Source organism: Schistocerca piceifrons, chromosome 7 (genome assembly GCF_021461385.2).
Source record: "Schistocerca piceifrons isolate TAMUIC-IGC-003096 chromosome 7, iqSchPice1.1, whole genome shotgun sequence".
In the NCBI taxonomy this organism is placed as follows: domain Eukaryota; kingdom Metazoa; phylum Arthropoda; class Insecta; order Orthoptera; family Acrididae; genus Schistocerca; species Schistocerca piceifrons.
Window position 1 is genome coordinate 67,867,729 of NC_060144.1, and position 72,089 is coordinate 67,939,817.

Genomic DNA, 72,089 nt, shown 5'->3' on the forward strand with positions numbered 1-72,089 from the left:
GATATTATCATTCGATCTGAGTTACGAGTGTGCTATAGTATGATCTTTGGCTCAACAGATGTTAGTACTTTCATCTCCATATTTGGTGTAAAAAATGAAAAACCACTGTTTTGGGATTCGTGAGTGGTCTCCGTTATGCAGCCTTTTCAGCTACTTAAACCTAACTAACCTAAAGACATCACACAACACCCAGTCATCACGAGGCAGAGAAAAGGGGGGGGGGGGGGGGGAGAGAACGGTTCGTTGGAGTCTGACATCATAACTTGGTAATGAACTAATTTTATTTTCGTTCTTGTCCATAGTTACGGTGCTACTTCCTAAATAAGTAAATCACTGGGCATATATGGAAAGTTTGCATTGAAGAATGTAGTCGCTGACCAGTTTAAGTTTGGTGGGTAGTAGGACATAGGTTGTTGTGCATGAAATATAGCTAACATAGCGAAATTTTTTTAACGGTGGAGGGACAGCGATACCTCTTTTCAGTCCAGAGCAAATAAATTGTATATTTTGACGTTTGACCATGACGAGCAACAACGCGCTACATTCGACATTATGGCCGCGCACTAGGCTGATTTTTAGCTCGTGTTTCTCTGTCGTATGTGGGTTTATGAAATCAGTTACGACCACATGTTTAGTTAATATTGCATTAAGAGTTATTTTCATTTTAAAACTAGTGATAGAGAATCGCAGTTCCAGCGGCAGAGCTAGCAATATACCTTATCCGTAAATTTTTCTTGTCGGCACCAACAGTTTCAATCACGAAACATTCAATAACTATTTTCGTTCACGTATTGTCGAACAAATGGCGTGTGGTCCAGCGAGCAATGAATGAGAAATAGGATTTTAATACTGATATAACTAAAGTATTCTGCGTTCTGGATATTTAATGCATACCTATTTGCTTACCTATTTTATGCTTACATATTTGGGCTTTCTCGATGCAGGCAGTGTATATGAGGTAGAACACCATTTTACACATTTTGTAACAGCTTTTACACAATTACTTATGTTATCGTTGGAAAAAAATCACTATTTCTTTTATTTTCCTGGACAAACAACATTGAATCTGTGCAGTTACAACGTTGTGTTGTTGAAACACTCGGCTATTCTGTGTTACTTATCGCAGAAATAGAAACGTTGTTTTGAGAAAGTACAACAACACAGATGAAAACATATGTGGGAACAACAATATCGCTGGCCAGCGAGAGCGATGGGGCAGAATCTCTCTAAATGACTAGTTTGGTCTGTGACTTTGTAGCGTATGGTCGTGTATATATTGTATATCGTGCTGTGCTTAATATAGGTGTTTTTGTATTCCTTATCTGCAATGTACTTTATTATCCTACACTGTTACGTACCTGAGTTCTACACGAGTCGCCTTGAGACACCTTCTGTGATCACGGAGGTGCTACAGGTTAGCGACACGCCTTACACTACCACTCCGTCCCTTATCTCTCAGTGCCATCCTCTCGGGCTTATTTTTCATGATTGCAATTAAGAACTGAATGGTGCACCGAATAAACACAGTCCCCGGGCCCCCGGTGAGTGAACACGCTCGCAGACTAAGCCTTGAGCATCTCCGTACAGCAAATTCCACAGTGGATGAACCTCTTCAGGTAGGCATTTTGCGTCCTTCGGACAGTTGCTGGACATCTGTGATCGGCTTCGTCCACAAGAAAAGATGGTTCAGTCAGACTTAGCGATGATTATCGCACACTCAGTGCTCTCACCATCGCAGACAATCACCCTGCACCTATACCGCGGCCGGTGAAAGCTTGCCCTTCACGTAACTGGTTAACAAGTGAAGAACGAGAAGCGCCAGGCGCCAGGCGTGCTGCACGAACCAATCGCAGCGCAGTAATCGCCTTTTCTAACAGAGTTTTCCGTCCGTCTAGCGCTTTGTAACGGAAACCCCTACTTTTCAGCACACCTTTCGGTGAATATTTCCCATCCCTCAAAAGTTCACTTTCTTTTAAAGACACTAGCAACTTTGCTACGCAGGGTACTCTTACCCGCTTCCGGTCGTGACATGAAAGCTCCCCCGCTGCCCGCTTTGTTTTGTGTATACATAAACAACGTGCATTGTGTTTGGTATCTACCGTGTGCCTGAATTGTTCTATGCTTTAGAAAATATCGCAATGAGGCCTGGTAGACCACGTGGATCTACAAGGTTCCTCCTATAGTATAAGAAACAAATACATTACAAAGAAGTTAATACGGATAAAATTAAGCTATAAATGTAAATCTCCTCCTTTACTATCCAGGCAGCAGCTTCAGCATATGTACGAACAAATAATTCAAACAAAGCAATACCCTTTGTAGACGTGTGTGGCAAGCAATGCAATCTCAATCGGGAAAAGATAGTTTCTTCGTTTTAGCGGGTGGCATGCAGTAAGAATCAGAGATTTTTGTAAACAGGTTGCACAGGCCCAAAGAGGCTTTACAAAAGTGTCTCCCTGTTTATTTCTGTTCTATCTATATGACCGATGTGCTCCGAGTTTTTATCGACACTCTCGAATTAAGGAATAGCGTACATTATTCAACTTAAATACACTGATCAGCCAGAACATTATAACCTTTGGTACGGATAACAGCGTTTAGTATGGAAGCAATGAGGCATCAGTAGGTCGCTGGAGGGAACTGGCGCTATATCTGCGCACACAAGTCACGTAATTTCCGTAAATTCCGGGGTGGGGGTGGGGGGGGGGGGGGCGATGAGCTCTCGCGCCACGTTCATTCACATCCCAGATCGGGTTCAGAGCTGTGCGGTCAGCACATCAATTGGAATGAAATTACAATGAAATGAACACCCTTAGCTGCTTACAGGCGTTGACATACGACAACGGGGACAGATGAAAATGTGTGCCCCGACCGGGACTCGAACCCGGGATCTCCTGCTTACATGACAGACGCTCTATCAAAAAAATGGTTCAAATGGCTCTGAGCACTATGGGACTCAACTGCTGTGGTCATCAGTCCCCTAGAACTTAGAACTACTTAAACCTAACTAACCTAAGGACATCACACACACCCATGCCCGAGGCAGGATTCGAACCTTCGACCGTAGCAGCAGCGCGGCTCCGGACTGGAGCGCCTAGAACCGCTAGACCACCGCGGCCGGCACAGACGCTCTATCCATCTGAGCCACCGAGGGGACAGGGGATAGCGCGAGTGCAGGGATTTATCTCTGGCACGCCTCCCGCGAGACCCACATTCTCAACGTATTGTCCCGCACTACATCCGTAGTGCCCCCGCCCATTATACTCATTACTCGCGGCGCGTTGCCGATTCCCGTAAGAGTTCGGGCACTGTTTGTGCATTCGAACAGAAGAAGAAGATGGTCAAGTGGGCGGCGAGCCTTAACTATATATATATATATATATATATATATATATATATATATATATATATATACTAAGATGGTATCTGTTCTTTCGGAACAGATACCATCTTAGTATACAGGGTGAGTCACCTAACATTACCGCTGGATATATTTCGTAAACCACATCATATACTGACGAATAGATTCCACAGACCGAACGTGATGAGGGGTACTAGTGTAATTGGTTAATACAAACCATACAAAAATGCACGGAAGTATGTTTTTTAACACAAACCTACGTTTTTTTAAATGGAACCCCGTTAGTTTTGTTAGCACATCTGAACATATAAACAAATATGTAATCAGTGCCGTTTGTTGCATTGTAAAATGTTAATTGCATCCGGAGATATTGTAACCTAAAGTTGACGCTTGAGTACCACGCCTCTGCTGTTTGATCGTGTGTATCGGAGAGCACCGAATTACGTAGGGATCCAAAGGGAACGGTGATGGACCTTAGGTACAGTAGAGACTGGAACAGCACATTACGTCCACATGCTAACACCTTTTTATTGGTCTTTTTCACTGACGCACATGTACATTACCATGACGGGTGAGGTACACGTACACACGTGGTTTCCGTTTTCAATTACGGAGTGGAATAGAGTGTGTCCCGACATGTCAGGCCAATAGATGTTCAATGTGGTGGCCATCATTTGCTGCACACAATTGCAATCTCTGGCGTAATGAATGTCGTACACGCAGCAGTACTTCTGGTGTAATGTCGACGCAGGCTGCCACAATACGTTGTTTCATATCCTCTGGGGTTGTAGGCACATCACGGTACACATTCTCCTTTAACGTACCCCACAGAAAGAAGTCCAGAGGTGTAAGATCAGGAGAACGGGCTGGCCAATTTGTGTCCTCCACGTCCTATGAAACGTCCGTCGAACATCCTCTCAAGGGTCAGCCTAGTGTTAATTGCGGAATGTGCAGGTGCACCATCATGCTGATACCACATACGTCGACGCGTTTCCAGTGGGACATTTTCGAGCAACGTTGGCAGATCATTCTGTAGAAACGCGATGTATGTTGCAGCTGTTTGGGCCCCTGCAATGAAGTAAAGACCAATGAGGTGGTCGCCAATGATTCCGCACCATACATTTACAGTCCACGGTCGCTGTCGCTCTACCTGTCTGAGCGAGCGAGGATTGTCCACGGACCAGTAATGCATGTTCCGTAGATTCACTGCCCCGTGGTTTGTGAAACCCGCTTCATCGGTAAACAGGTAGAACTGCAACGCATTCTCTGTTAATGCCCATTGACAGAATTGCACTCGATGATTAAAGTCATCACAATGTAATTGCTGATGTAGCGACACATGAAACGGGTGAAAGCGGTGACGATGCAGTATGCGCATGACACTACTTTGACTCAGTCCACCGGCTTTCGCAATGTCCCGTGTACTCATGTGTGGGTTCATGGCAACAGCAGCTAACACACCAACTGCAACCGCTTCTCCTGTGACGGGCCTGTTACGGACCTGTTTGCGTGCTACGACCATACCTGTTGCATACAGTTGGCGGTAGATGTTTTGCAATGTGCGGCACGTTGGATGCTCTCTGTCCGGGTACCGTTCTGCATACACCCTGCAGGCTTCAGCTGCATTTCGTCGACACTCGCCATAGATGAGTATCATCTCCGCCTTTTCAGAGTTCGAATACACCATGGTCACAGTTCCTACAACACTACGCTATCACAGACGTCTGGTAACACGGTGTACTACAGTTGGTCTGCGTGCGGAGACGAATGCAGAATAACAATAGCAGCAAGCGCTACATGCGGACACTGCGACAGCTAGACCAAACCACAACAGTGCACTACAGCCACACTCGTAAACACGCCCATCATCGTAAACATGTCCCTGCAGATGCTGCTCGCCGACCGTGGCCCCTGTTTGTTACAACACGCAACTGAACGTCGGAGGTTTCAAGCGTCAACTTTAGGTTACAATATCTCCGGATGTAATTAACATTTTACAATGCAACAAACGGCACTGATTACGTATTTGTTTATATGTTCAGATGTGCTAACAAAACTAACGTGGTTCCATTTAACAAAACGTAGGTTTGTGTTAAAAAACATACTTCTGTGCATTTTTGTATGGTTTGTATTAAACAATTACACGAGCCCCTCTCCTCACGTTCGGTCTGTGGAATCGGTTCGTCAGTATTTGATGTGGTTTACGAAACACATCCAGCGGTAACGTTAGGGGACACCTTGCATATACACTCCTGGAAATTGAAATAAGAACACCGTGAATTCATTGTCCTAGGAAGGGGAAACTTTATTGACACATTCCTGGGATCAGATACATCACATGATCACACTGACAGAGCCACAGGCACATAGACACAGGCAACAGAGCATGCAGAATGTCGGCACTAGTACAGTGTATATCCACCTTTCGCAGCAATGCCGGCTGCTATTCTCCCATGGAGACGATCGTAGAGATGCTGGATGTAGTCCTGTGGAACGGCTTGCCATGCTGTTTCCACCTGGCGCCTCAGTTGGACCAGCGTTCGTTCTGGACGTGCTGACCGCGTGAGACGACGCTTCATCCAGTCCCAAACATGCTCAATGGGGGACAGATCCGGAGATCTTGCTGGCCAGGGTAGTTGACTTACACCTTCTAGAGCACGTTGGGTGGCACGGGATACATGCGGACGTGCATTGTCCTGTTGGAACAGCAAGTTCCCTTGCCGGTCTAGGAATGGTAGAACGATGGGTTCGATGACGGTTTGGATGTACCGTGCACTATTCAGTGTCCCCTCGACGATCACCAGTGGTGTACGGCCAGTGTAGGAGGTCGCTCCCCACACTATGATGCCGGGTGTTGGCCCTGTGTGCCTCGGTCGTATGCAGTCCTGATTGTGGCGCTCACCTGCACGGCGCCAAACACGCATACGACCATCATTGGCACCAAGGCAGAAGCGACTCTAATCGCTGAAGACGACACGTCTCCATTCGTCCCTCCATTCACGCCTGTCGCGACACCACTGGAGGCGGGCTGCACGATGTTGGGGCGTGAGCGGAAGACGGCCTAACGGTGTGCGGGACCGCAGCCCAGCTTCATGGAGACGGTTGCGAATGGTCCTCGCCGATACCCCAGGAGCAACAGTGTCCCTAATTTGCTGGGAAGTGGCGGTGCGGTCCCCTACGGCACTGCGTAGGATCCTACGGTCTTGGCGTGCATCCGTGCGTCGCTGCGGTCCGGTCCCAGGTCGACGGGCACGTGCACCTTCCGCCGACCACTGGCGACAACATCGATGTACCGTGGAGACCTCACGCCCCACGTGTTGAGCAATTCGGCGGTACGTCCACCCGGCCTCCCGCATGCCCACTATACGCCCGCGCTCAAAGTTCGTCGACTGCACATACGGTTCACGTCCACGCTGTCGCGGCATGCTACCAGTGTTAAAGACTGCGATGGAGCTCCGTATGCCACGGCAAACTGGCTGACACTGACGGCGGCGGTGCACAAATGCTGCGCAGCTAGCGCCATTCGACGGCCAACACCGCGGTTCCTGGTGTGTCCGCTGTGCCGTGCGTGTGATCATTGCTTGTACAGCCCTCTCGCAGTGTCCGGAGCAAGTATGGTGGGTCTGACACACCGGTGTCAATGTGTTCTTTTTTCCATTTCCAGGAGTGTACATCAATTGTAACTTGTCACTGTCTTCCTCGAAGCACTCCATCACACTCCTGGCCTCGTGACATGGCGCATTATCTTGTTGAGAAATGCCACTGCCGTCGGGAAACACTGTCGTCATGAAAGGGAGTACGTGGTCTGCAATCAGTGTATGATACCCCTTGGCCGTCATGGCGCTTGCACAAGCTGCACTGGACCCATGGATGCCCACGTGAATGTTCCCCAGAGCATAATGAAGCCACCACCAGCTTGTCTCGGGTGCCGGAGTAGAGGTGCCAGGAAGCGGCTTCCCATGGAAGACTACGGCTTTGCGCCCTCCCATTATCGTGATGAAGAAGGTATCGGAATTCATCAGACTGCGCCACCGTCCACTGCCGATAGTCACGTGGGGATTTCAGTCATATTTGCCGACGTCGTGGTGTTGACATTGACACATGGATGGGTCGTCGGCTGCAGAGGCTCATTGTTAGGAGTGTTTGGTGCACTGTGTGTTGAGACACCAACCTCACGATGGCTGGACTTGGTTTCCCCTTAGTTTGTCCACGTGTTAAAGACAGTCACCATAGCAGCCATCGAAAACCCGCTAAGTCGTCCAGTTTTCGAAATACTCATGCAAAACTTCTGGGCCATCACAATCCTCCCTCGGTCTAACTCAGATCGCGCGCTTTCCCCATTTTACACACGTACAGCACGCTCCCTGGTACTACATGTACCGTGCACGTGTCTGACTATAGTTCAATTCTTTTACCTTGGCGGTTCTCGCATGCCCGCCCAGACGCGGGAGATTGCTGTGTTGCCAGTTGCACGCGCCGAGAGAATCAGCACCATAGTATAGTTTCGCAAACTAGAGGGGAGCGCGCAGTTTATGAAGTAAAGCCACAACGGCCACATTTACCCTTTCGCTGCTGCAGAGACGTGCTCCCCGCATTCCGCGCTGTGCGCGATTTTGTCATCACTGCACTGCTAGCCTGTGCAGAAATATGGTGTTTCGACTGCTTTGACACACTTTATCATTCGATTTCACAACAACTATTTGGCCTAAAAATTTGAATTTTACACATCTTCTTGACTGATACCTTCCCCCCATAAATGACTTACTTTCGTTTCGATGTTCAACGCAGTTATTGTGCAGCATTAGATGTAGTAAACTATTGCACGAAATTTTGAAGAGTTTGCAGAGGTAAAAGTCCATAGCGTATACTTTCTGTATGGTCGATTTTAGTTGTCAATAGAAATTTCAAAATATTACATTCAAACGAATAAAATTCATGAAGTAAGACACTTCGATCTTGTTTTTAAATAAAGAAAATATTAAGCACCAAACAAGGTGTTAACTCTAAACCTTTCGCCTGTCAATCAAATACTTTAACCATTACGCTAACGCAGCTCATCATTCAACAGACCTGCCGGATAACTTTAACATACCACGCAAAATACCGACAAATGCTTTTAGTACACTCCTGGAAATTGAAATAAGAACACCGTGAATTCATTGTCCCAGGAAGGGGAAACTTTATTGACACATTCCTGGGGTCAGATACATCACATGATCACACTGACAGAACCACAGGCACATAGACACAGGCAACAGAGCATGCACAATGTCGGCACTAGTACAGTGTATATCCACCTTTCGCAGCAATGCAGGCTGCTATTCTCCCATGGAGACGATCGTAGAGATGCTGGATGTAGTCCTGTGGAACGGCTTGCCATGCCATTTCCACCTGGCGCCACAGTTGGACCAGCGTTCGTGCTGGACGTGCAGACCGCGTGAGACGACGCTTCATCCAGTCCCAAACATGTTCAATGGGGGACAGATCCGGAGATCTTGCTGGCCAGGGTAGTTGACTTACACCTTCTAGAGCACGTTGGGTGGCACGAGATACATGCGGACGTGCATTGTCCTGTTGGAACAGCAAGTTCCCTTGCCGGTCTAGGAATGGTAGAACAATGGGTTCGATGACGGTTTGGATGTACCGTGCACTATTCAGTGTCCCCTCGACGATCACCAGTGGTGTACGGCCAGTGTAGGAGATCGCTCCCCACACCATGATGCCGGGTGTTGGCCCTGTGTGCCTCGGTCGTATGCAGTCCTGATTGTGGCGCTCACCTGCACGGCGCCAAACACGCATACGACCATCATTGGCACCAAGGCAGAAGCGACTCTCATCGCTGAAGACGACACGTCTCCATTCGTCCCTCCATTCACGCCTGTCGCGACACCACTGGAGGCGGGCTGCACGATGTTGGGGCGTGAGCGAAAGACGGCCTAACGGTGTGCGGGACCGTAGCCCAGCTTCATGGAGACGGCTGCGAATGGTCCTCGCCGATACCCCAGGAGCAACAGTGTCCCTAATTTGCTGGGAAGTGGCGGTGTGGTCCCCTACGGCACTGCGTAGGATCCTACGGTCTTGGCGTGCATCCGTGCGTCGCTGCGGTCCGGTCCCAGGTCGACGGGCACGTGCACCTTCCGCCGACCACTGGCGACAACATCGATGTACTGTGGAGACCTCACGCCCCAGGTGTTGAGCAATTCGGCGGTACGTCCACCCGGCCTCCCGCATGCTCACTATACGCCCTCGCTCAAAGTCCGTCAACTGCACATACGGTTCACGTCCACGCTGTCGCGGCATGCTACCAGTGTTAAAGACTGCGATGGAGCTCCGTATGCCACGGCAAACTGGCTGACACTGACGGCGGCGGGGCACAAATGCTGCGCAGCTAGCGCCATTCGACGGCCAACACCGCGGTTCCTGGTGTGTCCGCTGTGCCGTGCGTGTGATCATTGCTTGTACAGCCCTCTCGCAGTGTCCGGAGCAAGTATGGTGGGTCTGACACACCGGTGTCAATGTGTTCTTTTTTCCATTTCCAGGAGTGTATGATTATGAATTACTCACGTTTCGTCGAAGTACAATAGGAAATAAGCAATTACTGCTGTTCTTTATTGCGAAAATGCGGTTGGTGAGAATGATATAAACTCCTTTCCTTGCTATCGCCTGAATTAGGGGGCTTATTGCTTGTTTGGTTTAATTAATTAATAGAATATGAAGCAATTGGTATAAAGAATGCTTTTTCCAAACTTTCTATAAAAGAAAGTCTGCTATCAAGACATTGATTTTGTTCAATTACTTTGTCTATGACTGAACGTTTCTAAAACTGAAGACACTCGTCTGTGCTCTGCCATGCAGTCGAGCTCTGGCAACATCGTTCTCTGTTCATTGGCTGTCTGTATTGTGTGACGTCAGATGCGCAGAGCTAACCTAAACTCGGCCGCCGTCGTAGATGATGCGCACTTCAGCAGTTATTCCTCGCCAGGTGACGCTGCTATGGGCTGGACGGGTTTATACCGATAGTAGGGCGGTGTCGTAATCTTCTGGCTAATCAGTGTAAGCGGTCAGGATGAAAGTGGACGTTGATGTACAGAATGTAAATGATAAACACTGTCAGTGTGGTATAATTTATTTCGTGTAATAGGAGTACAGTGTTGGCGGGAACAGTTTGTTGACAGCGGTGGGCGCGGTGACGTCATATGACGACGGACACCAGGTCGAGCGGGCTGTGTCTGCAGGCGGGGTAGGCGGCTGCGCAGTCGGCCCCGGCCCTGCCGTGCTCCTCGGCCTCGGAGAACTCCAGCGGCAGGCCCTCCTCCGTCGACGTGGAAGGTCTGCGGCAGCAGGCACACACTGCTTTACTTCAACAAGGAGCAATAACAACGGAAGGCCAAGAACGAAGCGCTCGAATAAAACAGGGTGCCATGCAAACGATGCAGTCTTTTCCTCGTACTGCTCAATCTGTACGACGTGTGATCGAAATGTTTGGTGAATGAATTTTTTTAGCAGCAACTCCTAACAGCCATGTGACGTATAATCTAGCCGTTTTCCTCCCCCCTCCACTACCCCACCGCCTACGACTTGCAATAAATATTTCGAATGTAAAGAGGACGAGGAGTGAACCTAACCTGGCTCTTCGAGGAACATTTCTTTTCACAAGGAGTAAGCTTATGTTCGAGCTGAGAATATGTTCTGGATCATGCGACTGTAGATTCGTTCAAGAACTGAAAAAATGTCAGGTAAAAGCGCTGTAGTTTACACGTTGATATACAAGGTGTTACAAAAAGGTACGGCCAAACTTTCAGGAAACATTCCTCACACACAAAGAAAGGAAATATGTTATGTGGACATGTGTCCGGAAACGCTTACTTTCCATGTTAGAGATCATTTTATTACTTCTCTTCAAATCACATTAATCATGGATTGGAAACACACAGCAACAGAACGTACCAGCGTGACTTCAAACACTTTGTTACAGGAAATATTCAAAATGTCCTCCGTTAGCGAGGATACGTGCATCCACCCTCCGTCGCATGGAATCCCTGATGCGCTGATGCAGCCCTGGAGAATGGTGTATTGTATCACAGCCGTCCACAATACGAGCACGAAGAGTCTCTGCATTTGGTACCGGGGTTGCGTAGACAAGAGCTTTCAAATGCCCCCATAAATGAAAGTCAAGAGGGTTGAGGTCAGGAGAGCGTGGAGGCCATGGAATTGCTCCGCCTCTACCAATCCATCAGTCACCGAATCTGTTGTTGAGAAGCGTACGAACACTTCGACTGAAATGTGCAGGAGCTCCATCGTGCATGAACCACATGTTGTGTCGTACTTGTAAAGGCACATGTTCTAGCAGCACAGGTAGAGTATCCCGTACGAAATCATGATAAAGTGCTCCATTGAGCGTAGGTGGAAGAACATGGGGCCCAATCAAGACATCACCAACAATGCCTGCCCAAACGTTCATAGAAAATCTGTGTTGATGACGTGATTGCACAATTGCGTGCGGATTCTCATCAGCCCACGCACGTTGATTTTGAAAATTTACAATTTGATCACGTTGGAATGAAGCCTCATCCGTAAAGAGAACATTTACACTGAAATGAGGATTGACACGTTGTTGGATGAATCATTCGCAGAAGTGTACCCGTGGAGGCCAATCAGCTGCTGATAGTGCCTGCACACGCTGTACATGGTACGGAAACAACTGGTTCTCCCGTAGCACTCTCCATACAGTGACGTGGTCAACGTTACCTTGTACAGCAGCAACTTCTCTGACGCTGAAATTAGTGTTATCGTCAACTGCACGAAGAATTGCCTCGTCCATTGCAGGTGTCCTCGTCGTTCTAGGTCTTCCCCAGTCGCAAGTCATAGGCTGGAATGTTCCGTGCTCCCTAAGACACCGATCAATTGCTTCGAACGTCTTCCTGTCGGGACACTTTCGTTCTGGAAATCTGTCTCGATACAAACGTACCGCGCCACGGCTATTGCCGCGTGCTAATCCATACATCAAATGGGCATCTGCCAACTCAGCATTTGTAAACATTGCACTGACTGCAAAACCACGTTCGTGATGAACACTAACCTGTTGATGCTATGTACTGATGTGCTTGATGCTAGTACTGTAGAGCAATGAGTCGCATGTCAACACAAGCACCAAAGTCAACATTACCTTCCTCCAATTGGGCCAACTGGCGGTGAATCGAGGAAGTACAGTACATACTGACGAAACTAAAATGAGCTCTAACATGGAAATTAAGCGTTTCCGGGCACATGTCCACATAATATCTTTTCTTTATTTGTGTGTGAGGAATGTTTCCTGAAAGTTTGGCCGTACCTTTTTGTAACACCCTGTATAGCTACCCTTTTTCACCATAGTTCAATTCTTTTATCTTGGCGGCTCGCGCGTGCCCGCCCAGACGCGGGAGATTGCGGCGTTGCCAGTTACGCGCGCAAGAGAAGCAGCTCCATAGTATATTATAATTCGCAAACCTACGTTTACGGGGGAGCGCGCAGTTTATGAAGTAAAGCCGCCACGGGCGCGTTAACCATTTCGCTGCTACAGAGACGTGCTCCCCGCATTCCGCGCTGTGTGCGATTTTGTCATCACTGCACTGCTCGCCTGTGCAGACACATGGTGTTTGTGGTATACACCACTTCTAACAAACACCGAACAACGCGCTCCAGTACGCGGCCGCCAGATACATCGCTGGCCGCACTTCTCTGGGCTTCTCTGGGCTGCTTCCATCGCTGGCCGTCTTCACACGCACGCTCCCTTACGTGGCCGAGAAATACATCGCTGGCCGCACTTTTCCGAGCGGCTCGCGGCTACCATCGCTGGCCGCCTTCGCGCGCGCGCGTTTGTCAGCACACAGCAATTGGCTACGCCGTGAAACATTGCGATTGGTTTTCCCCGGAAAACAGCGCCGCCAGCCTACGGCTCCATTAACTAGCAAGCCTTTTATAAACCCGGCCGCCGCCGCAAACGACAGTTCTCATCGGGAAGTGCATTACGCCGTGTTCCAGCTGCTTGTGGATGACTCGCCGTACGATTCGAGGTTACCTGGCTGCTCGGCGGAAATCTAGCGACTTCACTTGGAGATACTGAACTTCACTGGACTTGGGAATAATTACGGGACGTGCACCCCACTATGCACATTTGGACATTGGTATAACCAAACTTTAATTATGCATTACTTCTGAGTGTGAGCCTGGGTAGACGCTTGGCTAACATAACTGTTAAAAAGTGATTTGTGATTTAATAAACCAGACTGACGAGGTTATTGTGTTATTCCTGGTTATAACAGTGTTCCGGCTGCTTTGACACATTTATCATTCGATATCACAAAAACTATTTGGCCTAAAAATTTGATTTTTGCACATCTTCTTGACTGATACCTTCCCCCCATAAATGACTTACTTTTGTTTCCATATTCAACGCAGTTATTGTGCAGTATTAAATGTAGTAAACCATTGCACGAAATTTTGGAGAGTTTGCAGAGGTAAAAGTCCACAGCGTATACTTTCCGTATGGTCGATTTTAGTTGCCACTAGAAATTTAAAAAAATTACATTCAAACGAATAAAATTCATGAAGTAAGACATTTCGATATTGTTTTTAAATAAAGAAAATATTAAGCACCGAATAGCCTTTTGCTTAGAATTCAAACACCTTAACCACTACGCTACCGCAGCTCGTCATTCAATTGAGTTCCTGGAGGACTTTAAAGAAACACGCAAAATACCAACAAACACTGCTGGTATGACTATGAATTACACACGTTTTGTCGAAGTACAATAGGAAATAAACAATTACCGCTGTTCATTACTGCGAAAAAGCGGTTAGTGAGAATGAATTTCCTTGCTATCGCCTGAATTAGGAGGCTTATTGCTTGTTTGTTTTAATTAATTAATAGATTGTGGAGCAATTGGTATAAAGAATGCTTTTTCCAAACTTTCTACAAAAGAAAGTCTGCTATCAAGACATTGATTTTGTTCAATTACTTTGTCTATGACTGAACGTTTCTAAAACTGAAGGCACTCGTCCGTGCTCTGCACTGCAGTCGAGCTCTGGCAACGTCGTTCTCTTTTCATTAGCCGACTGTATTTTGTGACGTCAGATGCACAGAACGAACCTAAACTCGGCCGCCGTCGTAAATGACCCGCACTTTAATAGTATGTGTTGTCGGGAAATATAGAGTGGCCGTTATTAACTGCACTGTTAACAGTAACACAATATTATTTCCAGGCGTTACATTTTGTGTATCTAGCGCTTTTGTGTGGAATGAATAAACAGTACACTCACGTGAAGAAAATGTGCATAAGATCTCCGACGAGGCCGTTGTGCCTTAAAGGTGTCTCTGCAACTTCACAGACCGTCCTGAGAACGCATGCACGGCCCGTTAGACCTTCCCTGGAACAAAGTAGCAGAGTCTATATGAGTGCCTGAAAAGTCTAACCATCTCTTGAAACTGAAATACCATAATAACGTATAAGGCTCCCAAGTCGCTGTTCCATGCCACATGTAGTCAAGGAAAATAAAGTAACATGTAGTCGAGTTGCCTTTGCAAAAAAATGGCTCTGAGCACTATGGGACTCAACTGCTGAGGTCATTAGTCCCCTAGAACTTAGAACTAGTTAAACCTAACTAACCTAAGGACATCACAAACATCCATGCCCGAGGCAGGATTCGAACCTGCGACCGTAGCGGTCTTGCTGTTCCAGACTGCAGCGCCTTTAACCGCACGGCCACTTCGGCCGGTTTTGCCTTTACACTAGAAATAAAGAAAAGTAGGGAGGAAGATTGGGGTTGAACATCTCGTCGATGACTAGATGGAAGACGGAACAAAAGCGCGGGTAAGGCAAAGATGCGGCCGGAAATTGTTATTGTTTTCTTGAAAGAAAACGGACGGTTATTCTCCTTAAAAGATTAGGAAAAATCGCTGAAAACCTATACCTGCTTGGCGGGACGGCATTTGAATCCTTGCTTTTCCCGAATGCCAATCCTGTGCCATTAGCCGTCCTCAAACGGGTTGCAGAGTATTCCGAAGCCTGAAAGACTGAGACAGTCATTGTTTTTCTTCGCGGAAAAGAATGTGGCAAGTGAGATGCAATATCGTATTCTACATCAGAAGCGAAACTTGGGAGACGCTATACTGTATTACGCCGCTTGGAGTGGAGGCCCACCTATAGTAGGTTTTTTACAGAGTGATTACAAAGTCCAAGAAACATTTCAAAAAATCGGCACACGCAAATGGCTAAGGAATACAGCATGTGGAAAACAAACCCTCAATAATGTCCACCGTCATACTACACACATCTAACTGGTAGCCCAATTCTGACTCTAGTCGACCCAGTTTATTACGAGTGAAGGTGAGAACAGCTGCTAAGTCTTCGGGGTCTTGTGGTAGAGGCAGAACGTAGTCCCACAAGGAAAAATTGCAAGGTATTACGTCTGGCAACTGTGGCAGCCACTCGACATGGTTTAAGTGTTATTGCGGTAATCTCGTGTAAAGTAGTGGAAATGAGCAGGGGTGCCAACTTGCTGAAAGAGTAAATCCCCGCTATCGTTTAGTGTGGTACATGAGCCACAATTATAACATGTCGAAATAAGTGATATCATTGACAATTCTCTCAGTCTAGAAGGAGGGTCTATGGACTGTATTGTTGGAAACGGCACAGAAGATGCGAAGTTTCTCACAATCCAGAACGTGCTCGACAGCTGCATTTGGATTATCTGTCCTCTATAGGTGTATGTTGTGTCGGTTGGCCGTTTCTGAAAGATGGGGTGTGGTTTCGTCACTGAAAGTCTTTGGTGTGACGTCATAAGCGCGTGACTGCGTGTGAGATCGCTCTCTAAGTTTTCATCTATTTTTAGGTTTCAGATATATATTTTAACTGTTTTTGTGATAATATTTACTATATAAGTGACTTATTAGTGGTTTCTTCATTCACCTCTGCATTTCTTGTGTTGTGGCCTGATATTTGTGAGTGTTTCGTATCGAGCAACTTAACCTCTTACCCGTGTTTACATTCCGCGCTGACCAGTTGCAGCTGTAGCGGCGCATCGAAAGCAAAGTACTAATTAATTGTTTGTGTATAGTAGTTTATTTAGAAACTTTAGTAGTCTTCAACCGGTGTTCTTGGTGTTTTCCGGTGAAATAACTTCAGAAGAAATTTTTGCGAACTGCTTTCAGTTTCGTTACTGTCATTAGACATTTGATTTTCTTTCTGTGTTAGTATTTTGTTATATTCTCATTTGTTGTTGATTAATACTGTCAATAATAATAGTTACTTCCCTTGTAGAGCAAGTTTGTGATTATTGTAGTCAGTTTTTAACATCCTCTTATTGTAGTAGCGGAACTTAGATAAAGTTGTTTTCTTGTTTCAATAATTGTAAAATTTTACCATGAGTGAGAAGTGTGGGCTTTGCCGTAGGTTCGTGAGTAGTGGATTGCGGTGTGAGACTTGTTCGAAGTATTTTCACTGGGGGGAATGCAGTGGGGGAAGCCAGTGGGCATTCTGGTGAGGTCCTCTCCTGGAACTGCAGGTTATGTAGCAAGAGTAAGTTGATAGAGGAGCAGGAGCGTAAGATCTGTGCCCTTCAGGTGCAGTTGAAAAACGCACAGGAGAAGCTAGATAGGATGAGGAGGGAGAAGGGGGTTCGGGAATGGGATCTGGCTGTTGGCAAGAGATCTGCTAGGAGAAGGAGATTTTCAGATAGTTTTACTATTGGTGTTTGTAATAGATCTGACCAACTGTCAGAGTCTAGTGGAGAGGAATCTCTAGTAGCTGTAGATGTAGGAAGTATGCAGCAGACCTCAGCAGTTACGGTGGCTAGGACAGTTGCAAAGTCTAAGAGAAAGAAGAAGGTTCTGCTGTTAGGTAGTTCTCATGGTAGAGGTGTAGGCCAGCAGTTGCAGGAAGTTTTGGGGAGTGAGTACCAGGTCACCAGCATTGTGAAGCCTAATGCAGGATTGGCTCAGGTGACTTTTAATATAGGGGGGTTATGTAGGGATTTTACTAAAGAGGATCAGGTAGTGATTGTGGGTGGGGCTGGTAATAGTATTGATAGGGATGGGGAGTATGACAAGGATGGTGACCTGGAAAAGATAGCCACTCAGACTGGCAACACGAATGTGCATTTCGTGGAACTGTTTCAGCGTCACGATCGGCCTCATCTTAATACAGCCGTCAGGCGTAATAACATGAGACTTGGGGGTGCGCTGATGACAGAAGGCATGAGTCACATTTCAGTGGTGTCGGTGGAGTCTATCAGCAGGACGGGTTTCACTAGACATGGCCTGCACCTCAACAGGTATGGGAAGGGGAGGTTGGCAAATCTTACAGGTGACAGCATAGGTGGGGGTGGTGGGATCACTCATGGGAAAATTCCGGTAGTTGTGGGTGTTGGAGCTGTACCTTTTTTAGATTGAAGTCAGCTGATAGGTATTCCTGCTTAAGGGAAGTCTCTCTAACAAAGAAACCACTTTCTACAAAGCTTGGGTATCCGATTAATGAAGGAATTAGTATATTTCATCAAAATATACAAGGTATTAGAGATAAAGTTAGTGAACTGCTTGTAGATGTTGACTCTGAAATTATTGGTATATCTGAACACTTCTTAAATAAGGAGATAATTCAGAGGCTTCCTTTACCAGGATACAGGTTGGCTGGCAGCTTTTCTAGGAGCTCTTTGCGGTGTGGGGGAGTAGCCATGTATGTGAAAAACGGTATCCCATTTGAGTCAATTGATGTTTCAAAGTACTGCACTGAAAAGGTGTTTGAATGTTGTGCAGGTGTGGTTAAATTTAGTGGAGCAAAACTTCTTACTGTTGTTATTTATAGATCCCCAGACTCCGATTTCACATAATTTTTGCTAAAGCTAGAGGAGGTTCTTGGTTCACTTTATAGGAAATACAAAAAGTTAGTTATATGTGGTGACTTCAATATTAATTGTATAAGTGATTGTGCAAGGAAAAGGATGCTGGTAGACCTCCTTAATTCATATAATCTTATGCAAACCGTATTCTTTCCAACGAGAGTGCAAGGGAACAGTAGAACAACCATAGACAATATTTTTGTTCATTCGTCATTATTGGAAGGGCATTCTGTTAGCAAAAAGGTGAATGGCCTTTCAGATCATGATGCACAAATTTTAAGACTAAAAGATTTTTGTGCTGCAACACATGTTAAATATAGTTACCAACTTTTTAGGAAAGCTGATCCAGTTGCTGTACAGACTTTTGTAAACCTTATCAAGGAACAAGAGTGGCAAGATGTTTATAGTGCTGATACAGTAGACAATAAATATAATGCTTTCCTCAAGACTTTTCTCGTGCTCTTTGAAAGTTGCTTTCCGTTAGAACGTTCAAAACAGGGTACTAGCACAAACAGGCAGCCTGGGTGGCTGACTAAAGGGATAAGAATATCTTGTAGAACAAAGTGGCAATTATATCAAAACGTTAGAAACAGTCAAAATCTAAATGCAGCAGCCCATTACAAACAGTATTGTAAGGTGCTTAAAAAAGTTATTAGGAAGGCAAAAAGTATGTGGTATGCAGATAGAATAGCTAAGTCTCAGGATAAAATTAAAACCATATGGTCAGTCGTAAAGGAAGTGGCTGGTCTGTAGAGACGGGTCGAGAATATAGAATCAGTGCGTAGTGGGGATGTCCGTGTTACTGATAAGTCGCATATATGTACAGTACTTAATAATCACTTTCTGAATATAGCAGGTGAACTAAATAAAAACCTAGTCCCAACAGGGAATCATATAGCGCTCTTAGAAAAAAGTGTTCCAAGACTGTTACCTGAAATGCTCCTCCATGATACTGACAAGAGGGAGATTGAGTTAATAATTAAATCACTAAAGACCAAGAACTCTCATGGATATGACGGGGTACCTAGCAGAATACTGAAGTATTGTTCCACGTATGTTAGCTCAGTACTTAGCCATATCTGTAACTTTTCCTTTAGGAGTGGTCGGTTTCCTGACCAATTAAAGTACTCGGTAGTGAAGCCATTTTATAAAAAGGGAGACAGGGATAATGTTGACAATTATAGACCTATTTCTATGCCATCGGTGTTTGCTAAAGTTATCGAGAGGGTTGTATATACAAGGTTACTGCAGCATTTAAATTCACATAATTTGCTGTCAAATGTACAGTTTGGTTTTAGAAATGGCTTAACAACTGAAAATGCTATAGTCTCTTTTCTCTGTGAGGTTTTGGACTGATTAAATAAAAGGTTGCGAACGTTAGGTGTTTTCTTTGATTTAACGAAGGCTTTTGACTGTGTTGACCACAAAATATTACTGCAGAAGTTGGAACATTATGGAGTAAGGGGAGTAGCTTACAATTGGTTCGCCTCCTACTTTAAGAACAGAAAGCAGAATGTAATCCTCCGCAATATTGAGAGTGGTAATGATGTTCAGTCCCAATGGGGCACTGTTAAATGGGGCGTTCCTCAAGGGTCGGTGCTGGGGCCACTGCTGTTTCTTATTTATATAAATGATATGCCTTCTAGTATTACAGGTGATTCAAAAATATTTCTGTTTGTTGATGACACCACCTTGGTAGTGAAGGATCTTGTGTGTAATATTGAAACATTATCAAATAATGTAGTTCATGATATAAGTTCGTGGCTTGTGGAAAATAATTTGATGCTAAATCACAGTAAGACTCAGTTTTTACAGTTTCTAACTCACAATTCAACAAGAACTGACATTTTAATCAGACAGAATGGGCATGTTATAAGCGAGACAGAACAGTTCAAGTTCCTAGGCGTATGGATAGATAGTAAGCTGTTGTGGAAAGCCCATGTACAGGATCTTGTTCAGAAACTAAATGCTGCTTTATTTACCATTAGAACAGTATCTGAAATAAGTGACACTTCAACACGAAAAGTAGTCTACGTCGCATATTTTCATACGCTTATGTCATATGGTATTATTTTTTGGGGTAATTCTTCTGATTCAAAAAGGGTATTTTTGGCTCAAAAACGGGCTGTTCGAGCTATGTATGGTGTAAGTTCGAAAACCTCTTGTCAACCCCTATTCAATAGTCTGGGAATTTTGACATTGCCCTCACAGTATGTATTTTCTTTAATGTCGTTTGATGTTGGCAATATTAGCTTATTCCCAAGAGTTAGCAGCTTTCACTCAGTTAATACTAGGCAGAAATCAAATCTGCATGTGGAATGCACTTCCTTGACTCTTGTGCAGAAAGGAGTACAGTATTCTGCTGCATTCATTTTCAATAAGCTACCACAAGAACTCAAAAATCTTAGCAGTAGCCCAAACTCTTTTAAGTCTAAACTGAAGAGTTTCCTCATGGCTCTCTCCTTCTATTCTGTCGAGGAGCTCCTGGAAGAGCTAAAAAATTAAGCAAATTCCAGTGTTACATTCTTGATTTTCTTTATTTAAACTAACGACTTGTCGCCTGAATATGTTTCTTATATTTCATTTTATCTGTTTCTACAATCGTGTTATAATTTCATGTATTGACTCGTTCCATGACCATGGAGACTTCTCCTAAATGTGGTCCCACGGAACAATAAATAAATAAATAAAATAAATAAATAAAATAAGTGGTTAAGGGATATTGAGTGCTGCACTAGCTTGGTAGGCAGACTTTGTGGGGCTTCGCAACATCAGATCACTCTGTCGGCCCGAACGTTTTGCGTCTGACAATCAATCATCCGTCTCCAATTACTTGTACAGCTTCACTATACTGCTGTAAACTGGTGAGGTATTGTGAAACGTGCCGTGGAAAGGTCTTTGCACAGATACTATCGAGTGGCAAATTCTTGCATACAAAATGTTTTTCCGCACGTACGGCCTGTGGCGCTACTGCCATCAGTTGAAAGTTCAAAAGAAAATTTTGTGAGTTTGTCTTTCACATATCATACTATTTATTACTCCATATTTAGGCAGTTACCTACACGATTTTTTAAAAAAATGTTTCATGAACTGTATTGTAAAGCATCGGGGAAAGATTGAATCATAGCAGAAATTGTCAAATCAGCAGGTTCGAATACCATAAAACAGAAACACCAAAAGGATAATTGACAAACTGAAGTAGTTCCATAAGACTGGAGGAATGCATTAATTAACTCGTTACACAAAAATGGAGAGAGATCAGATGTAAATAACTACAAGGGAATCTCACTAATATCAGCTACATACGAAATTCTATCCCAGGGTCTCTTCGATAAAGCACAGAAACAACTTGAAATAAAAACTGAAAAGTATCAGTCAGGACTCAGACCAGGCCGTTCTTGTCCAGAGCAAATGTTGAACCTACAGTTAACCCTAAGACATCAGAAAACGGTAGCAAACCTGTGAATTTAAAAAAAAAAAAGCCCAAGACTCAGTTGACGGCGAATCACTCTTCCAAATATTACAAGAAAAAGGTCTAAATCTGAAATCAATTGCAATAATAATACGAGTACAAAGTCCAAGACTAAAGTTCCGAGGGAACTCTCAGATCCTTTCGAAATGAAAATGGGAGTAGAAGAAGGAGATGGTCTGTCTCCATTACTTTTACGCTGTGTCCTTGACAAAGTGATAGAAGAACGGCGCAAACAGAATCAGTCCTCAAAATTGATCCGCCAAGCACTTGAGGCAGAGGCAAGTTATCTATAAATTGTCTAGCATTTGCAAACCATTTATCAATATTAACTTGCGAATGATTATCTCATTCAGGCGTTCCTGCTCCGTAAACGGCGATTGCCCATCAATATGGTTTTTAAGGTCTGAAGATAACCATGTGATGATCGAAACGGATTACCCTGTAATAAACGTGCCTTTGCGATCTAGACTGTTTTATAATTAATTTTAAATATTCTCTTTTGATCGATGACTTTCTCCAACAATGTTTATAAAATCAAAGGAAAAGTGGGTCTCTATAGCAGAAGACTTCGACGCTCGTGTCGTTTTCGAGCGCCAATTAGCTTGCGACTGGTACACGCGTCGACAACTTGCACCTTGGATGTGCGCTGAGCACAGGACTTGCCTCTCGAAGCGCTTCTCCAGCAGGCTGTAGGCCGAGCGTCGGTCTAGAGAGCGTTGTCTCCGCACCAGCGTGAAATCGGACTCGAGCAGCTGCGTCAGGTTGCTCGGCAGAGCGTAATTGGCTTCAAAGTTGTAGGAAAAGGACACGTCCCGACCCGGAAGGTCGATCGGCGTCGCAAGCGCTAGCAGTATCTGAAACGGGAAGTAGAGACCAGAGTCGGTTAATAATAATAACGACGACTACACTAGCAATAACCAGAATAATAGCAGTAATAGCAGTAACAGGGTCCATCCTAGCCAAGGAAGGCCAAACGGCCGGCCGTTGTGGCCGAGCGGTTCTAGGCGCTTCAGTCCGGAACCACGCGGCTACTAGTGTCGCTGGTTCGAAACCTGCCTCGGGCATGGATGTGTGTGATGTCCTTAGGTTAGTTAGGTTTAAGTAGTTCTAAGTTCTAGGAGACTGATGCCCTCAGATGTTAAGTCCCATAGTGCTCACAACCATTTGAAGGCCAAACGAGAAATGAGACGTGGTGACTGGGTGTTGTGTGATGTCCTTAGGTTAGTTAGGTTTAAGTAGTTCTAAGTTGTAGGGGACTGATTACCATAGATGTTAAGTCCCATAGTGCACAGAGCCTTTTTTTTTTTTTTTTTTTGAGATATGAGACTATAAGAAAGAACTAGTTCTGATAACAGTGCACCTCAGTCCGTAACAAGAAGCACAATAGCTGTTCATTTACGCATTTCACTTGATCGGACCCTATATTAATAGACACCATATAAAAGCTCTACGCTGATCAGTCTGCCACCTACCAAGTATTTCCACCTTTGGCACGGATAACAGCGCCGATACGTTGTAGCATGGCAGGAACGAGGCCTCGGCAAGTCTTTGGAGGGAACTGGTTCCGCATCAGTGCACACAAGTCACCTAATTCCCATAAATTTCGGGGAGGGGGGGGGGGGGGGGGAGGGGCTATGAGCTCTCACGCCTCGTTCCACCACATCCCAGGTGTACCCGATAGGGCTCATATCTGGCGAGGTAGGGGGCCAGAATATCAACTGGAACTCGCCACTGTGGTCCTCGAACCACTCCATTACACTCACGGTGCCTTATCTTATTGAGAAATGGCTCTGCCGTCGGGAAACATTTTCGTCATGAAGTGCTGTACGTGGTCTGCAACCAGTGTACGATACCCCTTGGCCGTCATGGTGCCTTGCACGAGCTGGACTCATGGGTTCCCACGTGAACCACGTGAATGTTCTGCAGAGCATAATGGAGTGGCCGCCAGCTTGTCTCCGCCCCAGAGTACAGGTGTCAGGGAGCTGTTTCCCCTGGAAGACTATGGATTTGCGCCCGCCCACTGTCATGATGAAGAAGGTATCGTAATTCCTCAGTCCATGCAACGCCCTGCCACTGTGCCAACGCCGGTTGTCACGTGGCGATTTCAGTCTTAGTTGGGGATGTCGTGGTGTTAACATTGACACACGCATGGGTCGTCGGCTGCGGAGATCAATTGTTGGCAGTATTCGGTGCCCTGTGCGTTCAGATACAATTTTACTCTGCCCAGCATTAAAGCGTGATCTTAGTTCTACCACAGTTCGCCGTCTGTCTTCTTTTAACAGTCTGCCCAGCCTACGACTTCCGACATCTGTAATGAAGGGTGGCCGCCCAATACCACGAGGTCCGGACGTGGTTTCACCTTGGTCTGGCCACATGTTGAAGACATTCACCACAGCACTCCTCGAACACCCGAAAAGCCGTGCAGTTTCCGAAATGCTCACGCTGCGCTTCCGGGTCATCACAGTGCGCTCTAGATCAAACGCAGATAGATCGCAGGCCTTCCCCATTCTACACACGGACAATACGCCCACTGATACTACATGCACCGCGCATGTGTCTGACTGGTAGTTACTCCTCGCCAGGTGACTCAGCTATCGCCTGGATGGGTTTATATCGATAGCAGGTCGGTGGTCATAATGTTATGTCTGATCAGTGTATGCGTAAAGGAAATGTCCTGAATGAGTCACTGGCTGATTATCGCACAGCCCAACCGCTAAAGACAGAAACTTGACATTTGGTGAAGATGTTGGTATTATACTGTAGGCATCGTTTAAGAAGGGATTTTTCTTATATTCCACCCCTTATTGAAAAGTTACTTGAAAATATGTCGATATTAAGACAATTTTGAAAGTAGAACGTCAAAAAAATGGCTCTGAGCACCATGGGGCTTAACATCGGAGGCCATCAATCCCCTGAACTTCGAACTACTTAAACCTAACTAACCTAAGGACATCACATACATCCACGCCCGAGACAGGATTCAAACCAGCGACCGTAGCAGTCGCGCGGTTCCGGACTGAAGCGCCTAGAACCGCTTGGTCACCGCTGCCGACTATAACGACAGCATTATTGAAAATTCAACACTTAAGGGGGTGAAATAGCGGATGAATTGATTTTTCAAAATATTTCGTTAAAACGAAAGAAATTGGTGCAGACTGCAGATTCTATGCGAGTGAAGCAGCAGGAGCTTAAGCTTGTTAAGCGACATAGAGGCGGATGAAAAAAAAAAAAACAACAAAAAAGCACTTATCGGAAGTGAAATTCGTTGGCGAGATCCCGGACGCTTTGAAATCAAAACTGGCATCATAGAAGGTGATTGACCCTTCAATGCATTTTAAATGTGTCTTGGAAAAGGTCTTTCGAGAACGGAAGAAGACACTGAGCCAGAGCAGATGAGCAGCGGTTCAGACTAGGGCTCAAACCTGAAAGAGGTATGCGTTGACAGTTTGGCCATTGTGGACGACCTAGCCATTTTTGACAACTGCTGTATCGTGCGATCAGTATTCACGTTTATTGGTGTCATTTAGGCTCGACACATTGAAGGTAGCAGTTTCTATACGTTTTACTAGGAAAAGCGATACTCACAGTGAATTCTAACCTCACTTGTATACGTTTGACTAGCGCAACCTGATAGCCTTAACAGTTAAGCAAACTTAAAATACGTGGTAAATTAATGTTAAACTACAATATCTGAGTAAATCTGTTTTATGATACAACTTCTGAGCCCTTCTTACAGCCGTGTGGTCTAGGGCGTCTTTTCACGGTCCACGCGGCTCCCCCTGTCGGAGGTTCGAGTCCCTCTATCGGGTTTGGGCCTGTGTGTATTGTCATTAGCGCACTACACAGAGGAAGCAGCTACATGGGTAGCACAGTACTTGTGGCGTGCACATGGGGTTTTTGTAGATTAGGTTCCTCCCCACGGGAAACAAACCGTTGGCCTGAAAAATTATCAGTTCATGACACTAATGTGGGTGTGCCAACTGTAAAAAGTGTTATTTCGCCTAAGCAGGTCATTCCAAAGGATTTACATACACTATCTCTCATGTTAGTAAACCGTCGGAGTGTCTGTAGCAAGATCCCTGAGTTACTCTCAGAAATATACAGTAGTAATGCCCATATTATATTAGGTACCGAAAGCTGGTTGAAACCGGACATAAATAGCAGTGAAATTTTGAACTCTGATTGGACAATGTTTAGTTAAAAGCTGTTTAAACGCAGTTGAGATCGATACTGGGTGAAATAGTCTGGATAAAGCTGCCAATCAGACAAGGAGTGACCATTGTATTAGGATGTTTTTATAGACCACCAGCATCCGCAACAAACGTTGCAGAACTTATCAGGGAAATTATTGAGTATATAGGAAATAAATATCACAATTATCAAATGGTTCAAATGGCTCTGAGCACTATGGGACTTAACTTCTGAGGACATCAGTCCCCTAGAACTTAGAACTACTTAAACCTAACTAACCTAAGGACATCACACACATCCGTGCCCGAGGCAGGATTCGAACCTGCGACCGTAGCAGTCGCGCAGTTCCAGACTGTAGCGCCTAGAACCGCTCGGCCACTCTATCCCAATTATCCATTAGTTATAGGTGGAGACTTTAATCTTGCCTCCATTGACTGGAAAATTACACGTTTATCACAGCAGGCAGAAGCAAAGACTCGTATTAGTTATTCTAAGAGTGCTCTCAACATACAACATTGAGGAACTGGTTAGAAAACCAGCTCGAGATGGGAACATATTAGATATTTTGGCAACAAACAGTCCTAATCTTTTTGAGGAAGTTAATCTACAACAAGGTATTAGCGACCATAATGGCGTTGTGGCTTCTATGTCAGTGGAAGTTGCAATAAAACCAAAGAAACAGCGTAGAGTTTTATTGTTTGGGAAAGCAGATGAAAGTGTCATTAATGAATATCTTCATAGTTAGCTTCAAGCATTCACTGCGGGACTCAAAGATAATGACCATCTTTGGTCGGAATTTAAGGGTATTGTCCACCACGTGCTAGAGAAATATGTGCCTAGCAAAAATATGTGGGAGAGAAAAGATCCACCTTGGTTCAACTAACATATTACAGAGTTGCTGAGAAAGCAGAGAATTTTGCACAGTCGCTTTAAACTTAGTCACTGCCCCGCTGACAAACAGAAATTATGCGAAATGAAAGTAGCTTTTCTAAAGCCCAATGAAAGATTCTTTAAACGAATTTGAAAGTAATATTTTATCTGCAGATTCTAAAAATAACCTCAAAAAATTTTGGTCGTACGTAAAATCTACTAATTGAACACCTTCTCTTGTTGACAGTACGGGTAATGTAAAGGATGATGATAAACAGAAGGCTGAACTTCTAAACCTAGCTTTCAAAAACTCGTTTACGGTAAAGGATTGCAGCACCATTCCCCCTTTCAATTGTCGAACAAACGCAAGGACGGCTGGCAGTGTTTAGTGCATCTGGGATTGTAAAACAGTTAAGATCCTTAGGCGCCAGGATGGCATCTGGCCCAGATGGTATCCCTGTAAGATTTTATGTCGACTATTCTAAATATAGCACCATTCTTATACATATGGTGTGCTACGAATTTTTCTGTTCACATTTCTTTGAAATCCACGGCTCGGCCTAGTTTTTGTCTTGTGCATCCTATTCCTGTCACCCTGAAAGAGCAAGTGAAAGCAGAATTGGACAGACTTCAACCACTAGGGGCGGTGCAACCTGTTGCGGCTAGTGAATGGTGATCTCCACTAGTTGTGGTTGGGAAACCATCGGGGAAACTTCGCCTCGGTGGCAACTTTAGAACTACTGTCAACGCGCAGTCGATCGTGGATACGTGCCCTCTCCCACGCCAGGAGGAACTGCTGGTGAAAATATCGACACGTCAGTACTTTCCTGAAATCAATTTGGCGGAAGCGTATCTACAGGTTCCTGTGGACGAGTCTCGGCGAGTTCTGGTTTTGAATATTCCTTTCGGTCTCTATCAATATTTGCGCCTTCCTTTTGATGTGGCTAGCGGCCCCTGCTATTTTCCAACGATTTTTAGAGCAGTTGACTATGCCTGTCCTAGATTGCATTAATTATTTGGCTAACATTGTTGTCAGAGGCTCCTCCACGGCTGATCACTTGAAATATTTGAGCACTCTGTTTTCTGTTTTACAGTTCACAGGTTTACGGTGTAACTTTGCAAAACTCAGTTTTTCAACCTTCTATTGTTTACTGGGGGTTCGAGGTCTTGAAGGGTGCGGTTCTCCCTCTGCCAGGTCAAATGGCTCTAAGCACTATGGGACTTAACATCTGAGGTCATCAGTCCCCTAGACTTAGAACTACTTAAAACTAAATAACCTAACGACATCACACACATCCATGTCGGAGGCAGGATTCGAACCTGCGACCGTAGCAGCAGTGCGGTTCCGGACTGAAGCTCCTATAACCACTCGGCCACAACGGCCGGCTCGGGCAGGTCACATTTCTGCTGTTACGTCCATGCGTTGCCCATCTTCCACGACGAGTTTCAGGCCGTTCTAGGGAAGATAGCCCTCTATGATAAATTCCTTCCAGGGGCGGTCACATAGTCCCATCCGTTGCATGTCTTGTTGCACACGAATGTACCTTTTTGCTGGAGTCCGGGTTGTGAACGTGCTTTTCAAAGGTTGAAATCCAAACTACACTCGGCCCTTTGTTTATCTACTTTCTCTCCGGATCAGCACATAGTTTTGGCGACTGACGCCTCACAATGCGGCCTTGGCGCTGTCCTAGCCCACTAATGTGCCAGTGGCTCAGAACGATCTGTTGCTTTCGCCTCTAAATCTCTCACTCCGTCCCAGCTCCGCTACTGCTAGGTGGAAAATGAGGCTTTTGCCGTAGTTTTTGCTCCCAAGAAAGTTCATGTTTTTTGTATGGCGCCAAGTTTCACCTTATTACTGACCGTAAACTCTTGGTTTCCTTGTTTAACCCTCACACTTCCTTGCCTGACACACTGCTTTGAAAGCTGGGCGCTGCTCTTGTCTCGCTAGAGTTTCGAAATCCATTTGGATCTATATCTAAATATGTCAATGTGGACACCTCTTCCCGCCTTCCTGTGGGTCCTGATCCCGACTTCGATGGTGAAGAATTGCTTCGCTTCCATCTTGACAATGAAACGCAGGCCGCTGTGAAGGGTTTCCCAATTACGAGCTCGCGCGTAGCAGCTGTTGTTGCCGTCTAACTGGTTCTCCGCCAGGTGGTTCGATTTGTTCAACAGGGCTGGCCCGATTAACCGTCGGGTGAGGCATCGGACCCCCTGTGCAACTATTTTTCCTTACGCTATCGCATTTAGATCGTTCGTTCTGCCTGATCAGTGTGTATGCAAAAAAAGCAAGACCAATCATGCACTTAGCTTCTTAATGCACATAACTTCATTCTTGATATGACGTATTTGTTGCACGTAATACGAGGTAAAACCGATTTTAGCCAGTCAACTGTTTTTTCGCTCAGTCAGTTTTTTCAGTCGAATGGAATAACCTAATGAAACTAGTAACTGCGGCTACGTCAGCTATATGAATGTTTTTCACTCACTCTCCGTGTCTGATTGGTTTCATTCGATGTGAGAGAGAACCGAATGACCAAGTCTGTCTCGGTTATGTCTAGCCGGCCGCGGTGGTCTAGCGGTTCTAGGCGCTCAGTCGGGAACAGCGCGACTGCTACGGTCGCAGGTTCGAATCCTACCTCGGGCATGGATGTGTGTGATGTTCTTAGGGTAGTTAGGTTTAAGTAGTTCTAAGTTCTAGGGGACTGATGCCCACAGATGTTAAGTCCCATAGTGCTCAGAGCCATTTGAACCATTTTTTTGGTTATGTCTATAGCATGAATGTTTTCACTCAGTCTCCGGGTTTGAGTGGTTTCACTTCCATACTCTTCCGGTCTTTTCGGATGTACGTGAACCATGACAAGATTTGCCAACTTTTTTAGAGACTAATAAATGTATCTTATTTAAAAAAGAATTGAATAAAAAGTACATTTAGAAACAAAGTATTTTTTAAAATTTATGTACTCGTCCGTATTTGCTTATAATGCATTTTTCTTTCGCCATACGGAGTTTTGGTTGACTTTAAGAGGCTAATAAGCAGTGATCCATTATAAATTTATATTTGAATAAATGAACAATTGCTTTTTTTATTTAAATTTATTGAATATGCATCTCTCTCTTTCCGCTGGTTTGCACCCATCACCGATAATTCTGTTCGGTAAATGTGAGATGGCGTGAACAGAAAGCATTCATTATAAGGTACAGTTTTTTGATTGTTCGGTGACTTAATCACTTGCTCTTTAAACATATTGTGTCTTTTGTCGGAAGTGTTTATCGCGAGAAACATATCATTATTAGTTAATTTTCTTTAATTACTGTAGTTTCAGAATGCGAGTCGTCCTTGCAGATACTATATATCGCACTGAATTTACCTTAAGTATCCATTTTAATCCAGTCATGTGATTTTTTGCATTCGCACAGTACTGAGCGTTTCGGCATTATAATCCAGACACGGAGTTCATTGTTACGTAAACACCTATTCACAAACACCGACAGGAAACTGAGTTAAAGGCTGCTTAGTGGCAGACAGTAAAAGACAAATATCGAAACGACAATAACACTGACGACAGGCGGTAACCAAAGTGCAGTCAACAATAATGAATTAACAGCACCGAAACAGTTGAATGTTCCCACTCAGAAACTGCATGCGCCATGGATCAGACGACTCCAATTATTGTTGATACCAGCGGTCCAGAGCGGTGCGGACGTGGCTACAGGCTGTTTACAGGTTTACAGTGAAACTGAAGTACCATTGTGTGAATGTGAATAGTTCACGGTAAATGATGACAGCCAAAACAGTTGCAGGATAAAGATTTATTAAAATTCTTGACGACGGTTTCGGTATATCTAAATATACCTTCATCAGGAGACTGCCATTTCCCTCCCTGTTCTTTACATGTGGTGAAATGATTTTTGACAGAAAACAATTTTGTAACACCACTGGTCTGTCATGAGACTACTAAAAAAACTCCCAAGTCTTCAAAGTAATAGGTCTTCCTCACCGTATTAAAAGGAAAGAAGGAGAAGAAGGAGTACGGCACTACAGTCATTGGCAGTGGCGAGTGTTGTCTATAGTTTTCCTACAGTGTTGAAGAACTGAATATTGTCACTACTGAGATCTGCATATTACACTATAAAAATAACTTCTATGACAGTTCTGGCATAAATGGCCACGTAACAAAAGGAACGGGAGATTTTATCAGCTGTGCTTTTTCCACAGTTTGAAGCAAACCTATTTCACAGAAACCCTCACATACACGTCTTTATTATTTTCTCCTTTGATGGTTCTTTGCTTGGTCCAACACCAAATAAAACTTGCCATCACATCGGAAATGCCTATGAATTTAATAATAATAACAATAAAATGTTTTGATATAATGATTCATTAATCAAAATGAAATATAAACTGCTGGAAAAAATGCAGAACCCTGAAGGACTGTGTTCAGTGCCAGCAGGGTACATAGTATGTGCATACTGGTGGATTGCACTGTTAGTGATTCATTTGTCAGAGCAGTCATCGGCGATCAGATTTCGTCTACGAGGCCTGTGTGTGCAGTCTTTGTTTCGACTCTGCAGGCAGTAAGTGAGACGAGCTTAGAGGTCAACAGTGCTTGCAACGTTCGTTCTAGGGTACAACCGTGCCCCACTAACGAATACGTACTCCTCTTGAACAGCTCCAACCATTTGACCGGGGGTCGCATTGTGGGTCTGCTGGAAGCTGGATGGACGTACCGACAGATTGCTGCATACGTTTAGCACGATGTATTAGTGATGTGTCGCTGCTTTCAGCAGTGGTCTGTGGATCATTCCCACACCTGTGGATCAGCTTGTGGACGTCCGATTAGGTCAGACGCACGGCAAGATCAACATACGGTGCGAGCGGCTGTGGCCGACCGAACGTCATCCAGGGACACATTAAGCACTTGCTGGGTCAGCAGGGACCATTGGGACCTCTCTGCTTGCAGGAGGATTAAGATCACGTGTGGCTCTTTCCAGGTTACCATAGACACCACGACATCGCCGATCAGGGCTACTCTGGTGTCTTGGAAGAATTGACTGGAAGGTGGAATGGCTCGCTGTTGTCTTCAGTGCGCTCTCTTTCTATACGAATGAGGGATGTAGGGCGCGGTGGGCCATGAGTTACAACTCTTGGTCACATTCGATGTTTCTGCAGGGTAAAGTAACTGGCGCCTGCTATATTGCACAGTCTGGTATCCTCGTGCTAGTGTCATTTCTTCGACAGTAAGGTGATGTGCATTTTAGGAGAACAGTGCGGGTCTACGTACGGCTGATGCGACCGATATGTGTGGGACGTGATGAAGCGGTAACTTACTCGTTCTCCAGGGCCCGCAAGAAGTATTGCCGAACTGCAACGAAAGGCGCAAGATCCTTGGGACGATCTATTGCGGCATGCCATTCAGCACCTTAATCACCGTTTACATGCGACAATACACGCCTGTGTTGCCACCAGATCGGGGTGAACTGTGCATTAATCAACTTTTCGGATAGAATATACAGTGTGTTTGATTGGTCAACTTTTCTAATCATATATTTCTGAAATGACGAACTACCTGTTACCTCGCTTGTCAATAAAATGACATTGTGCTTGAGAATGCTGCATTTTCCGGCAGCGTTTAGAATGTTTTAATATAATAATAATAACGATAATAATAATTCGTTCATCAGTGTTTAACATATATCGCCAGTGCAATGTCCTAGGGATTGCAGTTCACACAAATATACGTTTTGAAATCACTTTTCCAAAAAGGTGGGGAGTCCATTACGCAATTAATATATGAACTACAATATCAACAACTTCTGCCAACATTGAGAAAGCTGTAATTCATACATTATAAACCCGAAGTTTGCACTCACACGTCTGCAGATTATGGCTAAGGGGACGGGTAAATGTAGGAGATGCTGTTTCTTTTAGTCTGTTAATCGTTTCCGCCTACGTTAAGCAAGTCACTGTTTTTGTTGCATTGTCTTACGAGAAGGTCTTTCTCATTCTTCTCTTAGGTTTCTGTGATCGACCGACTCTTAACTGTGGTATCACGAATCGTGATGGATTTTGTGTTGACAGCAGGTGCAGTCAATCTTTAAATGTGTGCTCCTACCTGACTGGAATGATATCGATCAAGCCACAAGCCAGTCCACGTGGACGGCCCTTCACGCAAGCAGTTAAATAAGGTGGCTTGTAGTTTCTAGAATTCATCAGCTTTGCCGAGATTGTTAGTTCCCATTCTACTTTATATCCAAAAGTTACCTGCGATGTTTCCAGATTGTTAGGTATGTGAAAATAAAACGCTTTTACTAATTTGTTTGAGTGGATTAGCTTGTGGGAGATACACACACACACACACACACACACACACACACACACACAGGGAGAGAGAGAGAGAAGCAATCACATACGGATGCAGAGAGAGTAGAGAGACTATGCACTAGAACCGTAGCTGCCTCGTTAGCCAACAGAGATGTTATTCCATCTGGAAGCGTAAAACACTGAGACGAAGGCCGCTCTTACCCCCATGCTGCTGGCATCGACGAAGAGCACTTTCCTGCGCTGCCTGGACAGCAGTCGCTCCCACTCGGCCGAGCTCTGACTGAAGAAGGAGCCCAGAAGCAGGCACCACCTGTCGGCAGAGGCGGCGGTCCAATATACTCGACCTTCAGACCCGCCAGCATAGCGTGTGTTCAGTACTGCACGGCCTCCGACGAAATTATTTCGTCTGTCCGAATGCTGCTATTTGATGCTGAATAAGAAAGACCTCTGCGACTTACTTCAATATTGGCAACAGCGATGCTTCCACCGCAGGCTGTCTATATTGGAGGTTTCATGATGGCCTCAGTCCCCGCCTTCTATTTATGAACGTTAGCACATTTGCGAGATAGCATTTTTAAAGTACCTTGATCACAAAGTTGGGAATGCGCTTTTTTCCGGCTTTTCAACATATCGCTTCTATGGGCTGACTATAAACACGTGATGATGCAAATATACACTCCTGGAAATTGAAATAAGAACACCGTGAATTCATTGTCCCAGGAAGGGGAAACTTTATTGACACATTCCTGGGGTCAGATACATCACATGATCACACTGACAGAACCACAGGCACATAGACACAGGCAACAGAGCATGCACAATGTCGGCACTAGTACAGTGTATATCCACCTTTCGCAGCAATGCAGGCTGCTATTCTCCCATGGAGACGATCGTAGAGATGCTGGATGTAGTCCTGTGGAACGGCTTGCCATGCCATTTCCACCTGGTGCCTCAGTTGGACCAGCGTTCGTGCTGGACGTGCAGACCGCGTGAGACGACGCTTCATCCAGTCCCAAACATGCTGAATGGGGGACAGATCCGGAGATCTTGCTGGCCAGGGTAGTTGACTTACACCTTCTAGAGCACGTTGGGTGGCACGGGATACATGCGGACGTGCATTGTCCTGTTGGAACAGCAAGTTCCCTTGGCGGTCTAGGAATGGTAGAACGATGGTTTCGATGACGGTTTGGATGTACCGTGCACTATTCAGTGTCCCCTCGACGATCACCAGTGGTGTACGGCCAGTGTAGGAGATCGCTCCCCACACCATGATGCCGGATGTTGGCCCTGTGTGCCTCGGTCGTATGCAGTCCTGATTGTGGCGCTCACCTGCACGGTGCCAAACGCGCGTACGACCATCATTGGCACCAAGGCAGAAGCGACTCTCATCGCTGAAGACGACACGTCTCCATTCGTCCCTCCATTCACGCCTGTCGCGACACCACTGGAGGCGGGCTGCACGATGTTGGGGCGTGAGCGGAAGACGGCCTAACGGTGTGCGGGACCGTAGCCCAGCTTCATGGAGACGGTTGCGAATGGTCCTCGCCGATACCCCAGGAGCAACAGTGTCCCTAATTTGCTGGGAAGTGGCGGTGCGGTCCCCTACGGCACTGCGTAGGATCCTACGGTCTTGGCGTGCATCCGTGCGTCGCTGCGGTCCGGTCCCAGGTCGACGGGCACGTGCACCTTCCGCCGACCACTGGCGACAACATCGATGTACTGTGGAGACCTCACGCCCCACGTGTTGAGCAATTCGGCGGTACGTCCACCCGGCCTCCCGCGTGCCCACTATACGCCCTCGCTCAAAGTCCGTCAACTGCACATACGATTCACGTCCACGCTGTCGCGGCATGCTACCAGTGTTAAAGACTGCGATGGAGCTCCGTATGCCACGGCAAACTGGCTGACACTGACGGCGGCGGTGCACAAATGCTGCGCAGCTAGCGCCATTCGACGGCCAACACCGCGGTACCTGGTGTGTCCGCTGTGCCGTGCTTGTGATCATTGCTTGTACAGCCCTCTCGCAGTGTCTGGAGCAAGTATGGTGGGTCTGACACACCGGTGTCAATGTGTTCTTTTTTCCATTTCCAGGAGTGTAGCTCCCGAAACCGGTCATGTCTCTGAATAAAGATTTTTAACAGTCGCAGCGATCCTTTTTATTCAGTATGTAATATTTCTACTGTGGGTACTCTAAATAGAAAGTTGAGCTATTTGAGTAATCCAAAATAGCGTTTACCTGCGGGTGTCAGAACAAGCCTTTTCGCATACCTTAGCTGGCAGTCATAATTTAAAAGCATCGACTCTTCACAAAACATCTTCGGTTGCGTCACCGCCGACACTTAACAATTATTAAAGGTACTGAACATCCGCCTTTGGAAGCTACTAAAATGCCTCTTTGTAATTACTATAAGCCTTTCGTTATAGTGATTAAAAACATTGTCACTGATCGCAGTTTTGATTTGCTTCTGCATCAAAAAACAGTTCGTTACAAAAGATGTATGAGCGTGATTTTTTCGTTGCGTCATAATTGCCTGGTTTTCTCTAACGCCGCAAGGTATCACCTCCTTGTACATTTTGCGGGGACTGGCACTGATGTTTTCAGTCTACTTCCATGTCGCCTTGCAGCTCTACGCATTGTCGTGACTTAAAACATGACAAAACATTGCATCGATAATATTTATTTACGTTCCACTGGATAAAAGCATTCTACGTCTGTGCCTTGCCAATTTAATTGCTATTTCTGGTTTTCATTTTATCCGTGGTTTGTCATATGTGTACTTTATCGTTTAAATTTACTCATGTGTATTTATTTAAATGCACTATGGGCAAAAATATAGGACGAAAGCAACTTTCTCGTGATGTGCCACTGACTGTCACATAACATAGCGCGATGAAACTTGGAATACATAGAGAAAACTGCAATAGTATAGCACAGAAGGTAAGTGAACGAAATATTCGATGAGGCGAACATAAATGACACTGTTATGTAAAGGCAATAATTACACTGAAACGATCGGGATTTATGATGGCCCACTGGACATTAAAGAAACATTTACATCTGTATCTACATACATACTCCGCAAGCAACGGTATGGTGCGGGCATGGTTCTTAATAGGCTGTGTATTTACCACGGACGGCAATGCATGCTCTGCAAATCGTTACCATGCTGCCCACCAAGCTTTTAGCGAGTTGTTGTGGTTGGGCGTTCCATTCCTGTAACAACGCTGTCGACAACTGCACAAGCTCCTCTACCTGCGCTCTTGGATGTGGTCGGGCATTGTCATCGATACAAATGAAGTCAGGGCAGAATGAACATCTGACAAAACGCACATGGGGAAAGAGTCCAGTACCACAATAACGTTGATCAGTGCGTGTAACGTGCTTAGAGATCTGGAAGTCAGTGTACCCACGCAACATTATGTCTCACTACACGATAACACTTACACTGTCAAAACGATCATGTTCGACAATGCTTCTGATTGCATTACCTGTTCCCACCACTCGCCACTGACGTTCCGGAATCACTCCTCAGACTGAATCTGCCGTCATGCGAGAAGAACATGCGACTCCACTCACCGTTGGCCCAGTTCTCATGCTATTGGCGCCATCGCAAACGATTCCACCGATGCGCCTGTGTAAAAGGAACACAACGTACTGGTCGTCGGTCTGAACGACCACAAATATGCAGTCGCCGTGCCACCGTGGAGCGTGAGATTGCATGTGTTCCAGTTCTGTTAAATGCGGCTTGCAACTGCACCCGTTGTTCGACGTGGGTTCCTTCTCGCCTGCTGCACAATGTAGCGGCCATCTGCTGATGTAGTTGACCGTGGTGTACCACTTCCTCTCCTAAGGGCAACAGTGCCTGTGATTCGGAACGGTCTCGATGCACGTGAAAAAATTATGTGAGCAATACCAAACTCCTCGGCTACAACCACCTCAGTTCCTTTTTCTTCGAATTTCCTAATAATTCTTCCCCGTGTGGCGTCATCCAAAAGATGTCTCCAGGCCATGTTGTAAGAAAGAACACAGCATCGTAGCTGCACACTGGTTGACAGACACTGTCTTTTTCCGTTCCTTCAACCGCCTCCTGTTGCGGAGCCCAATTTGGCACTACAGTCACGTTGACCTCTCGTCACGTGACGTCCAACCCACTTTGCACGACAAGGAGACCTCTGGCAACATGCTCAAGCACTTTCATTCATTTCCAAGCGACTAGTTATGTTACTTTGTCTGTCTCCTTCTTAAATTTCGTAGAGCAGTGTGTATAAATAAATACACATTTACTGCTTTAATTGTAACACCACGTCACACGGTGAGAATTCACGACTCAAGCTAGAAACTTATCTCGCCACTAAATCGAAAAGCTATCAAATTTACGTTACCTGCTTGAAAAATTTTCTCGAAAATAAACAACTGTTAACAATGATATTCAAAAATCTATCTTCGCAGCTACTAAAAATTATTATTATACAATATTAACATAAGCGTTTTGTTTTCTCGATTTGCATATTCCACATCAGGAAAATGTTTAGTGCTGCAAACCATAATGAAAGGGCTAAAACATGTCCCAGACTGAAAAACGTGCTAGGAGGTGAGCTCAAACCAAACAAAACTGATACTATAAGAAAAAATAACGCTCATGTATCTTTTGTCAAACATTGTTTTTAGATTTAGAAGAAAATCAGATTTCTAGAAGCAAATCAAAATTTATACGTTTCATGCCAGATCACTGACGATGTTTCAGATTCATAGAACGAAATACACGTTTTTTACTAGTTGAAAACGCTGATTTTAAATTTGTTTGTAAACTATTGTCATGATGAAATTTCTTAAGCAGTTGAAGTAAATGTGATAAGTTTCCGATTTGGTGTGGTGATAGGATATAAGATGTACATCAACAAAAGCGAAACGAGGATAATGGGATGTAGTCGAATTAAGTCGGGCGATGCTGAGGGAATTAGATTAGGAAATGAGACACTTAAAGGAGTAGAGGGGTTTTGCTGTTTGGGAAGCAAAATAACTGATGATGGTCGAAGCAGAGAGGAAATAAAATGTAGACTGGCAATGGCAAGGAAAGCGTTTCTGAAGAAAAGAAATCTGTTAACATCGAGTATAGATTTAAGTGTCAGGAAGTCGTCTCTGAAAGTATTTGTATGGAGTGTAGCCATGTATGGAAGTGAAACATGGACGATAAATAGTTTGGACAAGAAGGGAATAGAAGCTTTCGAAATGTGGTGCTACAGAAGAATGCTGAAGATTAGATGGGTAGATCACGTAAATAATGAGGATGTATTGACTAGAATTGGGGAGAAGAGTAATTTGTGGCACAACTTGAAGAAGGGATCGGTTGATAGAACATGTTCTTAGGCATCAAGGGATCACCAATTTAGTATTGGAGGGCAGCTTGGAGGGTAAAAATTGTAGAGGGAGACCAAGAGATGAATATACTAAGCAGATTCAGAAGGATGTAGGTTACAATAGGTACTGGGAGATGAAGAAACTTGCACAGGATAGAGTAGCATGGAGAGCTGCATCAAACTAGTCTCTGGACTGAAGACAACAACAACAACGATAATCTTCTAGCTTTACCCGTAAGTTATCAGTGAGCCAGGTGGAGTAATATGTAAGTAATTGCTGTGTATTTATTTGCATATTTAAATAAATGTACATGAACAACAGTAAACCAACAATGACTCTAATCTTCGTTAACTTAAATTGCAAAATTTTCGGGAAAGCAAAATACTATGATTTAGTAAGCCTAAATATTCACTAACTCTTACTTTCTGAAGTAATTATATGTGGCTCACCAGTTCGAGGAATTCCAATTTTGTGGAGTAACAGTGCTAAAGGGACTTGTACAACACACGTGTTGAATGCACGAGCCACATTTTCGCCCAACAGTCTGACGCAACCAGGAGTCTATTGCAACTTTCCAGCAGTTTTCCGCATTTTTTGGAAGTTTTCCAGATTTTTTCTCATGTTTATTTTTAATACATATGTTCAATTAAAATACTATAAACACAGAAGGATTCTAATTCGATACATAAACAAATGCTATGAAACAATTTTTATTTTTTCAAGTTTCCAGATTCGTCTCCCATGTTTATTTTAAATACACATATTCAATTAAAATACGATAAACACAGAATGTTTCTAATTCAGTATAAAATCAAGTACCATGAAACAGTTTCTATCTCTTCCACTACAGTCTACAATACAGATTAACGCTTCGGGCGATTAACAACGCAAAAGCTTCCATGAACGCTCATCAGAAACTGCATTGCCGAAAAAGGATGGAACTACAGTGAAGAAAACGAGGGCTGAAACAGGAAAGAGAGGAGGCTTGGACTGTGACGTCCCATCAATTGCGTGATCATTAAAGTCGGCGCAGTGACTCGCTTGCTCATGAATGCGAACAGAAATCGGCCGTGACCTCATTTTAGGAACCATCCGCTGTTCATCCACTGCTTCTTAAACCGCTTTTACCGATCAGAAGTTCAGTTATTTAACAAATACACAACTTTGTCGGTACATAAAAAATGAGCAGGAGTAGGCAGTCTGATGTGAAGCCTACACAGTTCTAACAGAATGGCGGAGAAAAGAAATTTGATTCAAGATTGCCAAACGTAACGCTGAGAAAAGGTGGATAACATTACCTAATAATGTTTATTTTAAATTCGTGTCAGAAAAATCAATACAAAGATAAAATTACCTAAGAGAGTTACATCGCATGACCCTACAAATACGTTAGAAATGCATTCAAGTTCTTTACTACGAACTAATGATGGATGTGGGCCGGTATATTAATGGTTTTTAGAAGAAAGAAAACCGAGAAGTAGCAGGTCGATATGGAAGAAGAAAGTGTTCGAGTAATACTATGAAGAGCTCAGAATTATATGAACATGGTAGTCAAAGACAAATTTTCATTTACTGAAATCAGTGGGAAATATTTATTTGATCTAATGTCAGAACATGTGAAACACAACACTTGTCATCTCATTTTCAGAAAAGTATTACAATTACATTCTAGTGTGGCACTAGCAGTTATACGAGTATGTCGATACTATCGGACAGAAGTAGTGATAAGAAGATTAAAGAAAAATTAGGATACTGAAATATAGTTAAAACTGTGCGCTGGACCTGAACTTCAACCTAAGACGTCGCGAGTCGTACTTGCATAGCTCAGTCAGCAGAGCAGTTGCTACTGGATGGCCAAGGTCCCAGGTTCAAGTCTCGGTTCGACACACAGTTTTAATCTTCCACGAAGTTTCAAATCACCGCACACTCAGCTGAATATCAGAAGATCTGTATGCTATTTGTGATTCTCGAAAAATCCTTGTATTATACAGGGTGGTCCAGTGGTGGTGACCGGGCCAAATATCTCACGAAATATGCATCAAATGAAAAACTACAAAGAACGAAACTTCCCCTTCAAGCTAGACAAGTTTCGTTCTTTTTAGTTTTTTCGTTTGACGCTTATTTCGTGAGATATAGTGTCGGAAGGTCCATGCGGCTTTTCGCGGATGATGCTGTACTATACAGAGAAGTTGCAGCATTAGAAAATTGCAGCGAATGCAGGAAGATCTGCATCGGATAGGCACTTGGTGCAGGGAGTGGAAACTGACCCTCAATATAGACAAATGTAATGTATTGCGAATACATCCTTTATTGTATGACTATATGATAGCGGAACAAACACTGGTAGCAGTTACTTCTGTAAAATATCTGGGAGTATGCGTACGGAACGATCTGAAGTGGAATGATCATATAAAATTAATTGTTGGTAAGGGGAGGGGGGAGGGTGCCAGGTTGAGATTCATTGGGAGAGTTCTTAGAAAATGTAGTCCATCAACAAAGGGGGTGGCTTACAAAACACTCATTCGGCCTATACTTGAGTATTGCTCATCAGTGTGGGATCCGTACCAGGTTGGGTTGACAGAGGAGATAGAGAAGATCCAAAGAAGAGCGGCGCGTTTCGTCACAGGGTTATTTGGTAAGCGTGATAGCGTTACGGAGATGTTTAGCAAACTGAAGTGGCAGACTGTGCAAGAGAGGCGCTCTGCATCTCGGTGTAGCTTGCTGTCCAGGTTTCGAGAGGGTGCGTTTCTGGATGAGGTATCGAACATATTGCTTCCCCCGACTTATACTTCCCGAGAAGATCACGAATGTAAAATTAGAGAGATTCGAGCGCGCACGGAGTCTTTCCGGCAGTCGTTCTTCCCGCGAACCATACGCGACTGGAACAGGAAAGGGAGGTAATGACAGTGGCACGTAAAGTGCCCTCTGCCACACACCGTTGGGTGGCTTGCGGAGTATAAATGTAGATCTAGATGTAGATATTTGGCCCGGTCACGGTCAATGGACCACCCTGTATAAGATGCAGTAAATCGTTCGAAATACTAAGACGACCAGGGGTAAAGTGTATGAACATTCGACAAATATACATTCCTACTCAATCTCCGTGAAAAAACTAAATGTGAAAATGATCTGTTCGTGTATAAGCTGATATGAAGACAGCATTAATTGTCCTTTCTTTGGCAGCGATGTGAACATTGATTATATCTACTCAACGGATTACGGGTTTTCCTACAGTTTGTTTTCTTTCCACATCTCTTTCCAAACTTATTCCGGCTGTCGTTGAAGCTCTAGCCTCTTTACATGCCCGTACTACCGTAGTCTGAACGTGCTGATTCGGTCTAAAAGGGCTGTGTTACATGTCAAAGAAGTAAATTTCTTAATAGGGATGAAGGTAAAAGAGGAGCAAATACCAATGCTAAGATTCGCAAATGAATTGGTCGGAAGTAAGGTAGATAGAAGAGTTGTCGAATGGAATGGACAGTATACTTAGCACAACGTAAGAGTAGAGGATAAAGAACAATAACCATGGCTTAATATCGAAATTGAGGCAGACACAGTAGTTGAAGTAAAACAATTCTCCTGGATGGGAATAAATTATGCAGTATAGTCAAAAAAAGAAGTATATGACAAGTAGGTTAGTGTAAGCGAATAATATTTTCTTCAACGAAAGAGAACTACTAGGATCAAATATGGAACTGAGACAAACGACAAAGTTCTTTACACAAAATCTCAGTTCGCTAATACGTATGCTCCTCCATCGCATTGCCGTTATCGGAAGAAACTTTAATCATTCGACGATCAATTGGGATAACTGCAGTTTTGTAGATGGTGGTCGTGACAAGATATAATTCGAAATAAAAATTAATGCCTGCTGTGAAAACTACCTGAGACAGTTAGTTCGGAGACCTACTGACAATGGAAACATACTGAATCTAATGGCAACATACAGATGTGATCTGCTAACGATGTCCACGTTGAAACTGATAACAATGACTATTAGGAAGCAGTGTTGACCAAAGTAGAAAGAGGAACTAAAACAAGTAGGAAGACAAACTCGTAAGTTCGGTAAACTAGTTAAAGAGGTAATAACGTCACATTGAGGAACTAGAAACATTTCGCTTTACAAGAGGAACAAGGAAAGAAATTTAGGGTTTAGCGCCCCGTCGACATGGAGGTCATTAGAGAAGAATTTAGCTCTGGACAAGAACGTGTAGAGCAACGGTGGCCGAAGTTTCGAAGAATAGTTGACCAAGCACTGTATACATATGTACATAGCAGAATAGTATGATGCATGGTATACAGTTTCTGTAAAAGAGCTTCTAAAGAAACAGCAGCTACAACACAATATGTGTAAAACAGGGATTACAGGTATCGACAGAGAAATGCTAAATGAAACGTGTTTGGGTGTAAAAGGCTTTTGGTGACTACCTAACAATATTATCGAAAGACCTCTCACAAAACTAAGAGAAATTCTAGTCATATGTTACGGCTGTCAGTGGCACCAACGTCTGTGTTCAGATAGTCACGGATGAGACAGGAACAGAAACTGAGTTTATAAAAGCAAAAGCAGAAATGCTGACTCCATTTTTAAACGTTATGTATGAGTGATATAAAAATTGTAGTGTCAGTGGCGTTGAGAAACGCATGTACTCTCTAAAACTGAACCAAACTACAGATCTGGATGGAATCCCTGTCAGACTCTATACAGAATTTGCTGCTGAGTACCATAAATACGAAAGATTCCCGGAAAAAAACCACTGTGCCCAATCATTAGAAGAAAGCACAGTTCACACGCCTCTACAAGAAGGATGGAAGAAGTGATCTAAAACACTACCGTCCAATATCTTTAACATCCACGTGTCGTAGAATCTTTGGACATATCCTGAACTCCAACTTAACGAACAAAATGACCTTATCCGTGCCACCCAGTATAGATTCAGAATATACGAGGTGTGACTAGAAAAAAACCGGACTAGTACTGGTGAAACAATAAAACGAATGCAATAAGGCTGAAAGCCGCGTGGCCTGTCACGTGACTCTCGCTCCGCCTACTGCTCGAGTTTCAACTGCCTCCTGCACTCAGTCTGCCCGTGGCGTCTGTTTTAAGTAGTTGACATTTTGTCTGTGCGTCGGAAAATGTTGAGTGTACAGAAAGAACAGCGTGTTAACATCAAATTTTGTTTCAAACTAGGAAAATCTGCAAGTGAAACGTTCGTAATGTTACAACAAGTGTACGGCGATGATTGTTTATCGCGAACACAAGTGTTTGAGTGGTTTAAACGATTTAAAGATGGCCGCGAAGACACCAGTGATGACACTCGCACTGGCAGACCATTGTCAGCAAAACCTGATGCAAACATTGAAAAAATCGGTAAACTTGTTCGACAAGATCGCCGTTTAACAATCAGAGCAGTGTCTGAGTTAACAGGAGTTGACAAGGAAAGTGTTAGGCAGATTCTTCATGAAAGTTTCAACATGAACAAAGTGTGTTCAAAAATGGTTCCAAAGTGTCTCACAATTGAACAGAAGGAACGCCGAAGAATGATGTGTTCTGACATCCTGGAAAACATTAAAAGTGATCCCACCTTCTTACAAAATGTTATTACTTGCGATGAATCGTGGTTTTTTACTTACGATCCCGAAACTAAACGCCAATCGATGCATTGGAAAACTCCTGGTTCTCCACGACAAAAAAAAAAGCACGAATGTCAAAATCGAAATTCAAGGCAATGATGATTGTTTTTTTTTTTGACATCAAAGGGATTGTGCACATTGATTGGGTACCAGAGGGACAAACAGTGAATCAGCATTACTACATTAGCGTCCTGGCTACCCTACGTGAGCGAGTACGGAGAAAACGGAACGATTTGTGGAGAAAAAAGTCACGGATCCTTCACCAAGACAATGCCCCAGCTCACAGTGCGTTGTCAGTGAAGACGTTTTTGGCAAAACACAACATTCCCATCTTAGATAATCCACCCTACTCACCTGATTTGGCCCCCTGTGACTTTTTTCTTTTCCCTAAAGTCAAGTCAGCTTTGAAAGGAACTAGATTTGAGACTGTTGAAGCAGTAAAAGAAAAAGCGACGGAAGTAATGTATGGACTTACCGAAAATGATCTGCAGCATTGCTATGAACAGTGGAAAATTCATATGGAGCGGTGTAGAGATAGAGGAGGAGAGTACATTGAAGGAGATAACATGAAATTGTAAATAATTGTAAATAAATGTTTTTTCCAGCATCAGTCCGGTTTTTTTCTAGCCGCACCTCGTATTAGTCATGCGAAACCAAACCAGCGGTTTTCTAACACGACACTCTGAAAGCCATGCATCCAGTCAGTTATACAGATGTAATATTTCTTGATTTCCGAAATGCATTTGGCTCAGTACCACCCTCACAATTATTATCGGAAGTATGACTTTATGCGACATCAACTGGATGGGGGCATTTCTTGGATGGTGATTTACGGACAGCAATAGGCGTGCCCCAAGAAAGTGTGTTGTTCATGCTATATATTAATGAGCTTGCAGACAATATTAGAAGTAATTTTAGATTATTCACAGGTAATAGTGTTATCTACGCTGAAGTACTGTCTTAAAAAAAATTCCATAAATATTTAATGAGATACTGATAAGATTTCTAAGTGGTGCAAAGACTGGAAACTTCCTTTAAATGTTTACTTGCGTATAGTTGTGCCCTTCAGAAACTGTAGTATCGCATGGCTATAATGTCAGTGATTCACAATTACATAAATACCTGGGTGTAACAATTAATAGAGATATGAAATAGAACCATCACTTAGACTCAGTCGTAGGTACTGTTAGTGGAAAAATTCGGTTCACTGATAAGATTCTAAGAAAGTGCAATCACTCTACGAAGGAGACTGCTTGCAAAACACTTCTGACAAATGCTAGAATATTTTTCAAGTGAGTGGGATTCGCACCAAATCGGACTAACTCGGGAATCTGAAAGTTTACGAAGAAGGAGCGCACGAATGGTCACACCGCAGAGTGTCGCGGGGATGCTGAAGAAACTGAACTGGCAGACGCTTGAAGATAGAAGCTAAATATCCCGAGAAGGCCTGCTTACAAAATCCTGGAGAATTACAGTGGTGTGTAAATTAATTGGGACAAGGCCATTAAACTTTAACTGTACACGTTTATTACTATATGTGTAATAGAGTTAGTAGCTTACTGAATATTAATAACTAATGTGCTCTCCTTTTGCTTTAATGAGCTGTTGAACACGTTGTGACATAGGTTAGACCAGGTTAGAGCAAATGTTTCGTAGTTCATCGTCTTGAAACCACACTTTTCTCTCGTTTACTAATAGGCGTTCTTTTGTTGAACAGCCCATTTTTCCAAGACGTCTTTTCACAATACTGCACGAATTCTCGATGGGATTCAAGTCTGTTGAATTAGCAGGCCACTGACGGACGTTATATGTCACAATCCTGCGCCTAAAGATTTCCAGTGTATCTGCTTGAATTCATCATGCTATTAACTAGAACTAGTGCCCAAGTACTACTTGCAGTGAAAAACTCCTAAAACATTTTTTAAGAGGGGTAGGGGAAGGGCCAAGTTGTTCAGTTCTCACATCAAGGGTGTTTCGCCTGACAATAAAATATTACTTATCACTGAAAATTACAGTTTCCAGTCACTGGATGTCGGATATTTATATATTTCGGACTATGCGAACGCTTCTTAACGTTTCGTACCTGATTACGTTAAAACGGAGCCCTTATAGGATCGTTTTGTTGTCTGTCTTTCTGTCCGACTGTTAAAAACCCTTTTTCTCAGGAACGGGTTGATATACCACATTGAAATTTATGTCACATGTTAAGGTCAATATGCCCTTGGCGTTGTAATAAATGTAAGCTTCTAAGTCAATCCAACAAAAAGATACGGCCACTTATATAACATATTTTGATACTCGTAAACTCACTTATCGTAAGGTATGGGATACTTCCCGTTGGCCTAGAATCACGAAATTTGCCAAGAAGCAAAGTTTCACAGTACAGTTAAAGGAAAAAATCCTAAAACTGTAACTCTGTAATTATATCACACAAAAAACTTTTCTGTCATTTGTTATGAAGCTGCCTATCTGTCCGTCTATTAAGACCCCTTTTTTTCAGGAACGGGTAGATGTGTCAAGTTGAAGTTTATGCCACATACTAAGGTCCCGTGACGGTATAATAAACGTTAGGTTTCAAGTCGATGTAATCAAACGTTACGGCTACATAATTTGATACTCGCAAACTCACTCATCAAAGCCTATAGGATACTTCCCGTTGACCTAGAATCATGAAATTTGGTGGGAAGCAAGATTTCACCAAGTAAAGAAGAAGTTCGAGGACGGGTAATTTGTAGCTATATCTCGCGAGAAAAGTATTTCCTTTCTCATTGTGTTATCCGACATCAAACTTGAAATTAAAACAATTAGTAGTTCTGCATTCAGGCTAACTAGGTCGCAAGTCACACAGTAGAGAAAGAATTACCATATAGCTCATATGACGAGTTTCGGAATTTGTCCATCATCAGATATGCAAGAGCGATTACTACACGTAGATATGGCGTTTCAAGTTGTATGTGAAACAAACATTCGCAGACTGTATCTTTATTCCTCTCACAATCAAGAAGCCTATGGCTTACCCTTGAAGAGTCAGTTTCAACCCCAGTACTCGATAAATCTCTGTAACGGTCTTCAACTTGTTTTGTGAGCATGAACTCTACTTTTCTAAGTAGGATTTGGCAATTCTAGGGGGATTTTTCATTTTCGTTCACATCTACCTTTTCTCTTTGAGACAATGAGGCAGTATCACTGTAGGCCGTATTAAGTTTTGAAACACTGCCGGTATATTTTCTCACATCTAGAACAGAGGCAAAGTCTCTTACAGCCGTGGATGTGTGTTCATGAAGTGCAACTATTTTTGCCCACTTCTTAAGTTAGATGATTATAACGATCACTTTAATAGTAATACAATGTTTCCTGTCGAGACGACAAAAGCAACACACGCTGTTGCTACACATACAAGCTCTCAGCTGAACTGGAGGGGACCTACAATTGTTGTTCATAGTCAACGCAACAATAGTCCGCCAGGAGTCCGTCAAGTTGGTTGCAGCTAACCACTTTTAATTCCTTACAAAATAAGGTTGTCCCAGTTAATCTGCACACTACTGTAGCTTTAAGAGAAGAATCTAGTGGTATACTAAAACCCGGAAGGATTGCGAAGACAACATTAGACACATTGCAGCGCGGACAGAAGGGTTTCAGGAATTATTCTTTCTGCACTCCATACGCGAGTGGAACGAGATGCACCCCTAACAACTGGTATTATGGCAAGTAACTACTGTCATGCACTTCACAGTGGTTTGTAGAATATGGATGTAGGTGCAGAGTTCTTATAAATACATGAATGGGCCATGTATGTGAGTCGAAACTGTCACACACCGTCTTCCTTTTTTTAGAATGATGCGGAAAAGGAATTCACTCAAATATAAAAATAGCTGAATACTGTGCTACCAGTCCGTTTTAGCTTCCAGTTAACACTGCATTAACTCCAAAACCTCAGTTCTGTCACATTTGATATGCAGATGGAAAACGAGTCTTTCTTAATTTCGGTACACTGACGGAAAAGAACCACAACACCAAAAAATAATTAATGTAGATTAATTAAATTTCGGAAATACATATGTCTAGGTAACATATTTAAGTACTTAACATTGCAGATTCACAGATTAATGTAAGTGCGAGATACGCCATTGCAAATGCGAAAGGATGGTACATTAATAACCGGTGTACACGCCAGAATGTTGAATGCAAGAATGAAGACGTGCATCATTGTGTTGTACTGGTGCCGGGTATCAGTTTATGGGATGAAGTTCCATGCCCGTTGCATTTGGTTGGTCAGTACAAGACGGTTAACGCTGTTTGTGGATGACGATGGACTTTTCGTCCGATGGTGTCCCATATGTGCTCGATTGGAGACAGATCTGATGAGCGAGCAGGCCAAAGCAACATGTCGACACTCTATAGAGCATGTTGGGTTACAACAGTGGTATGTGGGAGAGCGTTATCCTGTTGGAAAACACCTCCTGGAATGCTGATCATAAATGGCAGCACAACAGTCCGAATCGCCAAGCGGACGTACAAATTTGCAATCAGCGTGTTTGGGATAGCCACGAGAGTGTTCCTGCTGTCGTACGAAATCACACCCCAGGCCATAACTCTAGGCGTAGGTACAGTATGTGTACCACACAAACAGGCTGGTTGCAGTCTCTCAAGTGGCCTCCATTTAACCAGCTTTCATCAAGAAACAAAGCAGCACTCCACTTTGCCCTCCAATGGGCTCTCGCTTGATACGTATGAAGTCGCAAATGGCGGTGGTTTGGGGTCAGTGGAATGCACGCTATATGGCGTCTGGCTCGGAGCTGTCCTTGAGAAACCGATTTGTAACAGTTCATTGTATCACCGTGGTGCCAACTGCTGCTCACTTTGTTGCCACAGGTGCAGTACGATGTACCAGAGTCCTACGCCAAACACGATGGTCTTCCCTTTCGGTAGTGCCACATGGCCGGGCGGAGCCCGGTCTTTTTGCGACCGTACAATGCCGTGACCACCGCTGCCAGAAATCATGTACAGTGGCTACATGCCTTGCGATATTGCAGAAGGAACATACAGCTCCTCGTAGCCCTGTTACACGACCTCACCCAATCTCAGTGAGCTGTTGATAACGGCGACTTTGTCACCTTAAAGACATTCTTGACTAACGTCATCTCAGCTCAACGATAACTAACGCCCATGACCGTTACAACACGTATTTAAAGCAAATCTGATTTGCACCCTCCCATTGACTGTCGCGACATTTGAACAGACATCATCTTTCAGATGTAGTAATACGGCTACCAACTTTCGTTTTGTCGCACAACTCCTTCTTGGTGATGCGACTTTTTTGCGTCGGTGTGTTATGAACAACCGTAACACTTAATAGGCACTGCGCGAAATGGCACAGTGGTTAAGATACTGCACTCCCAGCCTGGAGGACAGAGATTCAAATCCATGAGAATTTAGGTTTTTCGTGCTTTCCCTACATCGTTTAAGACAGATAATTGGATGGTTCCTTGAAAGGGACAAAGTCGAATCTTTTACCTTGTCTGCCTCGGTCCGAGCCTTGGCTCCGCCTCTAATGATCTCATAATCGAAGTGATGTTAAATTCTGTCTTGTCTCCTCCTCCTCCTCCTGCAGGTAATAAACTTTGTCAGTAGCCTATTGTGTCTTAGAACGTAGCTGCAGAGTTATCTCACTGAGGAAAAACATTGTCGTTAAAAAGAAGTCAAGAAGAATACACAGAATTCAGTTTGACAATAGCATTTAAAACGAATTTATGCACGACTGTATTTTGTTACCCGTGAGTATCCTGGAAGTTTTTAATACTGCACTAAACCTAACAGCAAGAATGAGACTCTAATGTAGACGCATACAGAGATCTTTACTTTAAGCCGGATGCAGACTGCTACTGTGCATAGCGACGAGTTACTCACGCGACACAGGTTCGTACTTCCATCGTGGCTGAGACTCTCCTTCTGATTCGTGCTGTGGCGGTGTCGAGCCGGAGCCCGCGTTCTGTGCGTGATGCCTTCGTTACCACCGCCTCCAGGGGTAGCGGGATTCAGAGCATCCAACGGTGCTGTCTCTTCGACTGTAAATTGGCCGCCAAACGGTCCCCGTTCTTGTTATCACAGTGCTAATACCGGCTGCGTTATATCGACCACAGTCTCTTCAGTTTGACAAACGGTAACTGAGAATACGTCGGAAGCGAAGATTTTCGTTACCACATGCTTTTTTTTAATACCGTTGCTTCTCGATGGACAAAAGTTCTGAATCTCTTCTATTTATGATCATTTACTTCGCAGACAATTGGTGAATCTTAAAAGAAGTTCATTGTTTCATTACAGATCAAAGACTGATTCTGTTAATATGTTAATATCCCGGCGGAGGTTCGAGTCCTCCCTCGGGCGTGGGTGTGTGTGTTTGTCCTTAGGATAAGTTAGATTAAGTAGTGTGTAAGCTTAGGGACTGATGACCTTAGCAATTAAGTCCCATAAGATTTCACACACATTTGAACATTTTTGAATATGTTAATACCGTTGGATGTTAGGTCCGCCAGTTATGCAAAACACCGTTTTTCTCAGTACCCAAAAATGTTTCGGCACCACTGTGCCATCATCAGTGGGTTTTAGTCTTTATTTATTCTGCAATGTGAACATGTTAAATGATTATAAAGTTATGTGCATTTTTAGTTCAAACAACAGATCGTTTCTTTTTGTAAACACCTTTGCATTTGGTGTGCATGAATTTTCTGGATCACTTGTGTGTTAATTACTATAGGTAGCTTGTCATCTGCAACCAAACGATATTGATGAGAAAGTTTTTTGCTGGGAGTTAACCTATCTTCTAGAATGTAATTTAGTTTGTCGCGTTGTTTTCGCGCCTATATTCGTTTTTACTTACGTTTTCGTATGTCAAGCACTTCCATTCTCCGCATCCTGCTGAGGTGTTGTGATGCACACGTAACTATAACAAATATTTTCCACAAATAACGTAGTAAAACACTTTTCACTACGCCAGAAGTGAAGTGAAAAGTGTTTTATGGAATGGAAGTGCTTGCCACAGGAAAACGTAATTAAAAATGAATATAGGCGTGAAAACATCGCGACAGACTAAATTACATTCTAGAAGATAGGTTAACTCCCAGCTCTGTTGTTTGAACTAAAAATGCACATAATTTTGTAATCATTTAACAAAAATGAAACTTCCTGGCAGATTAAAACTGTGTGCCGGACCGAGACTCGAACTCGGGACCTTTGCCTTTCGCGGGCAAGTGCTCTACCAACTGAGCTACCCAAGCACGACTCACGCCCCGTCCTCACAGCTTTACTTCTGCCAGTACCTCGTCTCCTACTTTCCAAACTTTACAGAAGCTCTCCTGCGAACCTTGCAGAACTAGCACTCCTGATGGAAAGGATATTTAACAAAAATGTTCACATTGCAGAATAAATAAAAACGAAAACCCACTGATGATGGCACAGTGGTGCCGAATTATGTTTGGGTACTGAGAAAAACGGTGTTTTGCATAACTGGCGGACCTCATATCCAACAATTTTAACTGCGAACACGGCCAATACAAGGAGCTGCAAATCAAAATAACTGGCGGACCTCACATCCAACAATTTTAACTGCTAACACGGCCAATACAAGGAGCTGCAAATCAAAATGATGAATGTTAATACCTTCTCCAATATCAGATGTCATTCATCTTGGATAAGAGATTGCGAGTATTCTAATCATTTCTGATACGTATTAAAACAGACTTCTCGAGAAGTGCTTCCTCTGTCTTCGTTAGAAGGACATAGGACACCTGTGAAATATTCAGTGTTTTTCGTATTTCTTCCATTTATAATGCATATGGTAGCAGCAGGCATTCAAATAGAATGAAAATTATACATCCCGAATTTTTCTGAATTGTAGGCCATACGTCCCTCGATGACACTCGAACAGCAATATGGAGTGTACTCCAAGCTTGCGTTTTGAAATGTAAGCATGAATCGGGACGTCCTTTGTTGACAACAGAGTTTTCACTCAGTTTCCATTATTCGCGAAACCTAGGAAATCGATGTTATCACGCTATTTCAAGACCTGGTCTGGCTAAAAATGCGTCATGAAGATGTTACAAGGTGTGATAGCAGGCTAGTGCTGAAAATGATCTTTTATGGGGTGTCGTACCTCAATCGGTTGAGACCGAACCCTTATAGGGTCACCTTGTTGTCTGTCTGTCTGTCTGTTGTTTGCCTGTTTGTCCGACTGTTAAGACAACCTTCTTCTCAAGAACGGGCAGACGTATCTAGCTGCAATTTATGTTAAATACTAAGGTCTGCGGTCTCTTGGCGATGTAAATAGTTTAAGGGAATCAAAAGATACTGCCACACATGTCAGATATTTTGAAACTGAGAAACTCGCTCACCAGCACCTATAGATGAACTAGATGTCTTTACACATGTGCTAAGTCTAGTGGTGTCCGTATGAGACGCCGCGCAGCTCCGACGTGTTATACATTCGCTCCGCCGCAGCGTCTGCAAGGCACGAATAGTGCGGAAATGCACCCTCTGTTTCGTATTCCACAAGTCGATAAGAAATGTTCGACCAAGTTCATTAAAAGTGCAGGACTGGACCATGGAAGATACCGAATCACATCAGATCAAGTCCGCACAGCTTACTACGACACGAAACTCTACCGTTTTTTCGTGGAGCTCTTGAACCCTGTGTTGCTGGAAAGGATACTGCTCAAACACGGAAGGAAAACTGAATCCCGTCACAGAAACAACTCTGTGAGAACTGTAATAACATTAAACGCTGACACAGAGTACAAAAACGTACGTGTGTTTAATCTGCCGTCTGAGGTACAGAATTGTTGTTTATAAGAGGTTTTAACCAATTATGGGGAACTGAAATGCATCCGTAACGAACGTTGTTCTGGCCAACATAAATTGCAGTGCTTTAGCGGCCTCAGATCGACTGAAATGCGTATCATATAGAATGTTTCGTCTTATCTTATAGTTTGTGGATACAGATAGGAACTGTTTCATCTGCCATGACTGTGGCGATCAAAAAACGAATTGCGACATCGGCCAAGACCCACCGACGTTTCCATCTGACGAAATGTTCATGACTGGCGGATGAGGCATAATGAGCCAATGCAGTACGGAAGAAAAAAAGAAGGCTCCAAAAACGTCAGTACAGTGATTCAAGAAAAAGAACAGTCTAAAACTGGGAAAGAGAGCACGATCTTTAAGTCAGCGTTACTTTGCTTCTTTGTCGCTATGACTCAAGCTTATGATATAGTCTCTCAATATTCATAGAATTAAATTTGAACTAAAAATTGCATCTCTACAACAGTTCATCAATGAGTCAGACGCTGATACATTTATGTTACAGAAAGTTACCTTTTTCTGTTTATCAATACCTGGTTTTAAAACAATATCGAAAGTAACACCTGAAGAAAAAAATGGTTCAAATGGCTCTGAGCACTATGAGACTTAACAGCTGAGGTCATCAGTCCCCTAGAACTTAGAACTACTTAAACCTAACTAAGCTAAGGACATCACACACATCCATGGCCGAGGCAGGATTCGAACCTGCGACCGTAGCGGTCGCGCGGTTCCAGACTGTAGCGCCTAGAACCGCTCGTCCACTCCGGCCGGCACACCTGAAGAAAGCAGGTATCTTATTAAGAGAAGGCGTTTCAGTATGCAACATCAAGACTTTAGATTCAAGTCGACAGTGGGTTGTATTACACTGGTGGAAAAAAATTAGTATACCATTTTAGAGGTTTCCAGTTCACTCAAGATTTATTGTTGCAACAGTGCATGTGGAGTACATGAAATCGTTACATTTACAGATCAATAGCACAAATGGTTGAGGTACCAATGCTCAAACATCCGCTGGCCGATGTGGCCGAGCGGTTCTAGGCGCTTCAGTCTGGAACCGCGCTGCTGCTTGTAATCTCCCCACGGAAAATTACCCTCTACCACGCAATAATTAATAATGGTCAATCAAATCATCCACATTTATTTACGTTTGAAAAGTATCTGATCAGATTTTCTAGTAATATATGCGCCGACAGCTCGTCGACGCCAAGGTATTTTTCTAGTACGTTTATTCTTTGGAACAACAGAGGTACAGATATGTATGCTCCATGGTTATTATAGTGGGAGGAAGGAACAGCTTCGGAAGTATCGGTTGGAAGATTTTCGGATTGCTAAAAGAGTTTTATTTACTCTTCTTCGCGCTAAAGCGAGCTAGGAAAGTTTGTGCCGCTAGCGTGATAGATAAAGAGAAAAAAAAACCTGTAAAAGAAAATTACATGAGACTTGGAACCAACAGAAAACGGAAATGGATTCGATATACAATTTTCCTCAGAAATAAGGTTTGTGACCATTTTATTCTAGAGTGAATGATGAATGAGTTCTCTGTCTGAATCACTGATGATTGTCTGGGCCCTGTAATTAATTGGGAAGTTTCAGCTGTGACGAAGAGAGCCTGCAATCTCTGAGTTTTTATAAATCGTCCAAAAAGGCTTCGTCCGCATCTGAAATTTTAGATCTGTCGTAAACTGAACGAATTGTTCAAACGATCGATTTTCCCAACTGAATGCAGCGCTTAATAATAATAACAAATGTAAAGATCTTTTCTAGTAAGCCAGCCGCTGAATATTAAGACGAAGGGCTCCACCAGAGATTCTACTAGGCTGATTTCACGTAATTAATATATTTAAACTGTACACAGATAAAGGACAGAGAGAGAGAGAGAGTGAATGGAATTCGAGAGATTACTGAGAAGCCTCCATTAGCATAATTGTTTCTCTGTCTTTTCACGGATCAGCCTAATAAGAAAACACGAAGCCCTAACTTTATTGTACCGATTTATGCGTGAGGGTGAAAGAGCGATAAAGGCGACAGATACACTTCTGTACAGACAAAACATTACACCAAGTTAGCGGCAAGCTGCATTCACATAGACTTTCATCATTTACAGAGTAGAATTCATTATAATGGCCAATCCGTGACAGGACACGTTTTTGGACGTTGTTAAAATAATTTTGTTCTCTGTTTCACGTGAACTACGACGAGACAACTTAACTTGGAAAAGAGAAGAAATACTCGCAGGCAAGTTAAGTGCATCTACAAATAAAAGCAGCACGCTGGGCGCTGAAAATTAGGCCAGATCTATAATTTGTTATTAAAGTTTGCGAGTATTGAGGAAGTAGACGTAGATTTGAACATTTACTAATTGTGTTCATGCCATATGTAGTTTGATTGACCTGCCCTAGTTGCATTTGCCTGTATAAGTACTATAAGAAAGTAGCTACAGAAGTATTCTTGTGTGAAGGGAGAGATATATACATATTGACTGTAGAACATTTATATGGTTTTAACTAGGGCAATGTTTAAGATGAATCAAGCAGAGCAGAGCAACACGCAACAGCCTTCAGCTGTGAGCACGGATAATAGTGATGTAGTAAGAAGTGTTGTAGAACCGATCGCTACAGATAGTGCAATAGAACGCCCGGTAGACACGGCTGGAGATGTAACAGCAGGTATGCAACATGGATTAGATCCATTAGTAATTATCATGAGACAGATGCAAATGATAACCGAGAGTATGAATAATATGAAAACCGACATTAATGCGAAGTTAGCCTCAGTTACCGAGGGGCAAAATGATTTGAACGCGAAATTAGCCTCAGTTACTGAAGGGCAAAATCATTTGAATACAAAATTAGCCTCAGTTACTGAAGGGCAAGAAAATCTGAAAATTGACATTAATGCGAAGTTAGCCTCAGTTACCGAGGGGCAAAAGGATTTGAATTCGAAGTTAGCCTCAGTTACCGAGGGCCAAAATGATTTGAACGCGAAATTAGCCTCAGTTACGGAGGGGCAGGAAAATCTGAAAGCTGAGATTAAGCAGCAGTTACACGACAGTTTTTCCGAATTAGAGCAGCGGATAGAGGCGAAGACAAAGGAACTTAAAGATCAGGCCGAAGACACGGAACGAAAATTAACTGCACTAATAGAATTGGTGAAAGCTCAATGTGAGGAATCTACTCACCGCGTACGTGTAGAAATGAAGGAGTATGTGGCGATTAAGATAGATACCGTACGCGAACAGATGGAAATGGTTCCGCACTTAGTACAAAAGCAAGATGCCATGTCATGTGCAATTGCGCAACTTCCTGATTTGGCACGTACGCAGACTAACCTAAAGGAAAGTGTTGAACATCTGACCGAACGTCAAGACGTTATAGACCACCAAATTAATGTATTAACGGGTAAATTATCCGAAATCACATTAGAAAACAAAAGGCTAATGTGTGAAAACGTTGAGCAAAATGTTAAAGCAGCATTCCAGAGTCTATGCGGCAAACAGGAAGAGAATTTGTTTGCGAAAGGACTTGAGGAAGTGCGACAGCAGTTAGGTGCTGATTTCGAGCATTGGAAACATACGATAGAAGAGTCGATACGCGTTTCACAACAAGGCTCAGAACAAATGAATACCGGCCAGCAGCAGAAGTTGGCAGCGTCGGTAGAGCCAGTTACTGCACATTCGCACACGATACTGACTTATGTGAGTAACTCGAATATTAAATTGCCACGAGCTAGTTGTTCGCGTGAAGTTTTACCTGCGGAGATTACGAAAGCCTTTGCCATGCCGAAGAAAAAATGATAAAGCATCGGCAATTCCAGATTTTTAACACTGACAAAAGGAGGGTCCATCCGATTGTTTTTATCCGAAGTTTTAGAGGAGTGCTACCCAGAAATTGGTCGGAGTGGCAGAAAATCAGTTTCGTTACTGGGTATATACAAGGTACGGGGGCGATCTGGGCCTCGGACATGACTTCTGTTTGCTCGACATATGACGATTTTGAGAAAGCGTTTTTAGCAAAATTCTGGTCAGAAGGGGTACAGGAACGCCTAAGGCAGGAGGTGCTCTACCCAGAGCCTTTCTCTTTTTCAAATGGAAGCCTTAGGAAGTATTTTGAAAAATATATAAATAAAACTAGATATTGGGACAGACCTATGCCTTTGCCAGACATAATAAACATACTTAAGGCAAGATTACCAACTAACATCCGGAATCAATTAATTTACGGGAACGATAAAGACTTGGAGTCGTTCCTCACGACGTTAGATCATATAGACATTATAGAAGAGAGCAACCAGAAAGCCCGTAACAACAGATTCCAATATAGGGAGATAGAACCTCCGCCAAATGGTAGGCAAGGGAACGCACAGAGATCGATAAATAGTGGAGAAACCCCTCAAAATCTCAATAATAATACCGGCAATAGTCTTGCGAGGGGCTATCCAAGGAACAACAGGAATGGGAAACGATACAATCCCGTATGGGGGAACGAAAGGAATTTCAGACCGCAAGCCTGGAACAATAACAGTAATAGAAAGTGGAATCAACCGGGGGGAATAGATTCAAATAACCAACATCAGTGGGGACGGACATCTACGAATCAACCGGTAATTACCGAAGTGACGGACGATGTCAACCACCAGGCGAATCAAAATCCAACAAACTTGTAAGGACCCACTCGTGCCCCGGAGGAGCGGTCAACAATTGGTTGAGGGGCAACAGGATATGTGTACCAATGCTAACGTATAATGATGGACGATTACTGGCAGATGAATTGACCGAGGACTTAGAACCCCAAGATGAGGATAAGGAACAGGTGGCAGTAGCCGAAGTGCAAGTCATTTTGGAGACTGTACCTATAGTGGCGGTTTTGGACACTGCTGCAACCATGAATGTTATTTCGGAGGCTCTATTCAACAAGACCAGAAATATAAGACGAGTACCAATTTTTCCAGTTCAAAATTGCAGAATAATAGGCGCCGTTGGGGCTAGACCGGCTAATGTAAAAGTGCAGTCACTACTTAGTGTAGAAGTCGCAAATGTAGCAATATTAAGCACATTCCTTGTTGTAAAAAATTTGGTGGTAGACTGCATTATAGGAGTCGACAGCCTACGTCAATACGGATGCAGAATAGATTTTAAAACAGGAAAAATTTGGTTAAATGTAAATAAACAAGAAATTGAGTTGGACTTGTCGAAAAAGGAAAGCCTTACCAGAAAATATAATAGTGGGATCAGTGTGCAAGTAATCAGGACTGCACAAAATTCTAAACAGCACGTGAATAATGAGTTCCAAGTCAAAGGAGATTTAGGTCAATTAGTGTATGAGAAGTTAAATGAATCCGACTGCATTATTGAAGATCAGAAGAAGCAGCTCAAAGAATTATTATTAGTGTATGAAAACGTGTTTGACGAAAGGCCAGGAGTTATTAAGGGATACATATGCCATCTCTACGTTAAGCCACACGAAACGTATTGTAGAACTTTCTATCCTGTTCCCTGGAGGTTAAAGGCTCAAGTTCAAAAAGAAATAGATCGCATGTTGAAATGGGGTTTGATCGAACCCTCTACAAGCCCATACTGCTCCCCATTGTTGGTCGTGCCAAAAACAAAATGAACGTTCGTAAAAAACATAGCAATAAACTGTGTGTGTAGTGATAGAAACCTTTAAATTGAAATAGTTAATCAGTGACATAGAATATAGAAATAGTGACTAACTATTATTATCGAGTGTTGTAAAGAAGATAGTGGAGATAGGCTTCACCTGTGGCTAGGGTGAACATAGAACTTTAGCATTGCTAATGTCATCAAGAATGATTAAGGATCTAACTGACCTTCAAGAAGAATGAAATGTTTCCCGCAAATGACGCGGAATAATCAAAAGAGGTTCCGAGTGAATATTCATATATAATCTCATGTGAACGCTTACATGTGTAAACGTGTGAAGGGATGTGTTGTGGTAGTGAATTGTGAGTGACGGTTAACGCCGCAAAGATAATTTCCCGCGCAAAACAGTTGACGTCGGCGCGAGAATTAAAATCGATATAGACGATACAGATATGCTTTGTAAGAGACTCGCACCAAACGCGAGGATAAACTGATTCATGTTGAACTTTAAAAGGAATAGGTGTTATAATTAGAAGTTAAGAGTTTTTAATTGATTAATGAATGATTAAAGAAAGTAATATTCATAGATTCAGTAGTAATTTAATGGTTCGTGTTCGTTTGGGAAATTTGTGTGAAAAATCCATTTCCATATATGAGCATGGATGAACGCCGTATGAATCAGAGAGTAAATGAAAGAAGTGAATCCGTATTCCTCAATGCTAATAAATTTTACATTTCAGCACTCAAGCGAAGAAATATATGTATTTAGAATAAAAAGTTTTGAGTATAGCTGAATTATATGACTTATCAAGGAAATATGGATGATGTCTTGATATAAAATGAACTACACTTTCCATTATTCGATGATTTGAATCCAAAATCTATAGTAAGTTACATGAATCCTTTAAATTACGAAAAACAAATCAGTGATAGAAAATGTGTTAGAACTTTTGGACTTATAAGCATAAGTGGGGAGGCAAAGTCAAAAGGAGTATTCAAAAGGGAGTAAATCGGATGATGCTTTTGGCAACATCATTAGTTAATGGTTGAATTCCGTGAAGTACGTCGTAACAAAAAGGATCCATGAAGCCATAAGGATTTTGCTTTCAAAAAGGAGAATCTTGGACGGTGCAACCTAATCAGTTCTCTTACAGGAAGAGTTTTCCTTTTGGTCATTACTAATTCTTTTGGAATGAATGTTGCATGTGAATTCGAGTATCCCTGTTCCTTCTACTCTTCCCATTGTGGGCCGCGTAGAAGATCAACTACAGAGGGGGCCGCGTAGAAGACCGACTACAAATGCGGACGTCGGGGACATGCAAGACCCGGGGGAGTTTAGCACCGCAAGATATTGTACCAGGAGCAAGATTGTAAAACGAGAATTCACGTTATTTATTGTAAAACGTTTTTTTTTGCTAGAGGCACAAACCACTCTTCTCCAAATCGTGATACAAATAGATCCCTGTCTTTCCTTTAGAGATCTATTTCAAAATTATTTTTTTTCTTCTATAGGCTTTCCTATCTTCTATGTACCGTAGGCTGGGGGTCTAGGCTTAAGAGGTTTTCCAAGGTTTCCCTGCTTAAGAAAGTTCTCGAATGGGTAGACCCTGACATCAGTTCATGAAAGATCATCTTCCTTGGTTGTGCACAGCAAATATAACACCTAGATGCACGTAAAAGCAATACAGCCGCGGTACCGGTCTCTTCATTTCTTCTGTCTTCAACATTTCTTTTCTTCGTCTGTCTCAAATATAATATCCTTTTTCAGTCGGAGGACTGACAATCATCACTTCCGGGTTATCCACGCTAATAGATAGCTCGCGAAGTGTGTTCGGTGAATCAAAATTGAGCTCACAAACTTCGCTCGCTGCGAGGGCCATTGTAATCTCCCCACGGAAAATTACCCTCTACCACGCAATAATTAATAATGGTCAATCAAATCATCCACATTTATTTACGTTTGAAAAGTATCTGATCAGATTTTCTAGTAATATATGCGCCGACAGCTCGTCGACGCCAGGGTATTTTTCTAGTACGTTTATTCTTTGGAACAACAGAGGTACAGATATGTATGCTCCATGGTTATTATAGTGGGAGGAAGGAACAGCTTCGGAAGTATCGGTTGGAAGATTTTCGGATTGCTAAAAGAGTTTTATTTACTCTTCTTCGCGCTAAAGCGAGCTAGGAAAGTTTGTGCCGCTAGCGTGATAGGTAAAGAGAAAAAAAAAAAAACCTGTAAAAGAAAATTACATGAGACTTGGAACCAACAGAAAACGGAACATGTACGGAAATGGATTCAATATACAATTTTCCTCAGAAATAAGGTTTGTGACCATTTTATTCTAGAGTGAATGATGAATGAGTTCTCTGTCTGAATCACTGATGATTGTCTGGGCCCTGTAATTAATTGGGAAGTTTCAGCTGTGACGAAGAGAGCCTGCAATCTCTGAGTTTTTATAAATCGTCCAAAAAGGCTTCGTCCGCATCTGAAATTTTAGATCTGTCGTAAACTGAACGAATTGTTCAAACGATCGATTTTCCCAACTGAATGCAGCGCTTAATATTAATAACAAATGTAAAGATCTTTTCTAGTAAGCCAGCCGCTGAATATTAAGACGAAGTGCTCCACCAGAGATTCTACTAGGCTGATTTCACGTAATTAATATATTTAAACTCAAATTCAAATTGCTCTGAGCACTATGGGACTCAACTGCTGAGGTCATTAGTCCCCTAGAACTTAGAACTAGTTAAACCTAACTAACCTAAGGACATCACAAACATCCATGCCCGAGGCAGGATTCGAACCTGCGACCGTAGCGGTCTTGCGGTTCCAGACTGCAGCGCCTTTAACCGCACGGCCATATATTTAAACTGTACACGGATAAAGGACAGAGAGAGAGAGAGAGTGAATGGAATTCGAGAGATTACTGAGAATCCTCCATTAGCATAATTGTTTCTCTGTCTTTTCACGAATCAGCCTAATAAGAAAACACGAAGCCCTAACTTTATTGTACCGATTTATGCGTGAGGGTGAAAGAACGATAAAGGCGACAGATACACTTCTGTACAGACAAAACATTACACCAAGTTAGCGGCAAGCTGCATTCACATAGACTTTCATCATTTACAGAGTAGAATTCATTATATACTCCGATCACAGGTTCGAATCCTGCCTCGGACATGGATGTGTGTGATGTCCTTAGGTTAGTTAGTTTTAAGTAGTCCTAAGTCTAGGGGACTGACGACCTCAGATGTTAAGTTCCGTAGTGCTTAGAGCCATTTGAAGCATCTGAACCCAAACACCCAGACTGGTACGTGGTGCAGCCTTCACGGACGGCAATGCAGGCGCTGACTCGAGCATCCAGTCGATCATAAAGATGGCGAACAATGTCCTGCTACACGTGATGCCACGCCTACTTGACCTGTTCAGGAATTTCTGTAAGAGTTGTTGGCTGACGAGCCGACGAGTCACTTCTCGTCCCATCATATCTTACACGTGGTCGATTGGAGACAAATCCGGAGATCGTGCTGGTCAGGGAAGTCGCTGCACGTCTTCCAGAGCACGTCGAGTTTCACGGGCAGCATGTGGGCGAGCATGGGGAACAACACATCACCTTCCTGTTGCAAGAACGGCAAAAGAACAGGTGTAACAACATTCTGCCCATACCGAGCGTTCCTTAGCCTCCCCTCCAGAAACTGCTTATCACGCCTCACACCATAACGCCTGGGGCGGGCCCACTGTGTCTTGAACGAATGCTCACCAGATCTACGTCATAGGCGTAAACCACCATCACTCGCGTGGAAGCAGAATCTGCTTTCATCGCTGAAGACCACGGCGCGCCACACAATCTTCCAAGTGATCCTCTGACGGTACAGTCGAGCCGTGCACGTCGAAGTTGCGGCGTATGAGGAAAGTGGGCCAGAGGTCTGTGTGCCCATAGTACCACTGCTAATAACCAGTTCGCAACAGTTCGTGTTGACATACCTGGACGTGTTGTGGCAGCTGTACAGTTTGACACTGCTACCCTGCAATAATACAATCTTGGCGGATGGCTGTGCTGCGTGGTCGTCCAGAACCTTGTCTACGGTGTGAGATTGTTCACGTGACCACTCATACCGGCATCGTTGCACAACTGATGCAGCACCTCCAATTTGTGTGGCAGTTCTGGAAGAACCATACCGAAACACGGATGGCCACTATTTGACCCCTTTCGAGCTCGCTCATTAAACTGTAGGAAGCACGAGTGCGTCTCTGTGGCTTGTATGTCTGTTTTCTTCACATGTTTGCACCACAGTGAGCCATCTGCCTGTTAGCATTACCTATTAAAGGGTACACACAGATGACGCTCTGGTAGCTAAAACGCTCTGGTAACTATGCTACTACATTGTCTGTAAAAGATTGAATAATCTACGAAAGGATAACGTTCTACGAGTCGGGGCGTGGAATGTCAGAAGCTTGAACGTGGTAGGGAAACTAGAAAATCTGAAAAGGGAAATGCAAAGGCTCAATCTAGATATACACTCCTGGAAATTGAAATAAGAACACCGTGAATTCATTGTCCCAGGAAGGGGAAACTTTATTGACACATTCCTGGGGTCAGATACATCACATGATCACACTGACAGAACCACAGGCACATAGACACAAGCAACAGAGCGTGCACAATGTCGGCACTAGTACAGTGTATATCCACCTTTCGCAGCAATGCAGGCTGCTATTCTCCCATGGAGACGATCGTAGAGATGCTGGATGTAGTCCTGTGGAACGGCTTGCCATGCCATTTCCACCTGGCGCCTCAGTTGGACCAGCGTTCCTGCTGGACGTGCAGACCGCGTGAGACGACGCTTCATCCAGTCCCAAACATGTTCAATGGGGGACAGATCCGGAGATCTTGCTGGCCAGGGTAGTTGACTTACACCTTCTAGAGCACGTTGGGTGGCACGGGATGCATGCGGACGTGCATTGTCCTGTTGGAACAGCAAGTTCCCTTGCCGGTCTAGGAATGGTAGAACGATGGGTTCGATGACGGTTTGGATGTACCGTGCACTATTCAGTGTCCCCTCGACGATCACCAGTGGTGTACGGCCAGTGTAGGAGATCGCTCCCCACACCATGATGCCGGGTGTTGGCCCTGTGCGCGTCGGTCGTATGCAGTCCTGATTGTGGCGCTCACCTGCACGGCGCCAAACACGCATACGACCATCATTGGCACCAAGGCAGAAGCGACTCTCATCGCTGAAGACGACACGTCTCCATTCGTCCCTCCATTCACGCCTGTCGCGACACCACTGGAGGCGGGCTGCCCGATGTTGGGGCGTGAGCGGAAGACGGCCTAACGGTGTGCGAGACCGTAGCCCAGCTTCATGGAGACGGTTGCGAATGGTCCTCGCCGATACCCCAGAAGCAACAGTGTCCCTAATTTGCTGGGAAGTGGCGGTGCGGTCCCCTACGGCACTGCGTAGGATCCTACGGTCTTGGCGTGCATCCGTGCGTCGCTGCGGTCCGGTCCCAGGTCGACGGGCACGTGCACCTTCCGCCGACCACTGGCGACAACATCGATGTACTGTGGAGACCTCACGCCCCACGTGTTGAGCAATTCGGCGGTACGTCCACCCGGCCTCCCGCATGCCCACTATACGCCCTCGCTCAAAGTCCGTCAACTGCACATACGGTTCACGTCCACGCTGTCGCGGCATGCTACCAGTGTTAAAGACTGCGATGGAGCTCCGTATGCCACGGCAAACTGGCTGACACTGACGGCGGCGGTGCACAAATGCTGCGCAGCTAGCGCCATTCGACGGCCAACACCGCGGTTCCTGGTGTGTCCGCTGTGCCGTGCGTGTGATCATTGCTTGTACAGCCCTCTCGCAGTGTCCGGAGCAAGTATGGTGGGTCTGACACACCGGTGTCAATGTGTTCTTTTTTCCATTTCCAGGAGTGTAGTAGGAGTCAGTGAAGTGAAGTGGAAGGAAGACAAGGATTTCTGGTCAGATGAGTATCGGGTAATATCAGCAGCAGCAGTAAATCAGAATCGACAGCAGACCAACACCGACAACGATAGTTCAGGTATACATGCCGACGTCGCAAGCTGAAGATGAACAGATAGAGAAAGTGTATGAGGATATTGAAAGGGTAATGCAGTATGTAAAGGGGGACGAAAATCTAATAGTCATGGGTGACTGGAATGCTGTTGTAGGGGAAGGAGTAGAAGAAAAGGTTACAGGAGAATATGGGCTTGGGACAAGGAATGAAAGAGGAGAAAGACTAATTGAGTTCTGTAACAAGTTTCAGCTAGTAATAGCGAATACCCTGTTCAAGAATCACAAGAGGAGGACGTATACTTGGAAAAGGCCGGGAGATACGGGAAGATTTCAATTAGATTACATCATGGTCAGACAGAGATTCCGAAATCAGATACTGGATTGTAAGGCGTACCCAGGAGCAGATATAGACTCAGATCACAATATAGTAGTGATGAAGAGTAGGCTGAAGTTCAAGACATTAGTCAGGAAGAATCAACACGCAAAGAAGTGGGATACGGAAGTACTAAGGAATGACGATATTCGTTTGAAGTTCTCTAACGCTATAGATACAGCAATAAGGAATCGTGCAGTAGGCAGTACAGTTGAAGAGGAATGGACATATCTAAAAAGGGACATCACAGAAGTTGGGAAGGAAAACATATGTACAAAGAAGGTAGTTGCGAAGAAACCATGGGTAACAGAAGAAATACTTCAGTTGATTGATGAAAGGAGGATGTACAAACATGTTCCGGGAAAATCAGGAATACAGAAATACAAGTCGCTGAGGAATGAAATAAATAGGAAGTGCAGGGAAGCTAAGACGAAATGGCTGCAGGAAAAATGTGAAGACATCGAAAAAGATATGATTGTCGGAAGGACAGACTCAGCATACAGGAAAGTCAAAACAACCTTTGGTGACATTAAAAGCAACGGTGGTATCATTAAGAGTGCAACGGGAATTCCACTGTTAAATGCCGAGGAGAGAGCAGATAGGTGGAAAGAATACATTGAAAGCCTCTATGAGGGTGAAGATTTGTCTGATGTGATAGAAGAAGAAACAGGAGTCGATTTAGAAGAGATAGGGTATCCAGTATTAGAATCGGAATTTAAAAGAGCTTTGGAGGACTTACGGTCAAATAAGGCAGAAGGGATAGATAACATTCCATCAGAATTTCTAAAATCATTGGGGGAAGTGGCAACAAAACGACTATTCACGTTGGTGTGTAGAATATATGAGTCTGCCGATATACCATCTGATTTTCGGAAAAGCATCATCCACAAAATGCCGATGACGGCAAGAGCTGACAAGTGCGACAATTATCGCACAATCAGCTTAACAGCTCATGCATCGAATCTGCTTACAAGAATAATATACAGAAGAATGGAAAAGAAAATTGAGAATGCGCTAGGTGACGATGAGTTTGGCTTTAGGAAAAGTAAAGGGACGAGAGAGGCAATTCTGACGTTACGGCTAATAATGGAAGCAAGGCTAAAGAAAAATCAAGACACTTTCATAGGATTTGTCGACCTGGAAAAAGCGTTCGACAATATAAAATGGTGCAAGCTGTTCGAGATTCTGAAAAAAGTAGGGGTAAGCTATAGGGAGAGACGGGTCATATACAATATGTACAACAACCAAGAGGGAATAATAAGAGTGGACGATCAAGAACGAAGTGCTCGTATTAAGAAGGGTGTAAGACAAGGCTGTAGCCTTTCGCCCCTACTCTTCAATCTGTACATCGAGGAAGCAATGATGGAAATAAAAGAAAGGTTCAGGAGTAGAAATACAAGGTGAAAGGATATCAATGATACGATTCGCTGATGACATTGCTATCCCGAGTGAAAGTGAAGAAGAATTAAATGATCTGCTGAACGGAATGAACAGTCTAATGAGTACACAGTATGGTTTGAGAGTAAATCGGAGAAAGACGAAGGTAATGAGAAGTAGTAGAAATGAGAACAGCGAGAAACTTAACATCAGGATTGATGGTCACGAAGTCAATGAAGTTAAGGAATTCTGCTACCTAGGCAGTAAAATAACCAATGACGGACGGAGCAAGGAGGGCATCAAAAGCAGACTCGCTATGGCAAAAAAGGCATTTCTGGCCAAGAGAAGTCTACTAATATCAAATACCGGCCTTAATTTGAGGAAGAAATTTCTGAGGATGTACGTCTGGAGTACAGCATTGTATGGTAGTGAAACATGGACTGTGGGAAAACCGGAACAGAAGAGAATCGAAGCATTTGAGATGTGGTGCTATAGACGAATGTTGAAAATTAGGTGGACTGATAAGGTAAGGAATGAGGAGGTTCTACGCAGAATCGGAGAGGAAAGGAATATGTGGAAAACACTGATAAGGAGAAGGGACAGGATGATAGGACATCTGCTAAGACATGAGGGAATGACTTCCATGGTACTAGAGGGAGCTGTAGAGGGCAAAAACTGTAGCGGAAGACAGAGATTGGAATACGTCAAGCAAATAAGGTTGCAAGTACTACTCTGACATGAAGGGGTTAGCACAGGAAAGGAATTCGTGGCGGGCCGCATCATACCAGTCAGTAGACTGATGACCAAAAAAAAAAAAAACATTGTCTGTTGACAGACGACGTTGGTATTCCCCAGGTGGCATATGTCGTTATCGGATCAAAATCGACATCGACGTCGTCTTCCCAGGCCAGCTCACATTTTTTAGCGGCAGTGTATTTATTTCACCATAATTAACAGATTACTTAACGCGGAAGCTCTGGAAGGCCCGCAAACTGTCGTCTGTAACGGTTCTTGAGGGCTTCCAGACCCACGATCTGTTGCCTCCCTTACCTGAAGAACTACGGCTACAGAAGAACCGGTATCAGAAGTATAGCAACGGTCTCGCAACCCAGCATACCGACGATGGGTACATCGCCCGGAAAGGCAGCTTAGACGGCGACTACTTGAATGGCGAATAGAAATGTGGGAGTATAAGATGTCCTCCTTCCTCCTGCAAACCAGAGAAGAATGGCGGTTAGTGAAAAACTTGAGGGCCAATCCCACGCCCAAACGATCGCTTCAGACACCTCAGGGAGTAACAGAAGACCCACTCAGTAAAGCGGAAACATTCGCGACGGCGTTTGAGCGACAAATGACGCTTCTGAGAGAGCCTCTGAACAGAGCTCAGAGAGGCCACGAGTCCATCGGATCACCACCACTCCTGACCGTTTCTGTCCCCGACTAACTACACATAGCAAAATTAGAACCATACTCAGGAAGCTAAATGGGAACAAGGCACCTGGTGTTGACAAGATCAGCAACTTACACCTGAAGAATATGCCACTTAAACCATTGGTGCTCTTGACAAGAATTTATAATGGCTGCCTTTTGACAAAGTACTTCCCCACTGCGTGGAAGATAGCTATGGTAATTTCTATACCCAAATCACAGAAGGACGTTACCCTGGTAACCGACCGATTAGTCTTCTAAGAGGTCTGGACAAAACCTTCGAGAGAGTCATCCAGGCCCGCATGTTGGAACAGCTGGTGGCAAACGGCATAGTCAGGGCAGACCAGTATGGCTTCCAACTATACGCGGAGCTGCAACTCCTTCGTCTGACGGAACATGTTACCAGAAATTCCAATGTGTGTATTGTCACTGCAGCGGTCTTCTTAGATATTGGGAGATTCTATGATAACGTATGGGGGGACACCTAATTCGGGAACTGGATGAACTGACGTCCATACCCAACTGTTATGTGAAACTTATAGCTAGTTTTTTGACAGACAGAAAGATGATTGTTACAATAGAGGGCCAATCGTCTAATACCCTACTTGCGTGGGCGGGGTTGCCTCAAGGATCCGTTTTATCCCAACTACTATTTAATCTCTATGTCAATGACATGCAAACTGTCACAAGGGTACAAATTGCGTAGTTTGTCGATGATACGGCCTTTCTCACCAGCGGCAGGCGTATTCATGCCAACATTCGACGCCTTCAATGTCAACTAGATGCCACAGCCGATTGGTATAAGACCAATAAAGTGCAACTAAATCCCGCCAAGACGACAGCCACCTATTTCAGCAAGAAACGCCCTTCGATGCCTACCAACTTGAGACTGCATGGGCGGGATAGCCCCTGGGGGACAACGTTGAATTACCTGGCGTCACTTTAGACAAACACTTCTTTCTCCACAGACGTATTGACTCTCTCAGGAGCAAAGCTTTTGATATGGCCAAGAAACTCCTCCCTTTTTTCACGAGTATTGACCTCAGTACCACAGAAAAGCTTCGATTATATGAGGCAATGGGTCTCTCTGAGATACTGTTTGGCAGCTCGGTCTGAGGTCTTGCCAATTCAGCATAAATTGACCGTCAACTCGGATGGATACTTCAAGCCCGCTATACTCGCATCGTTAAGTTGCACGATGCCCTCCATATCGATGTAGAACTTGAAGCAGTTCGCAAGCGGACGACGACCGCGCAGAGCAAGTAGACACTTTGCGTACGTAACTCGGTGCATCATATACGAACTCTGGGCAGGACAATATACCCCTCCCATGGCATCAGTATAAGATACTACGTTTCTTTCTTGGTACCACGACATCCTAACCCATTCCGCGAGCTGGCGGTATATTACGGAGCGATACATGGGCTTTAAGAAGTTGACTTCGAACGTTTATTCATAATAAAGTCAACCCAAGTACGTACTTTCCTCCCACCATGACGTCTGGGTCGTCGTTGACGATAACACTTCGATTAACGGCGTAAAAAAAGACCTAAGCAAAGTAGCCATGGAGTGCAAAACTGCTATCCCATTGAGCAATTTCGGTGGCTTTGGGTTTTCCACTTAATAAATTTCAAGCTTTTCGAATAAGCTCATATTACGGTATTTTTCCACGCTGTGGAGAACACGAATGTTATCCTTAATGCTCCCTATAGAATGACTAGTTTCTCGTAAATGCAATCCCAAAGTAGTTTTTTTACGCGGTTGTGAAAAGTTCCTTAAACCTAACATCAAAAGAGCGGCCAGATTGGCCGATATAATATTCATCGCTGTTATAACAATCAATCTTGTATACTCCAGAGCCATCCAATTAGTCGTACGCCCTTTGTAGTTAATGTTTTACTCACAATTTTATGGTATTGTTAACCTGAAAGCCTCATCTCACATTAGATTTTCTGAAACATTTATCTATGTGCTGGGACATTTTGCCGTTAAGTTTCATTGGAATGGTTTTCATTCGTTCTTTACTGATTCTATTTTCTCGATGGGTTTGCTACTGCCTGCTGTTTATTATAGGTTTCTATTGGTCTATTGTAAGAGCGCGTGACATCATTGACAGGAAAACCATTAGCTATAGCAATTTGCTTTAAAATGCTGAGTTCCTTACTTTTTTCGCTTTCTGCCAAAGGCAGAGTAACGAGCCGGTGAATCGTTTTATATCGTGGAGGGTGGCATGAACTGGCACTGATGATACTATCTGTACACATAGGTTTTCTGAAAATCGAAAATGTATGCCAGTTGTCAACTTTCTTGATAGTAAGGTCAAAGTAGTTAATGGAGTTCTCCTTTCCTACTTCCTTTTCTACTTGGTTGCATACTGCCTATCGCTTGAGCAAATGCGTTAACCTCACTGGTGTCACCCTCTCTATCAGTAATAAAAGGTCGTTAACATATCATTTATAATAAATCGTTTTCTCTTTTAGCCGTGGAAACTTGGAAAGAAATTTAGATTCTAAATCGTTCACAAAAAATATCTGCTAAAGTACCGGCTAGGCTGTTACCTATCCCAAGGGGTATTTTGTCACTGAAGATAAAAAAATTGTAAGCTAAAACAAAATCTAGAAATTCAGTTAGTTCTGTACACTCTGTAATAATCATCCTGTTATGGGATGGCAGGAGTACTTCTTTGTTTCATTATTTTTTTTATTTTGCTGTGGTGCGTACTTGAATTGAGGTTATTTAATGTTCTGCAGGTGCAACTCCATCGTCTGCCAGGATGGATCGGGGAGCTATATTCGTACCATCGCTGAGGAAAGATTGTGCCTACTGTCGCTAATTGATGAGTTGTGAGGTAGCGCGTCGATCTTATCAAATAGTTTTCGGGTCTTTTCCCGCACCTTTTGGCGCAGGTACTTTTCGTGAAGGGCACTGTGGAGTTCCTTTGCTCTTATCTTCCAGTGTACTTTGAGGATTCGTCGAAGATACTTGTTCTTTATGTCTTCGAGCTTCTTTGAACTGGTGTCACGAGCTGTGCCCCGGACAATCACTCCGGCTTTCTTCTGCTCTGTGACGTGATGGGTGTAGTTTCGTGCCCAAGTAAACGCCTAGGTGCTTTACCACGGGTGACCGTAGGTTGGTTTCTGATGTGGAGCCTCGTACTGATGACCGATCGGCGTCTTGTGAAAGTAATGGCCACTGTTTTATCCGGGTTCATGGTAATCTTGTGTAGTTGTGCCCATGGCTCCATGAGATCCAGTTGGCGTTGCAGTCTCGCAGTCCCTAATTTTCCGTCTCTTGTTAAAATCGTTGTATCGTGAGCATAATGGTTAACTGATACATGTGAAACTGCAGGAATGTCGTTGATATAGTGCTGGCGTGGATACAAATCCCCGTGGGATACGGGCATGGACTGGTTTCTTGGCAGAGTTCTTGTCGTCGATGCGCACATTTCCTATTTTGAAGGAAGTTATCAAGTAGTTTTACGTAGTATTCGTTTATTCGGTGTTTGGGTTCAGCACGGCAGTTAAGCTCTCATCCCATATTTTATAGGAAGCTTTCTCGAGGTTCAAGAACACTCCAACTGTCGAATAACAATCATTAAAGTTGTTTTGTATGGTTTCGATAATCCGGAGAAGTTGAAGTTCGCCGAAGAGTTTGTTTTGGAATCCTGCGCGGCATTGCAAACTCGACTGTGCCAACATAACCAGTTTTTTATTTATATTTTTTGTCGCCCTATAGAATAAAGTCCCACCGTGTACGACGATCCACACTTCCTGGTGTCAAGAAGGGATGTGTGTTCATTTTATTCACTTGTTAAACTTTTGTGGTGGTCCACAAGGTACCTCCAGCTAGTGTAGTAGTTCATATTTATATTGTAATGTTCGTATATGATTTACTGAGCCTCTCAATTTGTCTACTTTATTATATAATTTCGTCGACCGCTTGCTGATCGCACCATTTATTATGTCCATGTGAAGTTCGTTATGTAAGTCAGCTATACGGGTGTAACGGCTGGCACCAAGTACCCATCGAAATATCATATTTTGTACTACTTGGAGGCGATTTACCTGTGTCTGGCTTACCATATCCCAAACAGAGGTGCCGTACAGCTTTTTTGAAATGCCTATGGCTTTCTACAGTCGTAATTTGGCTGTGGTGCTTAGGTCCGAGCTTTCAAAAAAGGGGAAACGTCTCCCAACTATTCCAGTGGCTTTGTTTCTAAGCTGTGCTATTTGCACTCTAACGACTCTTGGCATATCGTTGGCATAAATGTTGAATGATAGGGGTGAGGGAACCGATCCTTGGCAGACCTGCTCTTGTTGTACGGGCGTCGG

The 72,089-nt window shown here is 43.8% G+C and overlaps 1 protein-coding gene across 1 annotated transcript; it reads right to left on the reverse strand.

Moving 5' to 3' along the window:
- Positions 1-10,553: 10,553 nt before the first annotated feature.
- LOC124805423 lies at positions 10,554-35,408 on the reverse strand. Its single transcript, XM_047265985.1, has 5 exons — positions 35,362-35,408; positions 33,295-33,403; positions 22,371-22,561; positions 14,660-14,767; positions 10,554-10,692 (listed from the first exon to the last, which is right to left on the reverse strand). The coding sequence occupies exons 1-5, from the start codon at positions 35,406-35,408 to the stop codon at positions 10,554-10,556; spliced, it is 594 nt and encodes a 197-aa protein (XP_047121941.1).
- Positions 35,409-72,089: the final 36,681 nt, after the last annotated feature.

Bases quoted from the DNA above. Each gene is read 5' to 3' on its own strand.
- LOC124805423 (XM_047265985.1), bottom strand. From the start codon at position 35,408: ATGTTTTGTGAAGAGTCGATGCTTTTAAATTATGACTGCCAGCTAAG. The intron at 33,404-35,361 runs GTATGCGAAAAG...CTCTGCCGACAG, and splicing joins AATTATGACTGCCAGCTAAG to GTGGTGCCTGCTTCTGGGCT. The intron at 10,693-14,659 runs GTGAGTGTACTG...CTGCTGCCGCAG, and splicing joins CTTATGCACATTTTCTTCAC to ACCTTCCACGTCGACGGAGG.